Source organism: Talpa europaea, assembly GCF_964194135.1.
Source record: "Talpa europaea genome assembly, chromosome: 14".
In the NCBI taxonomy this organism is placed as follows: Eukaryota; Metazoa; Chordata; class Mammalia; order Eulipotyphla; family Talpidae; genus Talpa; species Talpa europaea.
The window spans coordinates 74,138,807-74,210,895 of record NC_140082.1 but is presented as its reverse complement, the minus strand read 5'-3'; the positions used below and the strand labels follow the sequence as shown (position 1 = coordinate 74,210,895).

Here is a 72,089-nt window from a genome sequence, read left to right as displayed (position 1 = left end):
AAGAGCGACCTTTTTGAAAGGCAGAGGAGGAAAAGGAATCCCATAATGTGACACAACCAAAACAACCAAAGGGAAATTGTTCCTCCAACTCAAAGTGTGTTCCCTAAGCATTTATGGAGAATCAGTTTATCAGACACTACAAACACATGGATGTGGGCTTACTTCAGGGAAACATACAACTATATCAGCAACAGCAAAATACAGTAAAGGAGCGAGTGCCTATGCTTGGCGTGAAAGCAGGTGATGGACAATGTTTTGTACAGCTTTGTCCAACACCCAGGGGTTTTCTTAAAGAAATTCGAATGATGCCACTTTTTTCCTCCTCTGTTGCTGTGTTGTTCCAATAAAATGATTCTCATCCTCTCAAAGGTTTAGGTTGAGTTAACCCATGTGACTATCAAATCATCCAAATAATAACTATAAACACGGAGATGATGAGTAAAATCATCAAGATAAGGATTTTAAAAGATCCTGAATGGAAAGAAATTTAATATATTTCTATTTTTTCTCTCTCCAAGACAACGACAATAACAACAACAATAAAAACAACTATAATTCAGGTGTTAAACAAATGCACAATTCATCCATAAAATCATAAGCCAACTAAATCTTGAGCCAAGAATCAATTGTAGGCCATGAGAAGCTGTAAAGATTTATTTTTTGTCGTTTATTGAAGAAACAGATATTTGCATGAATGCAAGACGTTCTTAGTAAGTACGCACAATTTTTAAAGAGATGTTACCAGTAGCGGTGACAGTCATTATCTCTGTTTCTCTCTCATAGGATGGAGAGAGGTGGAGAGGGAGAGAGACTGCAAACTAGATTCCCGAATTTACTAATACGTCAAGGTTTCATTTTCTGTTTTTTTTCCCTTTTTACTGAATTATTTCTTCTTAAGACATATTTTATTCTCTGAGATGGGCAACTGATGAAATCATACAAACACATGAACAAACCTGGGCTCTCACCCTCATTTTCTATCTTCTCCCCATATTAATTGTCTCTCTAACGCAGTCTTTCAAAATGTTATTCAAATAGCAGGCTATCAGATAATGTTCCCTGTAAAAGTGCACCTGCATCTTTCATCTCCTCTGATGATTCTGTGTGAGCGAGCGCCTAAGCTAGGAGCCCGAGAGTCAAAGAGGAGGCAAAATATTACGAATTTTTCTGATTGTTGAACAACAAATACCATCCATTTCCTACATTATTTGTGCTGTTAAAGTGAAGGTCATATCACTTCTGGAACATAAAATAACTTTAAAAGCAGGGCCTCCCCTGGTGGCACAGCGGTTAAGTGCTGGGCTGCAAAGCTGCCCGCAGCCTCTGCAGCACCGGTTCCATCCCCGGTATGAAACAGGCCAAAAAGAAAGGGGATAAAAAGGGCATTGGAGGGAAAGCAATTTGGATAATAGGTTTCTCTAACCCCTTCTGAAACACTTTGCTACTTTAGTTCACTCTGCCTAGCCACAGAATCAAAGAATTTGACATATTTAACATCAGATAGGGTTTGAGAGATTTCTATTCTACCCTCATTTGTCAAAGTGAAAAATGAAGGCCTTCAGTGTTCACATAAGGTCACATAAATGGAAGCATTAATTTCAAAATCCTGATCTCACACATAGTTTATTCTCCAACAGTATGAAATTAACTTGAAAAATAACCCACAAATTTGAATTAAAGACTCTTGTGCAATGATTTCTCAACAACACAAGTGATCTCTCATTGCCTCACTGGGTTTCTGCAAAAACAGAAACCAACTACTAGCTAGAACCCTTTGCGATTATATCCATGACCTGTGTTTTTATACTAACTCACTTTAAAAAGCATCTATTTCCATTTTAGTGCAATTATTTATTCTCATCTTATACAGAAAGATAAGTATCAAGGTTTATTTTCCATAGCATATCATAAATAATGTTTATCTTGCTAGAAAAATAAGACAGTTTTTCACAAACACCATCCTTCTTGAAAGAGGTATTAAAAGTGTTTAACCACAGCAGTGAGCATCTGACAACTTACTACTGAGTATGGAAGAAAAGTTTGGAACAGATTAGATCCACATACCTTTGCGGGAGGGGAATGACAAACAAGAAATCACTTAAAATACTGTTGCGTGGTGGAAGAACCTCAATCAAATCAACACTGTACTTCGAGTTCATCTTCAAAAAACCTCTTGCAGAGCCTTCCTAGGCAGTGATCTACCCAATACATTGAGAAAAAATGCCCTGCCATTTATTGGATTGAATCACATGAAATGATTTTCATCTTGACTTCAGATTTGGCAATATGATATGACTTAACCGAACTGAGAGTCACATCTCAAGAAACAAAGAAAGGTCACAAGGCTATGGAGTTCTTATTGAGATAATGCCAGTATAAATCTATTTAACCAACAAAACAAATGGTGATCATTCTATCGATCCTTTCTTTCTCCCTCCCACCCTACTCCCCTCCCCCACACCCTATACGTTCCCTTAACCCAGTGTTCCAGGACTGCAATCCTTGTTGAACACAAATCCTTCACTCCGGTGCAGAGGACATTAAAGGAAAAAAAAATATGAAAATAGATTACCATACTTAAAAAAATATATAAATCTTCAGAACATATTAGAGAATAAGATTTCAAATCCTTAAGTCTCTAAAAATCCTTAACTAGGAAGCGATTAAGAAAATGACATGACATATAAGCGTATCAGGAGCGAAAACAGGAAATATGGTAGGATAAATTCACCCCGGGAACTGCTCCACAGACCTGGACGAAATCAGGACGCTCTTCCTACACCGCGAGCTCCATGTCTCCGCCACAAACTCAAGTCTAACTATTGTCAGTATCACTCCCCTCGCACCTAGAAAGAAAAAACAACACTCTGTTATCTTCTGTGCTGCGGCAGAATGGAACCATCATTTGTCAAGGTGGCTCACAGCTTCAGCAAAAGTATCTCAGAGCACAGGGAGTGACTCAAGCAGCTGGAAGACCAAAGAGATCTTTCAGGGCTGACTCATGACACACGACAGCAGCAGCCGGAGCGGGCGCTGCAGCGCGGCCAGGACGGCGACCTGCGGCGTCACGAGACTTCCCTGCGCGTCACGTCGTTAGAGAAAGTCCAACCTGAATCCCGAAGTGATAAAGTCCCGACTCCAGCTCGCCGGGGCATGAGCAGCCTAAGCCGGGGGCCGCCGCCTCGCCCAGGCGAGCCTCAGGACCAGCGCGGCCCCGGCGCCCAGGCCTCGCGCGGCGGGCGGCAGCCGCGGGGCGCTCTCGCCACGACGGGGGCGCAAGACCCGCCACTCGGGCCGGCGCGGGTCGGGGTGGCTGCGGGCGCGGGGCGGGCGGGCAGGGCGGGCAGCGAGACCGCGGGAGCCGGGGCCGCTGGGCCGCGAGGCGGAGGGGCCCGCGGGGCACAAGCGGGGACCCCGCGCGGCCACTCGGGGCGCGCCGTTGACGGTTCCCGGCCGGCCCGGGAGACGCTGGCATGGCGGCCCCGTCCGCCGCCCCCGTCACGACCGCGGGACCGCCTCACCTGGACTTGCCGACGCCGCTCTCGCCGATGATGAGGATCTTCAGGGCGGGCAGCACGTCCTCGTCCATCCTGACGCTGCTCCGCTCCAGCCCAGCTGGCCGCCCGGTCCAGCTCGCACCCCTTCACCCCGAGAACTGCCTGCGCATGCGCACCGCTCCGCGTGCCACCACCTTTTCACACCGGGTGTGTCAGTCCCTGGAGCCAGCGACAACCCAGTTTCGCCTGGAGGTTGCTCTGCATCTGCGCCAGCCCAGAGTTCCAGGCGCCAGCCCAGAGTTCCAGGCGGCTTCCCCGAGAGGTTAGTCCTCTCGCGCGCAAGCGCAGACCTAGAGGGCGGAAGTGTGTGACCTCACTCGCCTGCGCACTTCCTCCTTCCGGCCCTGGCATCCATAGGCCTCTGTTGTGCAGTAGACGAAGGGGCGGAGTCAGGGGAGTGTAACGCTTTTTCGGTTTAGTTGCTGCTCATAACAGCCATACGGCGTGGGGAAGCACTGTGCGGAAAGGCAAATTACGGTAAAAGTAGGTCCCAACTCCACCACATGGCCAAATAATTTATCTCGCCTTCTGAACCTGTTAGCTCTGCTCAGAAATGGAGGCCATCGTATGTCTTAGAATAATACCAGCTTCTTGGATTGCTATGAAGAGTAAGTGAGATCGTTTATGAACACAGTTTGTAAACTCAAGTAAACCATTTAAGTGTGACCAGGTATGAATTTCCTGATTTACCCTCCTTTAATGAAGAATTCCCTTCCTACACCTGTACCTCTTGAAAGGGAATTGTAGACTCTATAGATCCGGTGCATAAAAACTTATGGTGGTGCAATTTCAAACCAGCTATTTCTGTTCATAAAAACTACACAACTACAGGAATCGTGTACATGTGCTTTCTTTCCTTCACTAAGTTGTAAATCTTATTGAAAGTCTCAAATCTCATATGGAAATGAAAGCTAATGAAATGTTTGGTACTTAGCAGACACTGAACAGTTCTTTCATCTTCTTACACTTGCAGCTAATGTCAGATACAATAGATTTGATTACAGAAGGAATAGGGGGAAAATTAAAGAATTTTTTTTTAATCTGGGAAAGCACTTTTGCCACATATCCAATTGGTTCCCTCACTTCCTTCAGGTCTTTACTCAAATAATGCCTTCCCAAGGAGGCCTGCCTTTGTCCCGTGCACAGCCTTCCCGTCTTCCCTATACCTCTTCGCATTGTTTTTCTGCATAGAATTTGCCATCCTTACATATACATGATAAATAAATTCTACTTTATATTTATACATATTTTACTATTTTATTTGTTCACTGTCTCATCTTCCCCAAAGAGAACGGAAAGAGTCCTGGTGTCTATTTCCTGGCATATAATGTAAAATTATAGTAAATATTTGATGAATGAACTGAGTGAATATTCTAGACTCCGTTCCCAACTTTGAAAAGTGATATCAACCAGACAACCTCTCATAAAATCATCTTTGAAATCTCAATTGGTCTATTCCAGTCTGATCCTGGCTGTGGCATCAAGAATGTATTTCTGAGATTCTCAGTATAGTCAAGCTCTCCTGCCATGTGGCAGGGATTCTAAAAGTGTAGTCCCCCAATCCTAGGAGATCATTTCTGGGGATCTGCACGATCCAACTCTTAATAAATATTTAAGATGTTATTTAGTTTTTTTTTTCACTCTTATTGTTTTGTGATACCACAAAACCAAACGGGAGTTTTCCAAGGGCTGCATAAACCGTGATAGCAAAACACAATGCTGGCAGAACCAGGTAGGGTAATTCAGCTTTTTTTCTATTAAGCCAGACATTAAAGAGATTTGAAAAAATCATACTTTTAAAAAATAATGTTACTCTGATCACTAATTTTTGTATTTAAATAATTATTTCCATAAAATTAACTAGTAACACACTTGCTATTTAAACTGAATTCATGCATGTCTAAACTTTCTCTATTTTTTATTTCTAGTAGAATAAATGTTGATAGCTATAGCCATGTAATCAGCTTTGAGTTTTCAATGATTCGAAAAAGTAGACAATATATTATAGAACCAAAAAGTGTGAGAACTGACGCACTGTACTATTCACATAAAAATATAAATTTAAAAAAATGGAAGCTTGTCAATAATAGTCCTGGATATTGATATTCCACGAGGTGTTTGTTGACCTACTTCAGCAATATCATTTCCTCCTAGCTCTTAAACACTTTTGGGATTTTTGCTCAACTGCCAAGCCCTTTCCACAGGTGTGTGCCCAGATGGAGCACATCACTGACTGTGACCTCATTATGTTCTCCTCTGTACATGCTATTTCTCCTTATTTCCTTCAAGAGAATGACAGTGCCACCCATTGAACTTTCTTTCATTCCCCATGTTGAGTACTCAAAATTCTATGTCCCTTCAGCAGCCGGGAATTTTTTTTAAGATTTCTTTATGTATTCATACAAGAAATGGGATATTTCTTGTATTTCTTGTATGAATGGGATATTTCTTGTATGAATAGGTGCCAGAGGTGAGAGCATTCACCAGAGAAAGAGTGGGGAGCAGAAGAGGCAGATGGACTGAAAAACATTGCTGAGAGGAGCAGCAGGTGAGACAGGAGAGGTCTGCTGTGCATGTGGGTCACCTCTCTGTCTTGGGATCGATTTCATGCTGCAATGGCTGTGGATGGCTTCATAGCTTGCATCTTAACCCCTTGAACAACCAGGGATGCCCAGTATCCCTGAAATTTATCCATGTTTTTTGGTCTCTATTAATCACTACTGTGATTAGATCATCATCTTTTGGCTGAATGAGCTACTGTACAGATTGCCCAGTATGGCGATCCTGCCTCTATTATCCTCACCCCTCAGACTGTTCTCTATGCTTCAGCCAAAGTGCTGTTCCTAAAATGCAAACCCACCTGAGTCATCCCACCTTCAATGGGCTGCTGGCTGTCCTTAGAAGTGTTTGTTTAGTAGCATAAGCCCTAATTATTCCTCCTACCTAATCCCTTGCTAGCCAGTGCTTTCTACTTGGTGTTTGGCTAATTAATTTCTTTTTATATTTTCTAGAACCATTTTGTCCTTGTCAGCAGGACATTACACAGGCCATGCCTTCTGCCTGGAGCCCTTTTCAGTCTCCCATCCCCCATCAACCTCAGCACGTACTCATACACACTTTTCTTTGGGCAACTTCTACTCATCCTCTGTGTTCCAGCTTTTGGGTCCCTTTCTCCTTAGTCAGCATTAAATGTTCCTATTACATGTTCTTATAACGTTCAATGCATCTGTTATGGTAGACACTCTATCGTAGTAGTATTCTGTGTTCCCCAGAAAGAGACATTGGAAAGAAAAACGTCAAATTCAGGCCAATGACTTTCCTGTTTTTGTTTTTGTTACTTTCTCCAGGTATTGGTGGTGAAGAGAAGAATATGAATGCTGCTTTCACTCACATGCTGTGACAGGCACAAACAGGATCATTGTGACTCATGGCTTGTGCAGGACTGCTTATGGCCAAGTGTAACAGGCCTGTGTACTGGATTTCAGGTCCTACTAGTGAGAAGATTCATATGACATGCATCTCTCACCCCACCCCCAGCTGTGTTGGCCTGCACTAAGCAGGAGTTCCAAAATAACACTCCACCTTCCAGCTATCTCTTTGCCTTCGTCAATGAGCACAGGCCCTTCAGTTTACATTCAAGGAGACGTGCTTTTCACTGTTTAGCTGTTTTGATGAAGCATTGGGAACTTGGCAGAGAGAGGTCTTAGAGGAAGACGCTTGTGTGCCCTTTGGCACTGTGGGTGGGATTTCAGTCCTAGAATGAGAAGGGTCACAAGGTGGAGCAGCCAGTTTCAACTTCGTAGCTTAACACAAGCAATATTATCCTCAGGGCCCATGGGACAGTGTAGCCCAGACTTGGAACAGGACCTGTTATTGTTATTCTCGTTTTGATCCCAGACCTATTTTAACTCACACACCGTCACTTCCTACCAAGCAATTCATTTTACAGCAACAGAAATGTGGCAGTGGGCTCACGTTTGCCCTTGGACCTCGCTGGTTTCATCACCTTACTTATTGGGCAAGGCAGTCAAAAGACTATACCTCCAAACTGACCCTGAAGCTGGAACTAGGCTCCATAAGGCTACTTAGCCACCTCCCCTGGCGTGTGAGTTCCCAGAAGCTGCTCCATGGGTTCTGCCTTGAGAGTGTTAGCATGGAACCAAGGGGAACCTAGGGACCCCAAACTATCAAGTTCTGCCTTCTCTGAAAGGCATTAGACCATCTACACACACACAGATAAAAGAAAATAAACATACTCTTGGTGTGAAAGATCTTTAATAGAATTAGTGTGCATAGAGAAGAGAGGAATGGGTATTCCCAATAATAGTTTCCCAATAAAATGAAAACTCTTAGTTTTCCCGATGTAAGAATGCATTTCTTTCACCTTCAATTCTGAGGGATATTTCTACCAGCTACAGAGTTTTGAATTGATAGCTCTTTATTTTTAGCACTTGAACATTTTCTTACTATTTCTGGCCTCCATGCTTTCTGATAAGAATATCATAGTTATGAGAATCATTGTTTCTCTATGAACAATGAACATTTTCCTCTGGTTGCTTTAAAGATTGTTCTTTCTCGTTAGTTTTTTATGTGTATAAATATATATATTCGTCATACCGTGGGAATGAATATTCTTGGGATTATCCCGGTCAGGATTTGCTCATTATCTTAAATTTGTAGATGTATATCTTGTGCCAAATTTCTTAATATTTAACCATTTTTTAAGAATAATTTTTCAGCATCATTCTCCTCTCCTTTTAGGATTTTTATGAAATGAATGTTAGGCTTTTTTCTATTATCCCAAAATTCCTGGGATTTATGTTCTTTTTCTCTCCCTGTCTTTTCTCTCTGTTGTTTGAACTGGATAATTTCTATTGATCTGTCATCACATTTTCTGGATCTTTCCTCAGATATCCCTGTTTTTGCGATTAAGTTCATCCACTGAGTTTATTAGTGAGGTTATTTTTGATTTTAGTTATATGGTTTTTCAGATTTTTAAAATTTTTATCTGCTTTTAATATTACTTTCTCTAAGATATTTTTTTTTTCATTTGTTTCATGAGCCTTTGTAATTGCTTCCTGGAGCATTTTAAAATAGCTGTTTTAAGTCTTTGCAAATAATTTCAAATTCTGTGTCACTGCGGCATTGAAATTTACATGTTATCTTTCAAGGTTTAAACTTTCCTGATTCCTTGGAAGTTGAGTAATTTGGATTATATGCTGGAAATCTTCAATGATGTCATTAAGTCTTGCTTAAAAATGGCAATAAATGTTGACACATAGTTTTAGCATGAAGCATACCTGACTAGATTCAGAAAAAGAGTTCCAATCCACCTTCAGCCAGCAGTGGCCCCAATATTTTGTTTTCAGAGCCTTAGCAGGGCTATTGGAACTTTTTCCAGTGTCTACGATGCCCAGTGCCTCGTCTCATATGCTGAATTGATCAGATTGAATCACATGAGCTTGGGAGCCAGGCCAGGAGCACATAAACAACTGTGAGAGTCATTTTCCCAAGAACTTCCCTCGTGGTGATCTGCCCAATATTCTCTTAGATGCCGTAGATCCTCTTCCAATTCCTCAGCCAGAGAACAAAGACCGTAGTTAACTCTGGTTGAAGGAAAGTTTCACAAATAAGCCCAAGTCCATGGTAAAATGGCGGGAGAACTGAGAGAAAGAAAAGCAGTGCTTTGGCCTCTACATCTTGAAACCAGAATTCCACTAAACAGAGAAGAAAGTTCTCCAAAAGCAGTTTACATCCTCTGTACCAACTGCTTTTGCTGACACTGAATTCTTGGAGGCTGAGGCACAGTAGAAGAAAGAAAAAAGGGAAATGGTGACAGATTTCGACACTCCCTGAGTATAGAAGTTGCCCTTCCATCCCCAAGCTACCACCACAGGAATTCCCAGGAGCTCACTTTTATACTTGAAAAAGATTTGTTGGCCAGTTGTTTTGATTTTTGTAATGCATGACCCACTAGTTTCTCACTAGATCTACTGAATAATAAAGAATAATCTACTCTGTCATAAGCTCAAATTTAAGAAGAATGTCTTTTTTAGTGCATTTAAAACATTCCATGCTCTGTCTCTGGTGAATCCTCTCACACCACCGCGCGTCTGGTCTGTACTCCGGTTCTTGTATAAATAAATAAATAACTCTTTAAAAAATAATCATTTATTGCATGCAATGCCACAGTCCTTGATACATATGGAGGATATTGCCAGGGCTTTTTTCACATCTTCTAAACCTAATTACATTGTCAGAGGTTCATCCATTTTAGGAATAGGCTCCCTGCCCTCTTCTACCCTTGCTCACCTAAGGGTGCTTACGCTAAGTATGTCTATGGTTCCAGTACACCTGAAAGTATTGACAGATCCACAACATGGTAAGTCCAGGCTCTACCTGACTCTTCTACCTACAACATTTGAGGACTCATGAGTTAATACCCTTAGTGTTATGGCGTCAGTGCCTTTTGGATAGCAAGCCAGCTGGCTGGAAACTGCTTCCTTCTTCATTCCTGCCAGTCCCATTTCCTGGGGGCTGGGTCTCATTCTTTTGCTCTCCAGTTCTAAGATCATTCTTAGCAAGACCTGGCTCTGTATCCAACACTCCCGCTGTACTGTTCCAAAGCAAGCCTATGCCCTCATGCTTTAGATCACATTTTCCCTGCTGATATATTGGACAGAATCATTCACTTTTGTTAGCTTCAGCTTTTCATTGATAGAAAGATTTTCCCACCTTTTATTTATGGTACAATTTTGCATCTGTTTTCTCCCTTAATATACTGACAAACATTTTGTTTTTAAAAATTAAGTAAAAATGATAATAAGGATCTTCCAGCAAAGACATCCTTTAGATGTATGAAGTTTGGAGCAAATCACTCAGTATACATGCATTCTACTAACAGGAAAATATTAGGTTGAAAGAAACTTGAGCAACTTGAGCAGGGGAAAAGTTATTACAAAAGCCTCAAGAGAAGAGGTGGAATTTCCAATTACATTTTTTGAAACTTATGGACAAGGCTGTTAGAGGAGTCAGAGACATATCTGTGGATGAGGCCAGGGCAAACAAACTTGTCACCTCTGGGATGCTTTCTCATGTCATCGGCCATTGTGTAAATACTGAATCATCCAGGTGAAGGCAGGGTGAAATTCCAAAGAAGAGCTTTGAGACATAACTTCCTACTGGAGAGTCAGAGAAAGGAGGCATGTGGCAACATGAAAGGAAAAAAGGGCTGAATTTCTTTCTGCAAGGAAAGACCTCCATAGTGCTGCCAAACGTCTTCCTGGACTCATTCTGAACTGAGCTTGAACTTCCTCTGCTGTCTCTCTTGAGTAGAGAGTCTTCTCAACTCACTTCCCCCCTTCTATCACCAGCGGCTTAAAGCTGTCAGAATGTAGCTGTTAAGTGCTTATTGTTAACCACAAAATTAAAACAGTAATTTTCAACCAGCAGTGATTTTGCCTCTCAAGGGTAATTTTGCCCCCAACAAACATAGGCGTCATTTGGCAATGTGTGGAGACATTCTGGTTTGTCACAAGTGGGAGAGTGTTAATGGCATCTAGTGAGTGCAGGCCAAGGATGTTGTAAAATATGTTCCAATGCCCAGGAATGCCCCATAACAAAGAATTATCCAGCTCAAATTGTCAGGAACGGCCTTGTTGAGAAACCCTGTGTTGGTGGTAAGACGGCAGTCTTGTTAGTTATGGTTTCAGCTTTTTGATGCCTATGCACATATTAATATTCCTTAACCTTAAACTATTATTTCTTTAGTCTGTGAACCCTCATAAAGAATGACAAAATTTCCTTCTAAAGTGCCCTTTTGATTATGTGTTCAGACCTATAAATCATGCACCTATAATATCAATACCAAGTTTCTGCTCTGCCTCATATAAGTCAGTAGACATTCCTTTCCACGCCCACTAAAATATGTACTTTATACATAATAAAATATGTATTTTGTAACATGCTGTCATTTTGAAAACCCATCTCAAGCAAAACTAGTAAACCAAGCCCCATCATACCCAACCCATAACTTAATAAAGTGGATGGAACTCTTTGTAGTACAGAAACAGTGACTTTCAGAGTAAGATCCTTCTTTGTACCAATCCTATGTCTTACTTTTAGAGATGAGAATGAGAAAACTCAGAACTAGAATAAATAATTGTTCAGAAACATTTCCGTTATTGCACAGTAATTATCAGAAATATTCTTCCAGGCTATGAATCTTAGTGGGGGGTGTAGCTGGTAACCTGGGGCAACTGACCTCTTGGTACCTCTCTCTTGAGCTTCTTCATCTCACACAGTGCAGGGCACTGCCTCTGACAACCTATCAACAAGGGCAGTGTTGGTTTAGAGGCAAAAATACTGGGAAAGTGGGGTGCAGAAGCAGCACAGAATTACTTTAGAGTTAGTAATAATGAATCTATAATACACTTTGCATTTCCACAACACATTTGATCCCTGTTATAACCCAATGATGTCAACAACATAACTCACAGATGGAAAAAACGGAATTATGATGAACAGAACAGCTGGTTCTAAACCATGTAGCTATTGAGTGTCTGAGATCCGGAGCTTCCAGTTCTTAATCTAGAGTTCTGTGGACGATTGTACACATATACACAAACATAAAGTTTGCCTGATGGTCCCTTCTTCCCAGTTCTTGTGATTTGAGTCTCCCGTCTCAGCTGCAGGTGTATAAAAGAGAACTGGAGACTCCAAGCTGCAGCAGCTTTGCTGATGGCAAGAAAGGAGTGGAAATCTTTCACCAGAGCAAAGCAGCCATAAATGGCTGGTGTTCTCCCACCCCTAAAAGACCATCTCTATAGAAATCTTCAACAAAATCATTCATTTACCAAAATTCATTTTCACACCATCATCAATTATCCCAGAAGGATTGTTCAAAATTGGTCTTCAAATAAAATAATAATACCAGACCTACTTAGTTTTACCGCATTACTCTAATTTAAGCCATATTACTATGATTTAGTCTGCTTTTCTTTGGGATAATTTTTTGAACATTTGAAGACAGCTTGTTCCAAATTAATAGTGTCATGACCTGAATGCATTTATTTATTCATTCCCTTCATTAATACTCTTAGCTATTCATTCTTCCTTGAAAGGATCTTTCAGTTCCTGTAACTTCCTGTTACTTGAACACTCAGTGTTGTTGCTTCCACACAGAAAATACGGGATCTTTTTTTTTCTTTCTAAGAATGTGGAACCACACTTGTTCCAGTTATAGGAAGCCGTTTTGATGTGGACTTGTGTGTGAATGTAGGGAGGTCATTTTAGTTCTATTTTTTTTCATTTTCTGAGGAGTTAAAAGTTTCAACACTAGCTCTCAGTGCCATTTAATGGTAGGTTTTTTTTTAAAGACTACAAAATTATAGTCAGTCTTATAACTGTGGAGGAGAAAACTATGAAGATAGTACTGTGACAGTGTGTAGGTCCTGAATTAGCAATATATACATTATGCATATGTAAGCTGTAGTATATTCAATGTATTCTACCTTCTACAAATGCAATTCATAGTTGTATTGTTATTCCCTTCCCGATTGTATTTTAAAAATTTAAAACTTCAAAGACAGCAAAACTCTGAGTGAGTAGAGATGACACATTCACTTCTGCCATAATAGCTTCAGCTTGCAAAAAATAGAATTATTCTGTTCTGGCATCATCTACTTCTAGGAGAAAATGGGGAGATGTATTTCAGATGTCACTGTGAGTTTACCAAAACACAGCATAGCTCAAGAGGGGTAAAAATGTCACTGAATGAAAGGAAAAATAAATTTTCTTGATGTCAATTTGGACATCAATTCATTGTTCAACGTAAAAATTACCTAAATATATGAATCAATATTAGAATTCAAGTAATCTCCTTTTGTAGATAAGTTTTAAAGGGTAATATATAGTCATATAGTCTCACATCAGCTAATGAGAAGATTCTTCTTGGTTTTGTGAGTCATCACTTTCCAATACTTTCATGATCTGGGAGAAAACAAGAGCAAGCTTCTTGAAAGCCAAAGTATTCCCTTAAAATCCTTTCAAAGGGGAACTCAAGTTCTAATCTACCTTAAAAGGGTGAGTTTTTCACCATAAAATTGCACCTGCTTTATTTTGTCTCCAATCCCTCCTCTCCTTCCCCCACCCTAGTGTGTCTCTGGATTATAATTGCTTGTTGATTTTGATTTTTTTCTTTATTATAATTAGTCTGTATTGGGTATGTAACCAAAATGAAAATGCATACATTGTTAAAAAATGAAAAAATGTTGTAATAGTTATATAAAATAAAATATATTAAACATAAAAAAGGGGAATTTGTAATATACCTCTAGTTATATTCCCCCCTCTTTAGATAGCACTTTAATATCCCAGTCCTGAAGTCATAAAAGCAATTTTACTTTTATATAACAATTCCCTGCCTATTTTTTCTAAACTTGCATTTCCCTGGCACACAGGACAAAGACGTTTTGCTAAGCATCAGAACCAAAAGCTTAGATGGAGCCAATGTTCATTTCATCTTGAATCACCCAGCCACTCGGGCCTGACTCAGGTTGGCAGTCCAAAGGGAAAACACTGCCCGGGCACATTACATCTGGCAGTTCTGGCCACCCTGCTCAGGCACACAGACCCAGATTCATCTTGAGAGTCGAGGTGGCAAATGTGACTGAAGGGGAATTCGGGGAGGCAGAATGGTTTAGGGTATTCCAAACCATTTGCCAAGGAGTAAATAAAAGAGACTTTTGAGTGGAACAATTTGAGAAAGAACAAGGTTGTTCACGATTCCAAACTATTGCCAGAATTTGTTGAAGCTTTTTAGCTAGAAATGTTTTGCAGACCAGACTTTTCCTTCTGGAGAAGCTTAAGACCTGAAAGTCAACCGTCTTTTGCTATTAAGTAACATCACAATATCTAAAAATGTTAAAATCAAGACTTGTGTTCAAGAATTTGTTTTTAAACAAGGAAACTAGAATTCATTTGTTCTTTGCATCTGGAGATCCCTTTCAACTCTCCGTTTTTATATACTAAGCGCAGCGACTTTTTTTTCAGATTGACTTTCAGTTTTATTAGACAATTATTGTTCTTTCCTTTCACTCATTGACCACATTTCCCCAGGTGAATAAACAGTGTTAGCCATTTCTTTATGAGTCTTTCTGGCTTTGTGTCGCTTTATCTCCCTTAAGCTTCTAGGCTATTTCTCATTAAGGGCAAGTGTCAATTTACTCTCTACCTAAGGACCTAGCAATATGGTGGGTCTCCAGAAGAGTTGGTGAGGAGGTGTTGTATACTTTATCAGGGGCTAGTCATGTACCCAGGAATCTTGTAGACCATGGGTTTTAGAGGTTTTGAAGGTTTTATAAATATGACTTTTCAGAGAACCATGAAAGTATTTCCAGTTGCTGTGTGTAGGGGCTAGGTAGTTGGGACAAATTCCTTAATCGCTAAGGCCCATTTCCTCATCTGTAAAATGGGGCTAATCATGCCTACATCACAGTGCTATTTTAAGAGTTAAATAATATATAAAGAACACATAATCAATGCTAAACATATGTTAGCCATAGTTATCACATATGTGTGTGTGTGTGTGTGACTCATGTAACTGCACTCAACCAATTTTCATTTGTGCCAGTAGGATTTCATTGTCACTTTTAATCAGATACACCCTTCTTTTAAACTTCTTTTGTGATTGTGAGATCACACACAAACCAAGGAGCAGTGAGCTGCCAGCTGAAGCAGAGGCGCAACAGTGATCCCCTGGAACTTTTGCTCCCAGTGCCCTTTTAGCTCTCATCACCATTGAAAGCTACTTTTTTGGGCCAGGAAAAGGTACTCTTGGGAGCCTTGGGAGCAGTCATTGTGATTTTTAAAAGCTCCTCAACAATTACTCCAGGTTATACTTTGGGAATAGGTGTCATATATCCACAAAGAGAAATCAGTAGAAAGAAATACTGTGGACCTAAAAGCCATCATAAGAGACTCACTAATCTGAGCTACTTGATACTGCTACTGTTTATGAAGAGAACCTTGAAATCACCCACAAATGGAGACCTAAATGGACACAATATGAACATGCTGCAGTTTCATTTGAAATAAATTAGCAATAAATGGAATCCAAAAAAGCAGTTTCCCCAAAGAATGGTTTTATTGCTTTTGCATCAGTTTTCCTGAGTACGTTTTCAGAGGACAGCCTGGTACACCTGTGATAGTAAATATAACTACTGGCTATTAGGAAATGAGTTTCATTGAAAAATTCTGCTTTTTGGAAATTTTTGTTTCTTTTCCTCTATTGCTAGAAATATGGAAGGATTCTTCATTTCACTCCCAGTTGAAATATTTGTAATCTTGCCCTCTGGATTTGGATGCCTGTGCAAACATCCTGAGCTGCAGGGGTGGGGTTCTCCTAAAAATATGTACATTCACAAATTGGCTGCTGACATGATAGGGAATTATTTTTATTGTTCCATTGGCCAAATAGGGAAAAATTCAGAACTTCGTTTACATTTTCTTAGATGTAGTTCCAGATACAAATGTCTCATAACGTCATAGGTGTCCTAATTTTACACCCAAAGGCATAAAACAGAAAGGATTTTGTGCAGCCATTGTTGTGAATTTCTCTCTCTAAATTCCTGCCGTTCTTATATTAGACAGATGTTTTAACTCTACCATAATATAGACACCTCAGTGAAATGACAACAGTAAGCCAGGAAAATTGTAAATCCTGAAATTATGACAAAGATTATTTTCATATTGAACATATATGTCAAAAATAGAAGCCTTAGGGGGCCTCCCCGGTGGTGCAGCAGTTGTGTGCTGGGCTGGGAAGCTGCCCACAGACTCTGCAGCACTGGTTTGATCCCCGGCCACCAGAGAGGGTCCCACATGGCACGCAGACCTCTCCTGCCATGCCCGCTGCTCCCCTCAGCAGTGTACTTTGTCAGTGACTGTTCTGGCCCCCGCTCTGGTTGTGGTGAATTCTCTCACCCTTACTCATTTCTGACAGTATCCAGTGCTTGTATAAATAAATAAATCTTTAAAAAATAAAAAAAATATATAAATATTGTCATAGTCATTTTGTCACTTAGCGAGCCTTTACTCAGTTCTTAGAAAGTGCCAGCAATTTCTTAAGTTCCTTTCAGGCAGATATTCTAATATCCCCATTTAACTTGCCCAAGGTTACAAACCTCAGACACTGCCAAGCTGGGACATGAATACAGGGGCCAGACCACAGAGCCCTAACCAGTGCACAATGTTACCTCCAAATGATCCATGAAAGGACTAGAGATCCAGGTACAAATGATACAATGTGGCTTCCTGTTTTGCTCTGGATGATGCTTGATTATCAGCAATGTAAGTAAGCAATTTTTCTGGTCCCATATTTCTTTTTGTCTTGTGTTAAAGTTTACAAATCCGGGCCTCCATGGTGGCGCAGTAGCTTGAGCACAGCATTGTGTGTCTGTCAGCAGCCTCTGTAGCGCAGGTTCGATTCCCAGCCGGCCAGGGAGATTCACACACGGCACAGCAGACCTCTCCTGTTGCGCACTCTGCTCCCCTCAACAGTGTTTTAGGTCGTCTGCTGTTCTGCTCCCCACTCTGCCTCTGGTGAATTCTCTTTCCCTCCCGTGCCTCTGGCCTGTACCCCAGTTCTTGTATAAAGAAATAAATCTTAAAAAAAATAAATTTTACACATCCTCCCTTATCACAATTCATATCAAACGTGAAATTCCACACAGTGAACATGTAAAGAAAAAACAAATCTTAAATCATATAGCTGTGTCATTTGTATTATTGGCAGCATAAATATCACTGGATTTGCTCTGTTCGCCCCTCACCAAACCATGAAATCAAGACTGAACTCCAGGGGAGCCAGAGAATCCTTAAAACAAGCACAACCTTGACAAGCAAACACAAACATTTTGCCTGGGAAAAGATCACATGCTTTTTAAAAAATCAGATATTTATATCCTCAAATATGTAGAATCACAGCAATAAAGAAATTAAAAATGTGAAATCTGATGCATAACTTTACTACGTATAAAGAATATTAATCGATAAAAGAAAACCGGACCTGCTTGTTCTACTTCTCATGATAAAGTAATAATTTGTAAAATGATTTATGCAAAAGCAATGTTAGAAAAAAAATCTAAAATGTTCCACTAAGGTTTGCAATGTGCACTTAACACAGCTATGTGAAAGGATAAAAGCAACACAAAAAACACAAAATAGTATAATAGAAATTAATCCCAAAATATGTGATATAGAAGTTCAAATGGGTTGAACACACCTATTATGAGACAAATTTTCAGATTAGATTTTTTTAAATCTTGTATGTTCACTAATAAGAGACATACCTAAAACAAATGAACAACAAAGTTTAGAAATAGGCATAACAAAATTACAACAAAAATAATAAATCAAGATGAGGTAGTGATATTTTTAAGTATCAAATATTTAATGATGCAAAGAGATATCTGATATATAAAAAAGGAGCAAGCTTGTAAACAAAGTAAACTTATAAGCAGGATTGTAACCAAAATAGCTTATATATATAAAGAAAACAAACAGAATTACAAGGTTAAGTTGGCAAATTCAGACTTAGGGTAGGAGGTACATCTTTCCTGCTCAGAATCTGATAAGACAATCAGATAAAATTATTAAGATACACAAATGTGCAATGTACTTAGGAATAAAGAATCTTACACTCAACACAATAACTATTATTTTTCATATACAAAAAAATTCACACAAATAGCCATATATCAGCCTCCCCAGTGGCCCTGGGGGATGAGTGCAGAGCTATGAAACTGTCCACAGCCTCTGCAGTGAGGGTTCAATTCCGGGTCCGCCAGGGAGATAGTCACTTGGCTCGGCAGACCACTCCTGTCTCATCCCCTACTCCCCTCAGCAGTGTATTTCGGTAGATCTGCCTGTTCTGCACCCCGCTTTGTCTCTGGTGAATTGTCTCAGCCTCCCGTGCCTCTGGACAGTACCCCAGCTCTTGTGTAACTAAATAAATCTTTTAAAAAAACCCATATATCCAGAAAATACACCTCATCAAATTGAAAAGAATCGATATTATACAGAACATTCTCTGGCAATATAACGATAACATACATAATATATGAACCATGTAAACCAAATAGATTTGGAAACAATCCCACTTTTAATAATTCATGATTTAAAAAAGTAAGGAATTTATTAGATTTTTGAAAATTTATAATTAGAGCACTACCCATCAAAACCTGGAGAGTACCTAGCCCAGCACTTAAGTAAAAGTTAATAGTTTTAAGTACACATATTGGAAAATAAGAAACTGTCAACCCAACAAGTCAGAAAAAGAAGAAAGCTGGAAGAAGGAAGTAAAGGCATAGGTAGAAATGAAAGAAACATAGTGATCAAAGATTTTTAAAACAGAGTTAAACATATGATCAAAACCTGGTTGTTTTAAAGGGGTTGTAGATAGAGAGAGCTTTGAAAATCTGTTTAAAGAAAAAAAGAGAATAGGCACAATTAATGTTATGAATGGAAAAAAGGATCAAAAGTATAAATAAATAACAGATTTTTTAAAAATCTTTCCAAACACATGAAAATGTTAATAATTTTAAAAGAAATGGCATAAACACATATTTAGAAAAATGCAAATTATCATGTTTCCTGGAGAACAATTAAAAACCTGATTCACCCTCTAATATTGAAGAACTTAAACTGAATGCTAAAAATGACCTTCTCTTAAAGTCACTAAACCCAGCTATTTCACAGAAGAAATTTAACTTTCTTTTCTGAAATAGGTTATTCCTCCCTTATATAATATCTTCTATAATAGAAATTGTGGCCCTTTGATGCCTGGAAGGACCAAAGCATCTGCAATGTTTCTTCCCCCGAAAGGTGGCCACTAATCAACCTTTGGACTTTTCATACCCTAAGCAACTTCACTTCAATGAAATGTCATGTCATTTTCAATGCTGGAAATCCATGGCAACTACCACCCAGTCAATCCCATATAATTCATTCCCCTACTCCTTTCCAGAAGGTTCCCTTAGTTTTACAAATCTTATCTTGACCCCTACATCTTGGAAAAATCTATAAGCCAGCCATGATTTTTAGGACTGAGCTCTCTCCTTCCATTGCTTTAACTTGATTTGGGGATCAGATATGTTGTTGGTTTTTGTTTTTTTTTTAAACAAAGACCTATGTGTTTGTTTTTTTTTAATAATAAATTTTATTTTTATATTCCCCCATACAATTGCAAACACCCCATTCTGACCCCAATCCTTCCTCTCCCGCCCCCCACCCCCCAAAAAGTGTCTCTGGTTCATAGTTTTCTGTTGATTTTGATTTTCACTTTCTTATATTCATTTTCCTGGTCCCTTATTTAAGTTCTCTAGATTCCTGCTATGAGTGAGACCATCCGGTATTTTTCTTTTTCTTTTTGGCTTATTTCGCTGAGCATGATCCCTTCCAGCACCATCCATGTTGCTGCAAATTGCATGCGTTTATCTTTTTTGAATGCTGAGTAATATTCCATGGTATACATGTACCACATCTTCTTGATCCAGTCATCTATTTTTGGGCATTTGGGTTGTTTCCAAAGCTTAGCTATTGTAAACAGTACTGCTATAAACATAGGGGTGCCGGTGCTCTTTGGAATTGATGTTTCTGTGTCCTTTGGGTAAATACCTAGGAGTGGAATTGCTGGATCATATGTTTTGAGGCCAGAAATATTAAGTTCTGAATTATCAAACTATTCATTGTTTAATTAAGTCTTGTCAATCTTCAACTTACTAACTTAGATAAACTTATCCAAATTCCTTCTCAGGATCCTTGCCTCATGTACTTCAGGCATAGGTTGATCAGTTTTTCCTTCTTGGTTCCTTCTGTGTGCTTCTTATTGGAGAAGATTTAAATCTAGAAATTCTTGGTCCACTAGAGCTCAGGTAAAACATGATTCTTTATGTAACTTTATCCCTCAAAATGTACTTACTAATACATGAAATAGTCTAAACTAATGGTCCACAATCTTGGCTTAAACATCTATGGAATACTATACAGATGTTAAAAAAGGTGAAATAGTGGCTTTGGGGACAAAATGGATGGTCCTCAAGGTAATTATGTTAAGTGAAACATCAGAAAGTGAAAGATAGCTATGGGATGGTTTCACTCATCTGAGAAGCATGAATAACCAAAAAACACTCAGACAAAATACAGCAGGAATAGATCTTAAACTCAGTGAAACAATTTAATGGTTACAGAGGAAACGGGGTGGGGGGAGTGAGAAGGAGGCCAGTATAGAGAAGCCAAGGGGGTATTGACATGAGTGATTTGGTGGAGAGTGAGTGGAACATATATACATATGGAAAAATAAAATTAAAATAGAAATAGAAAAATCCACTGATTTTTTTTTGTAACCACTGACTAGCTCTTCTATGCTTCCAGAGAACTACTCCAACTATTCATTTACCTTCTGAACTTGGTTCCCCTTTGGGAGCATTACTACTATTTTCTCTGATATTTTTTTTCAGATTATAGTCACTCTCTGACCTAGTTAAACATTAAATTATTTCCCCCTTTCAAAGTCCTACCTCAACAATATTTCAGATCTCATATCTTGTTTTACTTTTTGTGTGCTGAGTACAACCTTCAATATCTCCTTTCTCCTTTTCTAATATTTCCATTAATGAAATCTCTATTTTTCTTTCCCTTAAGCAATCTCCAGTTTGTTTTCTGCTATTTCTTCTGGGTATCAATCTATTACAGACAATGGGAAACTCACCTTGTTATATAAAAAGGAATTTAAGGTCAAGGTTAAAGTAAATACTTTAAAAATTTTACTATGGGTGCTGTGAAGCTGATCCTAATTCAGCAGGATCCTGTTTTCTCTTGTTTCAGAGCCAACAAGTTCCAAATGCACAAAAACTTGTCAGTCCTCTGATGTGTCAGTCTTACTAATGTCTCCTTTGACCAAGTTAGCCAAACCCAGAGTCATTAAGGAAAGGGACCACGGAATATCACAATTACTGACAGTCAAGATTCAATGGAGGCAATTAATGTTAAGAGTTGACCACACTACCATGATATTGATACACAGCTTATCAATGTTTCCCCACATATTATATTCATGATCAGTTCTTGCTGTTGGCACTATTAATCCTGACTTCAGTTTCTTTCTGAATTATTGGTGTTTCAGCTTTAGAGCCCCATCTCCATGTCTGGTGAAACTCCTACAATTTTAACCCAGAAAAAGAAAACTATGAGGAGTTCATAATGCCTAGGGGCAGCTTATTACACAAATTGGAACAACTCTACTGCTTTAATTCCTAACAAGGAAGAAAGAAGAAAGGAAACAGGGCTCATAAGAAGATACAACAAGACACCTCCTATCTCACTGAGCATAAAGGCATCTAAAAAAAATCCTAGAGGATCTACTTACTACAGAATCCATTTCAGTTAATGTGTCTACCGCATATTAATTAAATAAAACTGCAGTACATAAAGGCAGGAGGGCCATCTGAGTAGTGAGAATAAGCAGCTACATATTAGTCATTTGGAAGGTCCTTTCTTTGCTTGCACTGCTGTATTCTCACCCACTTTTGAATAACATTGGGTCTCCAATGGTAACAAATGCAGGAATGAATAAGCCACAGTTCTTGTCTCTGAAGAGCTTATGGTCAAATGTAGGAAACAAATAATCACATTACTTACTAACACACAAATTTAGAAAGCCATGTTATAAATAGCAGTGGGCAATATCCGTTTTTTCCCCCCACCAAACTAGCTCTAGCTAACCTGAGAGAGTGGGACTAAAAAGAAGGAGATGGGGACAGAGAATATGCAGTGCACATGTACAGTGTCCCCAGTTGAGGACAACTGGGAAACAGAAGGAGAATGAAACTACCTATTGATAAAGTTAAGGATAGCAGGTGACTGAGCACTCGGTTATGCTTTGTCTGCTTGACTTGATCTAGACTGCTTATGCCTAAAAGCAGACTAGATAAAATGTTAAGTTCTAAACTATGTTCTTTAACATCCCAATTCCTTTTCTGTTCTCATACAGACGGAATTTTCTAAATTATGGAGGATCCTTCCATGGAAAAGTGTATTCCCATACTCAGATGAAAGGTCAGGGCGTTGTGTCAGTTGAAAGGAAGAAACCTAAGAAACAAACCAACTCCGATGCCATGTCATTTGCATACCATCATGTCTCAGTTAATACTTCGTGTGATCTCCAGCTCTGCAGCCAATACAAAAGAGTTTCACAAATCAAACATAGGAGGTAAACCCATAGAACAATTGGCCTGATCTTATTTCTTAGGAATTGTAAGAAAGCCAAATTCCTCTGCAGGTCAATGGATTATCAGGCTTTTCTGCCCTCCCACTATTGGGATAGCCCTGCCTGATGGGGCCCTGCAGTTGTTACATTGTTGCAAGCTGTCTCCTTTACTTCTGTGGGCCATGGGAGGAGTATTGGGATAGCCACCAAGAGAAGCAGCAGCAGAAGAGGCAGGAGAGAAAGACCTGGAGAAAGAAGCCAGAGAAGCCCAGTGTGAAGACTTGCTGGGGGCTTGGAGGCTTGGGGGACTCATGGTCCCCAGCATGCCGCCTGCTGTGTACCTGTTTGCCATACTACATGTAAAGCTCAATAAAAGCCTGAGAAAGCCACGTAGGGCTCCAAGCCTCTCCTTTACCCATCTGCTGGATCATAGACATCCTGCTCAGTGGCTCTACCTGCCACTATACTTCTTATAGTATAAAACAAAATTGGCAGGAGAAAAATTAAATAAATGCAGTCTTTTTTGACTGACATTCTAGACTCAAACAAATATTAGTAATCTAAATAAGTAGATTAATAAAATAATCTAGAAGGTGAAGACAGGATAATATAGGATCCAGAAGCATATACTTGCTTTTCTATAAAAGTTAGTACTTAACAGTGACTGATTTGTGAACTCTTGCTGACATTCAGTAGTTGTTTTCTGAGGGGAAAAATATGCTGATGTGATGCTAAAGACATATCACAGAGATGGGCAGTGAGAGGCCCTGTGCCTGGATTTGCTTCATGGTAGAACACTTTTAAGCACCCTAGGACATTTCCTCTTCAAATTTTAGGAAACCAAGCCATTCCCTCCATAATATGCATGTGGTATAACGCATGGCATTCCCAAATCAGTAATTCCATTTACTGGCTAAATGTGATACAGATGCCAGTAGGTTTAAAGCATGTGAATAATAAATTCAAGAGGTGGCTGTAATTAGGGCTTGAAACACAGAAGAAAAAGAAAAGGAGCCCTCCTGCTAGTTTACTGTAACTTTTTTTTTTTTTAAATTTACAGTAACTTTTAAAGTAGAAAACAGGTGCCCTCTTGTGGTCTCCTTTCAACCATGACCTTATGGAAAACCAATATTCAAAATCTGTTTCTCCTTTAAGAGATTGTAAAAGATATTCCCATAAACTCTTAGACAGAGTAGTCTTATAATCTGGAGATTTTATGAAAAATGCTTTTTCTACTTATATTAAAAACATAATTGCTATTAATGCAAAGAGATTGCAACCATGGGAAAGTGCCAGGCAATTTTCCTTATAATAGGAACAGTACATCACCCGCCTTTCCAAAGCCCAGTTAAAAGCATGCTCAGGAGGCTTTTCTTTGACTGAGTCATTCTCTTCCTAGAGAGAGGTCTGTCCATTTGGTCTTGGTACCGTTTCTATTCCAAGGAATTTGTCTGTTTCATCCACTGTGCACAATTTGTTGGCATGTCATTTTTCAGAGTAATTTCTTATAATTGTTTTAAATTTCAGAATGATCCATGATAATCTTTCATTTTTGATTTTAGTCATTTGGATTGCACTGATTTTCCCTATTTATCAAGTCTCTAATTTATGAACGTCCATTGTAATTTTCATTATTTTCTTCTGCTCTGGAATTTTAAAAACATGTTTTGAGACTACAATCTCCTCACATTTTAGGATTGTCCCATAAATCAAACTCTTTGTCACTATGTGGTCACCTGTTTATCTGCAATATTTTTTATTCTTCTGAATATCGACTTTTCGTGATTGTAATATAACTACCTCAACTTCCATGAGTAACATTTTATTAGTATTCGATTTCTCTTCACTTTTAAAATGAAAAGTGGGGCCTCCCCAGTGGCGCAGCGGGTTGAGCGCTGCACTGTGGAGCTGTCCCCGGCCCAGGCCACCGGTGAGGGTCCCACATAGCACGGCAGACGTCTCCTGTCTCGCCCGCTGCTCCCATCAGCAGTGTATTTCAGCCAGTCTGCCTGTTCCACTCCCCGCGCTGTCTCTAGTGAATCCTCTCACCCTCCAGCACATCTGGCCTGTACCCCAGTTCTTGAATAAAAATAAACAAATTTAAAAAAATCAATAAATAAAATGAAAAGCCCCCGCAGGTCTTCACTCTGGGCTTCTCTAGCCTCCTTCTCCCTTTCTGTCCTGTCCTCTGCTTCTCTCCGCCGATATACCAACACCCCCGCCAGGCCACAGGAGTGAGCACCAGGACTGATAACAGTGTAGCAAATGCAGGGCGCTCAGGTGGGGGATCCTAAGGGCAGGAGCTCATACCTCCCTGGAAACCACTTCCCCCAACTAGGCCAGTTGGAAAGACCGGCTCTCCAGCAAAGTACCCCCCTGGCAGCCCCCCGCCGCATCCCGGCATGCACAGCGCAGGTCAAAGGTCGAGGGGCTGTGACCGTTGGCACAGCCTCCCTGTGGACTGGGTGCAACATCCAGTCACTGCTTTCTTGTTCTACTGTTGAACAACTGGTCGGTCCTTCTGGAAATGGGTGTCCATTCCTCCAAGGCTGCACCCCAAGGGGGGTTCAAGCAAGGGGAGGCTTCAGGGGCTCAAAGGCCAGAGCAGGAGGACTGGCCCGAGCCAGGGTCTGAGAGCAGAGCAGATCCTGAGGCGGCAACTGGGCCCCAGCAGCTCCCCGCCTACGTGGGGCAGCCAGAGCAGGTCCTGGAGTCCAGTGAGGGGCAGGATCCCGACGAGAGCCTGCCTTCAGGGCCTTCCTCAGACCCACCCCGACAGCCGTCTGAGAGAGGCGATTCACCGGTCCCAGAAGCCCAGGGGCAGCAGCCACCCCCTGGAAGGCCCCGCTGCCACACCAACTGCCTGGAGCAGCCCCTCGACCGGGGATTCCAGAGGATGGGGCTGGCTGTGGGCTCGCACCCCTGGCTCTTCCTGCTGGCGCCCCTGGTGCTGACGGCTGTCCTGCGCACCGGTTTGATGTACCTGCCCAGGAAGACGGAAGAGAACCTGGAGGAGAACTACACCCCTTTGGGCAGCCCAGCCAAGGCCGAGCGGCGCTTCGTGCAGGCACATTTCTCCACCAACGAGTCGCACCTCTTCTCCCCGTTGCGGTCCAGCACGGAGGTCAACTTTGCCTCCATCCTGGTGGTCTCCAACACTACCAATCTGCTGGATCAAGTCATCTTCTCAGAAATTAGTCAACTGGACAAGGCGGTGCAGATGCTGACCGCGCCCCTGGGAGATGGAACCCAGGTCCTCTACCCTCAGGTGTGTTCCAGGTACCAGAGCACCTGCATGCCCTCCAACCCACTCCTGTTCATCTGGCAGAAGAATAACAAGATGGACCTGAAAAGCATCACCTTCCCTATTTACAACACCTCCGCTGTGCCCCTCTACTTGGCCGGCCTCTTGGGAGGAACTGTCCTAGGTCCTGGCTCGGGGAATAGCCGGTTACACCTGCAAGCCAAGGCCATGCGGCTGCAGACCTGAAGACCTGAAGACCGTGGACCCCAAGGACAGCGCATGCAGCCAGAAGTGGCTGCTGGAGTTCCTGGACCAAATTCATGCCATTGAAAAGCGCCTGACCTTGAAGAACATCCAGGTGCCTTGGGCTGGGTTTAGAGGGAGGAGAAGGTGGGAGGGATAAGACCTGTCAGGGATGTGTCCACGCCTGGCTACTTGGTGGAGGCCTTGACGTGGAACCGGGTCTGCTCCACTCTCTTTGAAGCTAAGCCAGCTTTCTTCAAGGGACACCAAGGGAAGCCACCAGCCTAGATAGAATGTGGGTCACATTCTAGTGGGAAACACTCATTTTACACCCTAGGGGTGGGCGTGTTCAGAGCAGACATTGATCTTCAGGGTTCCTTTTGGTTTTCTAGCCAGAATGCTCTCACTTCATGTCTGCACTGTTTCTGGAGCCCCCAAAAACTTGCTTGGTGTCACTAGAATAAAAAACAAACCTTTAAGCTGAAGTTCCCTGGTGTTTTTGAAAAACACGACTAACTCAGATTTCTCAAGTATTTTCTAGCATCCTGCCAGGCACCTTAGATGATGAGCAAACCTGCTAACACTTTTGGCAAGGCCTGTTGAGAGACACCCAATGGGAAAAGGCTTTGGATACCAGGCCTTGCTGAAATTATACTTTTTTATTAAATAGCAAAAGACAGCAACCTACTCGTCATTTACAAAATGCCAAAATTTTGACAGTTATCAGTGATTACACAGTATTAGAGAAAATTGAGAATTTGTATACTCAGGAATATTAAACATTGGATTTTTGAAGGAAATCTTAGAAAGCATGCTATGCATTGGTGGGGAACATTTTTTATTACCTTTATTCTAAAATCATAATTCACACTATTTTAATCTTTTACCAAACTGTAACATGTTTTAATCAATAAGCTACAATATTTTGATAGATCTTGTCACTCATACACAAATATTGAAATTAAATGTTATTTTACCTGAATGTATTTTTACGACGGGTGGTCTACTTCACATCACTCTCTAGGAAACTGGAATTTGAGGCGACTGCTAGGTCAGTGGTCCCTTTGTTTTATACAGCATACCTTCTGATCATATTATTTGCAATCGTATCATGCTACAGGTAAAAAAACTTTTATTAGATTTTAAACTTAAAAATATTTGTTGTAAGATTTTTAACGTAACACGTGTCATTCTAACCATTTTAAGTGTACAGTTCACTGGCATCAATCACATCCCCACGGCTGCGTACTGTCGTGACTGTTTCCAAATATCTTTTATAACCCAAAGGAGGAACTCTGTGACCAGTGAGCAGTGGCTCCTGCTGCCCTTCTCCTCCAGTCCTGATTAACCTTGACTCTATTCTTTCTATGAATTTGCCTTTCTTAGATTTTCATGTCAATGGAATCATAAATTTTTTTGTGACTGACTTACTTCACTAATCATAATGCTTCCAGGGTTTTTCCTTGTGCACATGTGACATCTTCATTCCACTCGATGGCTCTGTGCTCCATTGTATGTGTGCTCCACAATTTGGTTACCCACGGTCTTTTGTGGGCACTTGGAATATTCCCTTCTCATCGTAACACTGCAAGGAACATGGTGTGCTCATGTTAAGAGAATCATTTACAGGTGGAATCGGTGGGTTGCATGAGAATTCCATAGTCAGCTATTTGAAGAACCATCACACTGTTTTCCAGAGTCTACACCATTTTCGATCCCACCAGCAGTAGATAGGGGCTCCAGTTTTTACACAGTCTCCCTATAAACCAACACTCATTATTTTCCCTTTATCAATTTTACCTGACTTAGTTGGTGTCAAGTGGTATCTCATTGTGGTGATGATTCGCATTTCTGTAAATATCTGATCATGTTGATTGTCTTTTCAATTGTTTATTGGCCTCTTGTATATCCTCTTTGGAGAAATGTCTATCCAAGTCCTTTGCCCTTCTTATAATTGGGTTGTTTGACCTTTTGTTGTTGATTCAAGTTTTTCCTTAGCACTTTGCATATTTCAGTTATTAAGCCACTTCTCAGCTATATGACTTGCTGATATTTTCTTCCTCTTTATAGACTGTCTCTTCACTTTCTTGACAATGGCCTGTAACAATTAATTATTTTTTTATTTTTTTATGAAATCCAACATATCTAATTTTTTTTGGTACTTGTATTTTTGGTATTATATCTAAGTGCACATTGACAAGTCCAAGGTCATGCAAACTGAATCTGTGTTTCCCTCTACAAGTTTTTATGGTTTTAACTGTTTTATTTAGATCAATGATCAATGTCTAATTCAGTTCTGTTTATGGTATTTAGTTAAGGTCCCAGCATCATCCTTGTGTATGTGAAGATCTAGTTTTCCAAGAACCATTTATTGAAGAGACTCTTCCAGTTTGTTAGACTTACTACACTTGTCAATCAACTGGCTATATTTATGGATTATTTCTGGACTCCCAATTCTATACTGTTAGTCTGTATGTTTATTTGCATGCTAGTACCACATTGGGTTTGTTGTTGTTTGTTTTTTTTTTTAAGATTTATTTATTTTATTTATACCATCACTGGGTACAGTCAGAAGCATGGGAGGGTGAGAGAATTCACCAGAGCCAGATAGGGGAATGGAACAGGAAGACTGACAAAATACACTGCTGAGGGGAGCAGCAGGTGGCACGAGAGTTCTGTGCGCCATTTGCGGCGACCCTCGCCCAGCAGCCAGGGGTCAAACTGGCGCTACATAAGCTGCGGGCAGCTTCGCAAGCCAGTGATCATCTGCTGTGCCACTGGGAAGTTCCCCACATTGTTTTAATTACAGTGACTTGTTGTAAGTTTTGAAATCTGGAAATCTCAGTCCTGCAACTTTTTCTTCTTTTTCAAGATTGTTTTGGAAATCCTGGGCTCCTTGCAATTTCAAGTGAATTTGAGGGTTGGCTCTTCCATTTCTGAAAAAGAAAAAAGGAAATTGCAATTTCAATAGAAATTGAGTGGAATCAGTAGATTGCTGGGTGATTGACATTTTAACAGTATTAATCCTTCACATCAACTAAAGATGTCCTTCTATTAAATTAGGTTTTCTTTAGTTTCTTTCACCAGTGTTTTATAATTTTCAGTATACACATCTATTACCTTCTTGGTCAAATGTATTCTTAAGTATTTTCTTCTTTTAGATACTATTTAAATAGAATTGCTTTCTTAATTTCCTTTGCAATTGCTCTTTGCACGTAAATAGAAACGGAGCTTATGTTTATAAGTTGTTCTTGTATCTTGTAGCTTTGTTGAATTTTTTGTAACTAGTAGTTTTCTTGTGGATGCTTTGGAATTTTCATGTCTGTGATTATGTAATCTCTGAAACAGGATACTTATATTTCTTACTTTCCAGCTTGAATTCTTTTTATTCTATTCCTTGACAAATGGCTCTGGCGAGCAACTCCAGCACAATGCTAAATCTGGTCAGCATCTCTAAGTTTCACTTGTTTGTGTTGTATATGTTTGTTGGTTGGTTTTTTAGCTTTTCAGCTCCAGAATTTCTGTTTGGTTCCTTTCAAATTTTTCGATGTATATTATTATTTCATTCACATATTGCTTTCCTTGTCAGTGTTCTCCTTTAGCATTCTGAGCATATTTAAGATGGTTTTTCTCATAGTATTTGTCTAGTATGCCTTCCTCCTTTCCATATTGAAAAACTACTTCCTGGGTTGGAGCACACACAAAGAGGAAAAGGACCAGGAAATTTTTGTCGGCACAGGTGCTGAGTATAGTCCTAATACTTGTCTTCCTTGGACTTGAATATATGTAACTGATTTTCCTGCTAGTGCTTTTGTAGATTCTTTTGACATCTCGCCATCCCTCCTCTGTTATCAATACGACTATCTTATGATTGTTTAGCTCAGGGATTCAACACATTTGAGCATTCCATATTTTTTGGCTTGGGATGAAATCATTTGGACAACAGTAAGACCTTCCCAAGAGAGTATTGCCAAATTGAACACCATTCTATGGCAAGTAGTGGTATATTGAGTTTGTAGTCTATTTCAAATTTGGCATTTTAGAAATGACAAAACTTATTATGCCAACTATTAGATCAATTTCTGATAAAATCTGGAAAATCTTTCTCCTTTCAAATATACTTTAATTGTTCTTGTGTTTAATAGACATCGTTATCTTTTAGAAAGATGTGGCCTCCTCCCCGAACATACAGTTTTCTAAGTGTAATCATTTCCAATTCAGTCCGATGCTGTCAAGTTATTCGAATGTTCAAAAAATTGGCCATTTTGCTGCCAGGGACGCCTCAATTTGACTGACCATTGGAATCGTGTGAGGAAAATTTTAGACACAATGATTCTGCAGCGTCATTGTAAACCTACTGAGTGTAGATCTGTTGATCCCGGGTCATAGGAAATCTAAAGTTCGATCATTCTCCGATCATTTTGATAAACTGCTTCTATCAAGTTACTTGTAGAGTTCTAGAATATCTACAAGTGCATTCATCAGTCTCCTACAGTGTCCATTTTCATATCTTTCTTTCACTTACAATTATTAACAGTTGCTTAGAGAACATCAGCACAACTAGTCAAAGTAAAGTCACTGTAGCCAACAATTTACCTTCCTATATCAGTGTCTAAAAATTTTACATAAAAATGCAGAAACTTGTAAAAGGGATTGAGACAAAACATGTCCTGTGTAGCTCTGACTAATCTTTTTGCATTTGAAGTTTATATTTGTTATGTTCTTATCTTAAATATTTATAAATATTGTTTTCAAGAAGTATTGCAAAAGGAAAATATTCATTACATTCAAATTTATTGTAACCAAGCGATTTACTTTTTCTCTGAAATTCGTGTTTGTGTGTGTGTGTTTGTGTGCGTGTATTTGGGACACTAAATTTAACTCAAGGCACCAGCAGTTTGAGAAAAAGTGAAACACATCAATGGTGCAGAAACCTTTTAATAAAAAGAAAGTTTTGCTATGTGAATATGGTCTGAAAAAGTCTTTTTGTCACATTCTGTTTTGGAATCAGTAGCTCCATTTCCTTAGTTGTCTCTCTTAGTCTTCAAACTTAGTTTCCTTTTCCTATAGAAGTCCAGAGAGACTTTTATCAATCATTTGTTTTAAAACTGTTCACATAAAATTAAAATATAAAACCACAGGTGGTTGTCAATATTTTTAAATGTAATGTAGTTATTGTGGAGGCAAAGTACTGCATACAGGCTTTCAAATTCTCTCTCTATATTCCCATTTCTGGTTGCCCAACAGAGAAACAGAAAAGTCTTGTGTTGATCCCAAAACAGTACATTTCAAAACATTTTTTTTTTGCAATTAATAGCAACTTTTCTAGAACCCACTTCATCAATAAAGGAGAATCTTGAAACAGTTTTAGCAGGATGCATTCATGCATTTTATTAACTACATACTATCTCTGTTGTACAGGAACCCTTTAGGTTGGTGTTAATAGCTAGTTGGAATCAGGAAATGAGTACAAAGATAATTGGATGTGTGTACTTTCTCAACCACAGCTGCCTGCCCTTTAGTGTTGTGTTCTATTCACACACAACTCCTTGAACACTAGAGTGGAATTAACCATCTGCTGTGCTCCAGTACATGTATGTGGTTCTGAAACACCATCAGGAATTAGTGCTTGGTCTGCTGCTGCTGCATAAGATGATAGTTAAGTTAAATCACAAAATGCCAACTTTTATTTTCCCTCTTTGAATTGGTGTAGTGGGTCTGGGATAGTGCATGGGAATTAAAGGTCTCCAGGAGACAGGTGTAGAATGGTCGCAGAAGAGATTTCAGAACAGGTCCAAATCAAGAATGTCATGAATTGATGGAATTTGAGTATGGAAGCTGCTGCCAAAAATTCATCATTTTTCCCTCCCTATTTACAGGTTTAGCTGTATACGAAACAAAATGTTTATTGCAGTCGTTGGAGTGATTTCTGTTGCCTTGGCAGTGGTGAGTGGCTTTGGCCTCATGTTGTACGTGGAGGTGCCATTTGTGACAATAGTTGCAAATGCACCATTTCTAATACTAGGTGAGTAAACCAAATGTGAGGCTACACTATGTGTGTGTTTGGGAGAAAGTAGGTAACAGAACGAGTTTATGATAGATTAAGTAAAAGAACTGTGCTTAGATGACTACAGATCCGAAATAAGGTGTCAGAAATTAAGATAAACATTAAATTGTGTCTTCAGAACTGGAAAAATTAAGGACCCCAAATGGAAAAGTAAAGAGAATGACATGAGCAGGCAGATGTCTCTCTCTCTCTCTCTCTCTCTCTCTCTCTCTCTCTCTCTCTCTCTCTCTCTCTCTCACACACACACACACACACACACACACAACCCTGAAAAGGGAAAACACAATATACTGAAAATGTAAGGGGGGATAATATATGACCTCTCAATCAAGGGATGCAAATTAAACCAAAACTTAGATGCCTTGTTTTCTTATTAGAATAATAAATATTACAAGACTGAAGCTTTTGGGGTGGTTGTATGTAATGAACACTGTCATCTGCTGCTAGGAGAAGATTATAAATTGGCTCATACTTAGTCCAATTTTTGTATCAAATCAAAAGGCTTACAAGGGGATTCAAGGTGCAGGTCTTTCACCTCTCCATTCTACTTCTATGAATTAGTCCTAATAATTGAAATAATGCTCCAAAAAGTAGAGTAAGTATGTTCATTTCAATATGATTGAGAATTAAAAAAATAATTAAAAGCAATCTACCATATCCACATGAGATTGGTGAATTCAAACCTAGGAAACCTTTATATTCCCACCAAGAAAGTACTAGGGTTCTTTTTTCTCCTTATCCTAACCAACCTCTGTGGTTTCTGTTAGATACACATGTAGACCATTCTCACTGGAGTGAGGTGGTTCATCCCTCTGCTTTTGATTTGCCTTTCCATGATGATACATGATGTTGAACATTTTCTTCATGTGCCTGCTGGCCATCTGTGTGTCGTCTTTGGAGAAGTGTCTATTTAGCTCTCCTGTGCATTTTTGATTGGCTTGTTTTCATTTGATTGAGTTGTCTGAGTCCCTTGTAGATCTTAGATATTAGCTACTTGGCAGGTGTGTGATGTGCAAATGTATTCTACTATTCAGTAGGGTGTCATTTCATTTTGATGAGACTTCCTTTCGCTGGGCAGAAGCCTTTTAGCTTGTGTAGTATCATTTGTTTATTTTTGCTTTTGTCTTCTTGAAGTTGGAGTCAAATCCCCAAAGACAACCATGAAGCCAATATTATGGCGTATTTTGCCTGGTTCCTTTTATATATTATATGACTGCAGATCTTACATCCAAACCTTTAATCCACTTTGAGTTATTTTTTGTGTATGGTAGGAGAGAGTGGTCTAGTTCTTTTTTCTACTTGTGGCTACCCAGTTTTGCAGTACCGTTTGTTGAAGAGAACTTCGTTTTTCCATTGTGTACTCTTGACTCCTGTTTTGTACATTAACTGTCCATAAAATTATGGGTTTATTTCTGGGCTGTCATTTCTATACCATTGGTCTGTGTGTCTGTTTTAATTCCAATACGTTTTTTGGTCAATATCGCTTTGACTATTTGGGGTCTTTTCTGGCTCTATATAAATTTCAATTAAATTTGCTCTATTTCTTTGAAAAATTCCATTAGGACTTTGATAGGAATTCCATTTCATCTCTATCTGTCTTACTTTGGAGAAGGTGTACATGTTAACAATATTAATTCTTCCAATCCATGAGCGGGGAATATCTTTCTATTTTCTTGCATCTTCTTCTATTACTTTTAGCAATACCTTATCATTTTCATTGAATCGATCATTCACCTCTTAATTTTTTTTATTTCTTATTTTTTAATTTTTTACATCATTGCTCATTTTTGAACAATATTTTCTTCCCCCCAGCCCCTCATGTGCAGTCCCCATAGAGTTTCCTTCCCCAATGCACTCATGCACCATCACCTCAGTCCCCAGTGCTCCTCCCTCCCTGTGATCCCTCTCCTTCCTCCTCCCCTGCAGGATATCTCTGATTTATAGTATTGTCTTTATTGTGTTGTGTTTTGTGCTGTTATTATTTTTTTATGCTGATGTCTTATTGGGTTCCCCTATATTCCTGCTTTAAGTGAAACCATCCTATATTTTTCTTTTTCCTTCTGGCTCATTTCACTGAGCAAATTCCTTCTAGATCCATCCATGTCGCTGCAAATGGCATGACTTTATCTTTTTTGATTGCTGAGTAATATTCCGTTGTGTATATGTGCCACCTCTTCTTAGATCATTCACCTCTTTTGTTAGGTGTATTTCTAGGTATTTAATACTTTCTGATGTTATTGTAAATGAGATTGTTTTCCTGAGGGCTTTCTCTTCTAGTTCATTATTTGCATATAGGAATTCAACAGAATTTTTCATGTTGATTTTGCAGTCTCTCCCTTTCCTGATTGTTCGAATATTTTGTAAAATGTAGTGTTTAGGTTTTTCTATATGTATTATCATGTCATCTATAAGTAGTGATAGTTTGACTTCTATGTTTCCAGTTTGGGTTCCTTTTATATCCCTCTCTTGCCTAATAGCTCTAGTACCTCCAATACTACGTTGAACATAGGTGGTGATAGTGCACATCATTGTTGTGTATCTGAAGTCTTTTCCTATTCTCTCCCTGAGTATGTTACCTGTGGGTGTGGTATAGATGCCTTTTATCTGTGGAGATATGTTCCTTCTACCCCCTTATACTAAGAGTTTTTTTTCTTACTGAGTCTAGCTAGAAGTTTTCTATCTTATTTTTTCCCTAAGTTCCAGCTACTCATTTCATTGATTTTTTAAATTAAAAGACATTTTTTAACATTTATTTATTTATGCATACAAGGTGGGGAGTACAGGCCAGAGGTATGGGGAGATGAGAGGATTCACCAGAGACAGAGTGGGGAACAGAACAGGCAAACTGACTGAAATACACTGCTGAGGGGAACAGCGGGCAAGTCAGGAGATATCTGCTGCAAAATGTGCGCAGCTCCCTGGACAAGGATCGTACCCGTGGCCCAGAGGCTGCAGATAACTTCATAGGTTGTGTCTTACCCTTGCACCACCAGGGAGGCTCTCATTGACTTTTTTAAACTGTCATTTTAAATCCTATATCATTTATTTCCACTGTGATTTTTATTATTTCGTTTCTTCAACTAGCTTTTTGCTAATTCTTTCAGGTAATGTTAGCATATTTATTTGAGTTCTTTTTTATTTATTTGAGTTCTTTATTATTTCTTGATGTGTGCCTGCATTGCCGTTTACTTCCCTTTTGGATCTGTTCTTGCTCCTGGCCAGAGGTTCTGATAAGTTGTGTCTTCATTTTCCATTGTCTTCAGGTGTTTTTTAAATTTCTTCTTTGATTTCCTCATTAACCCAATAGTCATGAGTGTGGTGCTTTATAGTCACCACCTACTCAGGGTTTTTCCCACCTTCCTTTTGTGCTTGATTTCTATTTGATACCACTGTGATCAGAAAAGGTGCCTGAAAATGATTTCAAACTTCATGAATTTATTCACACTTGTTTTATGATCCAACATGTGATCCACTTTGGAAAATGTTCCATGTGACCTTCAGAAGAATGTGTGCTCAGCTTTTGGGGAGTGTCGTTCTCCATAAATGTCTGGTGGGCTCAAGGGGTCTATTGCTCACCTAAAGCTATTGTTTCCTTGTCGATTTTCCCTCTGGTTGATCCGTCTTTGATGTAAGTGGGGTGTCAAAGTCTTCTACCATCATTGTGTTGTGGTCAATGTCTGTTTTTAGGTTTGTCAAATAGTTGTCTTATATATTTGGGTGCACCTTTGTTTGCTGCATGTATACTGATGGTATATCGATCCTTTCCTGATGTGTTGCTCCATTAATCACTATGCAATGACCATTCTGCCTCTTGTTCCCGTTTTTAACTGCAAGGGTTTTTCTTTGTCTGATGAAATATGTCTGTCTCTGCCTTTTTGAGGTCCCATTCACTTGTAGGATTTTTTTCCAAGCCATTTGCTTTGAATCTGTTTATCTTCTGAACTCACATAGGTCTCCTGGAGACAACAAAAAGTTGGATTTGTTTTCAGATCCAACCATCCTTTCTGTGCCTTTTGCTTGGCAAGTTCATTCCATTCACACTTAAAGTGATTATTGATATAAAGGTATTAGCTACTGTATTTTTGTCTTTAGTTTTCTCTTCTATAGTTTAGTTTCTTGTGACTTTTCTCATGTGAAATTCAGATAGGAGTTCTCTTTTCAATATTTCTTGAGGAGGAAGTCTAGTGATAGCAAACTCCTGCTTTCATTTGTCTGGGAAGTCCTTATTTTCTCCCTCACATCTGAACGAGAGTCTCACAGGATATATATTCTTGGCTGGCAGTTTTGATCTTTGAGTGTTTCGAATACATTATTCCATTCTCTCCTCACTTGTTGAATTTCCTCAGAGAATTCAGACGTAAGCCTGAAGAGGGTACTTTTATAGGTTATCTGCTTTTTTCTGCCTGACTGCCTTCTTCATTCTGTCTTTGCCTTGAACTCTTTCTAGTTTCCTTACTGTGCATATTGACATAGGTCAACTTCAGCAGGGGACCTACCTTGGTGGATTTGCTTCCAGGCCCTGAGGTCTGCCAAGGGCTACTTCCAGGACTGCCTCCCGCACCCCCCCACTAGAGATCACTGATGTCTGCACCAATGCCTGCTGTGGCTGGTCTGCTTCCAGTCCTGCCTTGGCTCACTGAGAACTGCCAAGGCCTACTGTCAATGGGGCTGCTTCCATGAGCCACTGCTGAGCTCACAGATCTGCACCACTGTCTGGGGGCCTGGGTGGTGGGTCTGCTTCAGGACCCAGTCTGGAGGCTTGCTGAGGTCTGCCAAATGTTTCTGTGTAAGCACATTGCCAGTTCTGCCTGGCCACTGGGGCTCACCTCACTGCCTAGGCAGGCTACCTGCTTGGCCTGTTCCACTGCTTGCTGGGGTCTCCCTCCTCTGGATGGGCACTTTACTTGTGCTGTAATTATCTGTTTTTCCTTCTGGAGTCATTGGCCTTGTTCTGTTGCAATCTAGTTTGAACACATGGAGAGGGTGAGCCCAGCATCTTTACTCTGCTGCCATTTTGCCCCTTTGACTTTGTTTTTTAAGTGAACTTTCTATGCCTTTATTTTTGTTACTTCTAGGACCCATATGAGATGGATGTGATTTCTCTCTGTTTTCCCGAAAGGAAAACATGATATCCTTTTTCAAATTCCTTTTTTTCCTGCATTGTTCTATGGTGTGTTCGCCAACATGGTGTTTCTCGAGCTCATCGATTCTTTCCATTGCTTCTGTTTGTCTGCTACTGAGGCCCTCAATGAATGTTTTTCATTCAGTTATAGTGTTTCAGACTTCTGTGATTTCTAACTGTAGCCACCTCATATTGATTTGTTTGTATTCTCTCGTGCTGGCTCATGTTCTCTGTTATTGGAGTTCCATGGCTTTGTTAGAACTGTTGCCCTAAATCTATGTCAGTCATGTGCTGCAGTTTTGCTGGAATGGGGCTCCCATCTTTCGTTTTTCCCTCCAACATTTGTGATCTGTTCATCTGTCCCCTCGTTTTTAATTTTGATGGGTTGTAGTAGGGATAGACTTTCAAATTGTTGTCTTTTCCCTTGTTGAAGTAACGAGAGAACTGTCCTTATGAGGGGCCGAAGGTACAGTGAGTGCCAGGGCAGAGGGGCACCAAAGAATCACCCCAATGAATGCCAGGAATTCAAGCTTCCTACTGTGCTGTGGATACCAGAGGTGGTGCTGGGAAGTGCTCCCCACTTCTTTGCCCACTTCTCAGCCTTAATGTCCTTTATGGCTTCATGCTCACGCTAAGCTGTTCTTGAATGTTTCAGCTTGAGCTTGAGCACTGGGCACAGATTGCAGCTGACATGGGCTCACAGGCAGGGAGTTCTCTTCTCTTTTGACACTCAAAGCCTTATCCTGGGGTGTGAGTGCCTGTCATTAGCAGGCACTGAGCTCTAGTTTACCAGGATTCCTTTGTTGTTTTGGCTTTAGCCACAGGTTGGGGTGGCGATTTCTCTGAATATCCCAGTCTCGAGTAGCAGCCTTTCCTATGGGGAGACGCAGGTGACCTGACTCAGCTCTCCCTGTTGAGAGGTCAGGATCCAGCTGTTCTATACTGTGAGCCTCCACTCAAGCCAGTAATGCTCATGCTGAACTACCACCCCAAAGCTTTCCAGTTCTTGGCTGTCAACTTGCTGACTCCCTTATTCAGTGCATTGCCAGGTGTCAGGAGTCCCTGGTATTGCTGTGTGTCAAACCCACAACTGTAGGGGTTTCCTTTTTTTAAGATTTATTTATTTATGCATACAAGAGCTGGGGTACAGGCCAGAAGAGAGGGGGCGTAAGAGGATTCTCACTGTCTGAAATACACAGGCAGACTGACTGAAATACACTGCTGAGGGGAGCAGCGGGCGAGTCAGGAGAAGTCTGCTCGCCATGTGGGTTGCTCCCTGGCCAGCCAGGGCATCGAACTCGTGCTGCAGAGTCTGCGGATTGCTTCACAGGCTTCGTCTCATCCCCTTGCGCCACCAGGGAGGCCCAACTGTAGGGGTTGTTGCATAGCATGTGCCCACCCGCCACGAGTTGTGCTGCCCCAATCTCACTACACAGAGTTTGCTTCATGTTTTCCCTCCCTTGGGACTGCTGCTCCTCAGATATGCTGTGGAGGTCTGTTTTTCCTTCAGGGGTTTTGTGCCTTGCTCTATTGCAATCTAGTTGTGGGGTATCTGGAGAAGGTGAGGCCATCTTGCTAGATTCAGCTTGGGAAGTTCAAATGACATTATCTGGATATCAAAAACAGACTAGCAGGAAAACTAGCGTGAGTGTGCCTGTAAATGACGCCGTGCCTCTCAAGTCATACCGCAAAGATAGACTGATGCTGTTGGTGGTCAGATAGGTTCAGTAACAGAATGTTGGCTGAAAGTGTTTATGCATTTCTGTGAAATGGCTTATGAGAGAAAATGGTCTCTCAAGTAATCTAGTGGAATCAGAAACAGATTGCTAATCCTGCTTGAACTAACACGCATCCACCAGGTTTCCTGATCTCAACACCGAGGCACCTTAATTGGAGAGGTGGAGTATACTGTGCTGTGTGTAAATAATAGCAATCCGTGCAAAGCACAAGGTTATTACAGAGAGAGTAGTGTGCTCTGTCGTGGACTCAGAGACAACCAAGGAGAGTGTTACCTAAGCACAGATTCTGCGAGATTAATAAAACCTGAAGGACCAAAGAATAAGACCTTAAGGGACAAAGGATCATTTCACTTAGATGTGGAATATAGGGAAACTAGACAAAGGGTCAGACAAAGACAAACTTTCAAAGCAACACTGGAAAGCTAACCTAGAGCTGAGACAGACAGGAAGCAGGGGGGAGGATGGCAAGAGGGACAGGGAGGAGAGCACAAGGACTCTGGTGGAGGACCATGGGTGCGCTGGTGCTGGGAGAGCGAAGGTGGCCACACCTGAGGGGAGAAATCCTAGACTGTCAAAAACTCAACAAGGATGTAAAACAATGTTTCTACATTCAAAGTAGAAAAAGGAGGAAACCTTTTGAATTATGGTATTTACACTTTTATGGATATGAATGTGCATTAAGATTTTTTTTAACAGGTGTTGGCGTTGATGACATGTTTATCATGATTTCTGCCTGGCAGAAGACCAACATCATGGACAGCGTACAACAGCGAATGTCTGACGTCTACTCCCACGTGGCGGTGTCCATCACCATCACCACTCTCACAAATGTCCTGGCCTTCTTTACAGGGGTAATGACCTCCTTTAAGTCCGTGCAATACTTTTGCATTTACACGGGGACAACCTTGCTCTTCTGTTATTTTTATAACATCACCTGTTTTGGCGCCTCTATGGCCCTAGATGGTAGGAGAGAAGCGGCCTGTCAGCGTAGGCTGCAAAGGTCAGAGGGAAACCAGGACCAAAATTCTTCCTCGCTGATAAGGTGCTGCTGCCTCCCATTTAGTTCTCTTCGAACTGATGAAGAATCGAGCATCCATCCAATGAACTTGTTCTTTAGAGATTATTTTGGCCCCTTTCTCACAAACACTAAGTCCAAGTTTGTGGTAGTGGTTTTATACCTTCTGTACATTGCATTCAGTATATATGGCTGTTTCCAAGTGCAGGAAGGTTTAGACCTTCGACATCTGGCAAGTGACGATTCCTATATCACACCCTATTTTAACATCCATGAAGAGTATTTTTCAGATTATGGTCCCATCGTGATGGTTATCATGACTGAAGCAGTTGACTACTGGGATAAAGACACTAGGCAAACATTGGGGAAATGTCTCACCGCTTTTGAAAACAGTGATTATGTTGTTCAAAATCTAACACAGTTTTGGTTACAAGCATATATACAGTATATGGAAGCCAACAACTTAGCTGGAAATGACAAAGATAGTTTTATAAACAACATTCCTGGTTTTTTAGTGCATATTCCAATTTTTACATATGATATTAATATTTCATCATCACATGAGATTACTTCTTCCCGGGCCTTCATTCAGACCACGGGTGTTTCTTCTTCGCGCAGTAAGAAGAACATGTTATTCCAATTACGAAGTATTGCAAAACGGTGTGAGATTCCCCTAATGGTGTATAACCCAGCTTTTATCTATTTTGATCAATATTCTGCAATCTTAGAAAACACTATTCGAAGTGTCATTGTTGCAACAATAGCTATGTTCTTTGTTTCTTTATTGTTAATTCCCCACCCATTGTGTTCCTTGTGGGTCACTTTTTCTATTGGCTCTGTGATTGTAGGAATAACAGGTTTCATGGGATTCTGGCATGTCAACCTTGATTCTGTATCCATGATGAATCTTGTGATTTGTATAGGGTTTTCTTTTGATTTTTGCGCACATATTTCATATGCATTTGTTTCCAGTTCTAAACCCTCAGCAAACCAAAAAGCAATTGAGGCATTGTTTTTGCTAGGTTACGCAGTGTTACAAAGTGCACTGTCAACAATAATAGGAGTGTCTGTTTTATCTGCAGCTAACACATACATCTTCCGGACATGTTTTAAGATTATGTTTCTTGTCATGGTATTGGGGGCTATTCATGGCCTAGTTTTTATTCCAGTATTCTTAACCATTTTTTGAAGATTTGTTGGAATATCCACTAACAAATGGGAGGCCAATGATAGAATTCTTGACTGCCCCTACCCAGTCTGGTAAAAATGCTCTGTTAAGCATAGTTGATAAACTGAAAACAAATGCATGTTTCCTTGATTTGGAAATCTCATCCCAAGCTGTTCTTTATAGTATCCCTAAAAAATTAATTAGTCCTACATTAAAATATGTTTACTAAATTAGGAACTGTTGTCATCTTTATTTTAAACTATAAAAATTGGATGTAACAAAGCATATGAAAAAAATGTTCAATGTCACTTGCAATCAGGGAAATGCAAATCAAAATTACAATAAGATACCATCTCACACCAGTGAGATGGCACATATTAAAAAACTAGCAACAACAAAAGTTGGTGAGGATGTGGAAATAAATGAACTCCCCTGCACTGCTTTTGGGAGTGTAAACTAGTCCAATCACTATGGAAAGCTGTGAGGAAATTCCTCATCCTACTAAAGATAGAGCTTCCATATGATCCAGCAATCCCACTCCTAGGTATTTACCCAAAGGACACAGAAACATCAATTCCAAAGAACACCTGCACCCCTATGTTTATAGCAGCACTGTTTACAATAGCTAAGCTTTGGAAACAACCCAAATGCCCAAAAATAGATGACTGGATTAAGAAGATGTGGTACATATACACCATGGAATATTACTCAGCATTCAAAAAAGATAAACACAAGCAATTTGCAGCAACATGGATGGAGATGGAAGGGATCATGCTCAGTGAAATAAGCCGGAAAGAAAAAGGAAAATACCGGATGGCCTCACTCATAGCAGGAATCTAGAAAACTTAAATAAGGACCAGGAAAATGAATAACTATAAGAAAGTGAAAATCAAAATCAACAATAAACTATGAATGAGAGACACTCTATGGACGGTGGGGGCAGGGAGGGTAGGGATTGGGGTCAAAATAAGGGGGTTGCAATTGTATGGGGAATATAATAATACAATTTATTTAAAAAATAAAAAAGACACATTTCCCTGTAGATTACTATGGCGATTCCAGGTTTAGCTCTGCTGGGAAGTCATTGTATGCACATTCTGAACAAAGTTTTGAAGTACCTAAATTATCTGTTCAAAAGAATAGAGACAATAACTCTACATGTGTCTTTTAAAAAGAGCAGAAGTAGTCGATCTCCCTTATATCATCCTCAAAGCTTACTCTCTCCCCATCACCTATTTTCTTGGCCATCTCCAGCCTCGGGCCTGCACAGACTATTGCCACTTCTTACAGAGACAGTGTCTATGAGTAAGAGATTAAATTATTTTATCTACTGCCACCATAATCTGTTTTATTCCCTAAACACCTCTGACCATCTGGCCTAAAGACAAAACGGCAAAATCCAAAGGGAAGGACCATCCTATGCTTATTCACAATCGGGAGGCATGGACCTCGACAGACTTTGTGGTATGATATTTAATCTGCAGTGCAAGAATCTCCTAAGTTGAGAGCTACTTTAAGCTAGACATGGGACATCTCAGTGGGTTTTAAGTGTCATTGGATATAGCTTTTTGAACACACATTATTACACTGAAGGTAACTGAAGATGAAGAAATGAGGAGCTATATGAAGATCAAAGCTTCTATGGCAGGAGCCTGACCTCCTTTTAGGTTTGGAAACCCATGGGGCCTGTTTGTGAAACACTGCATTGAAGATTAAAAAATGCCCTTTAGAGAACCATTCAGCACAAAGTTCGTTGTGAAAACACAAGAAAATAAATGCTGATGCTGATAGCAGGAAAGGGGCGGGCTAGCGTCAGGACCCTTCTTTCCATGAGGTCACACATTCCTTCCCAATGGGTCTGTTTGTACACTCCCCTCCTTCCTTGCTCTAGCAGAGGACTCCTCCTCAGCTTTCTTAAGGCAATAGTTATGAGCTCATCTTCCCACCAGGAGGAAAAGTCACCCCCTACTCACCATTCATCTCATCCGTGCATTGCCAGCACAATGTCAAAGAATGCATCAGAGAGAGATCAACATGGCAGAGGGGAAATGCTGCGAGTAAGTCCTCCCATTAAAAAAAAAAAAAGTTAATAGGGAGGAAAAATGTCTGGTCCCTGTGAGAACTGGGAAGCGGAAGATAAAGGGGTGACTGGCAAACTGCATGAAGAAGAAAGTTGTCATAAGAGGACAAGAAGGGAGGAGAGCTCAGAACCTGGCTACCCTCCCCCACCCACAAAGTCAGCACTCTCCGACCAACAGAAAGGAGGAAAACAAACAAACAAGCAAAAACAACCAACAAAAACAAACTACACATCAAGTAGGACTGTGAGTGGAAAGGAACTATTTCAGGCACTGCACCCTGTGAAACGGAACTATGGAAAATTGGGCAGGAATCACTGTGGAGGTGAGTGAATGGCTCTTGCGCCATTAGAAGAAGATAAGAACTCTGTGGAGACCTATAAATAGCCCAAGACCAGCCCATAAGCTTGTGCGGAAAAGCAGTGCACTTGAAAAGAATATGCAGATTGCGGATCCCAGCTGCCCAGGTCCCCGTGCCTGTGGGGAGATGTGCAGGAGCCCTCATTGAGGTGAATGTCCCTCACCCAGTAGTCAGAAACCAAGCGCCTGGACATGGGAGCAGGGTGCAAAAGGCACCATATCTGTGGATACTAAACCGGGCCAGAGCCCGCATCCTGGATCTGAGGGCTTCGGAACTGAGGGCACAAAATTTGGGGTGCAGAATCTCCACGACAGTGGGGCACAGGGCAGACCCTGCACCCCATGCCTTTGAGGCTCTCCACACCACTCCCACTCTGTTCCCCTGGGCCCATGGGGGAGAAAGACGGTTCTGGAAGGACACTAGAAAAGATCTCTGGCGCCACCTAGTAACCAGAAAAAAAATCACCAACATTCTGAGAGTTGGAAACAGGGATCCCAAAAACACCCTCAGGCTTCAAGAGAGGGTGGGCAGCGCAAACCGGGGTGAGAAGGGAAATAAGGGGTAGAGCAAGATCCCATCCTAAAACTGAGAGCCATCCACAGGTTCCCGGGCATGGGATGTGCCATAACAGCAGGCACTGCACAGGGTGACAGCCAGCATTTTGGATCTGATAGCCCTGCAACTGAGACCTTGAGTGCAGAAGTCAGGGCATGGAATCCATACACCTGTGGGCACAGCACCGGGTGAACACAGAGCAGACACAGCACCCAGCTTGAATAAGAGCCCCTATGCTGAGGTGCTCACCCTGGTAACCCCCCTCCCCCCATTTCTCAGAGAACTACTGGGAAAAAGCACAGGTCAGCAAGTATGGATCTCTGGCGCCACCTCGTGACCAGAACAAAATCACCAACTAGTTTATTCCTTGTTGGAACAGTAAAGACAGACAGAGGGAACTGTAAGGGACAGCGCCCAGCAACACAGCATCAATACCCTGGTGGAGTTTTGGCCTACCAGTGCTGGTCTCAGTCTGGTAAACAGTTTCTAGCACCCCTAAAGGAGCATTCCAGAGCGACGCCTGCCAACACCAGTGGCACAAGGTCCCAATGCATAGAACTAATTAGAAAGCAAACAACAGGGAGAAGAAAACTTATAAATAACCAAGTAAGCCCGCAGGAGAACACACCACAAAAAGAAATATGGTCACTAGAGCTCAACAATGACATGGAAGAACTCAGCCTATCAGATAGAGAATTAATGATCATCATGATTAAAAAGCAGAAAGAAAACAAAAAGAAAAAAAATGATTAGAGACAAATAATCACTGAACTTAAGAATGAAACTGAGATATTAAGAAAGGAAAGAAAAGAAATGCAGGAGATTAAAAGATTACTAGAGGAGCTAAAGAACTCTGGGGAAAGCAATGAAAACGGAATCAATGAAATGGAAGAACAGATCAGTGGCATTGAAGATACAGAAATAAAAAGAGCTCAAAGAGAAAAGAAGAGAGAAGTGCAAATGAAGCAGTATGAGGAGTCTCTTAGACAATTATCAGGCTCCATGAAGAGAGGAAATGTAAGAGTCATAAGCATTCCAGAAGGTGAAGAGAAAGACAAAGGCACTGAGAAATTATTCAAGAAGATAATTGAAGAAAACTTCCCAAGCATGAAAAAGGAGATGAGTATAAACATACAAGAAGTGAGAAGAACTCTCAATTACCACAATGAAAAGAAAACTACAGCAAGACACCTAATAGTAAAGCTTGCAAGAGTCCAAGACAAGCCAAAAATAATGAAACTGGCAAGGGGGAAAAAACAGATAACTTATAAGGGAAAACCAATCAGGTTAACTTTAGACTTCTCTGAAAAAAATTATGGGCAAGAAGAGGATGGAATAACATATTCAGCAAACTTCAAGACAGCAAATGCCAACCAAAAATACTTTACCCTGCAAAGCTCTCCTTCCTCTATAAAGAAAAAAAATATGGACCTTCTCAGACAAACAGAAACTCCAGAAAGTCACTACAACTAAACCCCCCACTCCAAAAAATTCTACAAGAAGTTCTAAAGCCAAAACCAACAGAGGGATGAACAAGAAGAACAGAATAAAACAAGGAATAAAATCACAAAAAAGACAAACAAAATGAAAACCACAGATGCCAACATACCAATATTAACTCTAAATGTAAATGGATTAAACTCATCAATAAAAAGACACAAAGTAGCAGGCTGGATTAAAAAACAAAATCCAACCATCTGCTGTCTCCAGGAAACACATTTAGCCACAAAAGGTAAACATAGATTGAAAGTAAACGGTTGGAAAACAATCCTACAAGCAAATGGACCAAAAAAGAAGGCAGGAACAGCCATACTTCTATCAGATGAAATAGACTTCAAATTAAAAAAGGTAAAAAGACACATAGACAGACACTACATTATGATCAAGGGGGCAATACATCAGGGAGATACAACACTTGTCAACATATACTCACCAAATGAAGGGGCACCAAAATTTATTAGACAATTATTAACTGCTCTGCAAACAGAATTAAAGAATATACAGATATACAGGGAGACTTCAACAGCCCACTCTCACCAATGGACAGATCAATGAATAAACAGACAAAAAAATAAACAAAATCACTAGAGCCCTAAATAAAGACATGGAACTCATGGACTTAACAGACATCTATAGGGCACTGCACCCAAAAAAATACAGGTACACATTTTTCTCAAGTGCGCATGGATCATTCTCCAGAATCGATCACATACTGGGCCACAAGACAAACATCTACAGATACATGAGGATCAAAATCATTCCAACTATTCTGCAATCATAAAGGCATCAAGCTAGAAATAAATCATGAAAAGAAAACAAGGAACCCTCCCACTTCATGGACATTGGAATCTACACTACTGGAAGAACACTGGACTAAAGAGGGGATCAAGGAAGAGATTAAAAAATACTTTGAACGACAAGGAGGAGACCACTTTCCAGAATTTATGGGATGGAGCAAAAGCAGTAATAAGAAGAAAATATATAGCAATACAGGCTCACATCAACAAACAAGAAAGAACTCAAAGAAACAACCAAATCTCACATCTCAAAGAGCTAGAAAAAGAACAACAAAAAACCCTACATCCAGTAGGTGAATGGAAATAATAAAAATTAAAGCAGAAATAAATGAATTGGGGACTAAAAAAATAATCCAAAAGATCAATGAAACCAAAAGTTGGTTCTTTGAAAAAATAAAACAAAAGAGACAAACCTCTAGCCAGGCTCACAAAGAAAAAATGGGAGAAAACACATATAAATAGGATTACAAATGAAAGAGGAGAAATCACCACAGACTCAGTAGAAATCAAAAGAATAATCAGAGATTACTATGAACACCTATATGCAAAAAATTCAACAACCTAGAAGAGATGGGTAAATTCCTAGAATGATATAATCATCCAAAGCTGGACAAAGAAGAAATAGAACAACTAAACAGACCAATTACAAGCATAGAAATTGAGGCAGTAATCAAAGCACTCCCGAAAAACAAAAGGCCAGGCCCAGACGGCTTCACAAAAGACTCCTACCAAACGTTCAGCAGTGAATTAGTGCCTATCCTACACAAATTCTTTCAAAATATTGAAAAAGAAGGAATACTACCAAATACATTCTACAAAGCCAATATTACACTAATAGTAAAACCAAACAAGGACAGCACAATAAAAGAAAATGACAGGCCAATCTCCCTAATGAACAGTGATGCAAAAATCCTCAACAAAATCCTTGCCAACAGAATCCAACAATGCATCAAAGGGACAGCACACCACCATCAATTGGGATTCATCCCAGGGGCACAAGGATGGTTCAACATACGAAAATCAGTAAGTGTAATCCAACACAACAACAAAAAGAAAAATAAAAACCATATGATCATATCAATAGATGCTGAGAAAGCATTGGACAAAGTCCAGCATCCATTTATGATGAAGGCCCTTGAAGTTCTTGGGATAGAAGGAACATACCTTAACATGATAAAAGCCATATGTGATAAACCCACTGCCACTATTGTTCTCAATGGCAAAAAGCTGAAGGCCTTTCCTCTAAGATCAGGGATAAGACAAGGATGTCCTCTCTCACCACGGCTCTTCAATATAATACTGGAGGTCCTAGCCAATAAGACAAGAGAAAGACATACAAGGAATCCAAATAGGCAAGGAAGAAGTCAAACTATCACTATTTGCAGAAAATATGATAATATACATAGAGAACCCTAAAAACTCCTCAGAAAAACTTCTCAAAATAATCAACCAGTTCAGTAAAGCAGCAGGATACAAAATCAACACGCAAAAATCAGTAGCCTTCCTATACACAAACATTCAATCAGAAGAAGAAGAAATCAAGAAAACCATCCCTTTTATAACTGAAACCGAAAAAAAATCAAATATTTGGGAATACACCTGACAAAAGAGGTGAAAGACCTATACAAAGAAAATTATAAAATATGGTTAAAAGAAATTGAAGACAACACAAAGAAATGGAAAGACATCCCCTGATCATGGATTGGAAGAATCAACATTATTAAAATGGCCATCTTCCCAAAAGCAATATACATATTCAGTGCTTTTCCAATAAAAATCTCAATGACATTCTTCAAAGAAATAGAACAAATACTGATGAAATTCATATGGAACCACAAAAAAAACGTGAATAGACAAAGCCCTACTGATGAAAACAAAGGAGAAAGGAAGTATCACACTTCCAAACTTCAAGCTATACTACAAAGCCATAATAATTAAAACAGTTTGGTATTGAAACAAAAACAGACACACAGACCAATGGAACTGAATAGAGAGACCAAAAGTAAAACCACACTGATATGGACAACTAATCTGTGACAAAAGAGCAAAGACTATGCAGTGGAACATGGAAAGTTTGTAGCGCTATACTTCCACATGCAAAAAAATGAAACTAGACCACTACCTCTCACCGTGCACAAAAATCAACTCAAAATGGGTAAAAGAACTGGACATAAGACCTGAAACCATAAAATATATAGATGAAAATAAAGGTATAACACTACAAGACATACATCTCAGAAACTTCTTTATTTGTTTATGATTTTTTTTAGTATTTTATTTTTATATTCCCCATACAATTGCAACCCCTTATTTTGACCCCAATCCCTCCCCTCCCCGCCCCCACCCCCAGAGTGTCTCTGGTTTATAGTTGTTTGTTGATTTTGATTTTTACTCTCTTATAGTTATTATTTTTCCTGGTCCCTTATTTAAGTTTTCTAGATTTCTGCTATGAGTGAGACCATCCGGTATTTTTCTTTTTTTTTTCTGGCTTATTTCGCTGAGCACGATCCCTTCCAGCTCCATCCATGTTGCTGCAAATTGCATGTGTTTTTTTTTTAATGCTGAGTAATATTCCATGGTGTATATGTACCACATCTTCTTGATCCAGTCATCTATTTTTGGGCATTTGGGTTGTTTCCAAAGCTTAGCTATTGTAAACAGTGCTGCTAAAAACATCCAAAGCAGTGGTAGTGAAGGCAAAGATGAACACCTGGGATTGCATCAAACTGAAAAGCTTCTACACAGCAAAAGAGACATTAACCAAAACAGAGAGACACCCCAATGACTGGGAAAATATCTTTGCACTCCATCCAACTGAAAAGGGACTGATCACAATAATATACAAGGATCTCACATGGCTCAACAAAAACAAAATAAACAATCCAGTCAAGAAATGGGCAGAAGAACTCAAAAGACATAAACGGCCAACAGGCATATGGAAAAAATGTCCAACATCCCTGATAATCAGGGAAATGCAAATCAAAACCACACTGAGGTACCACCTTACACCAGTAAGAATGGCACATATCAAAAAAACAAGCAACAACAAATGTTGGCAAGAATGTGGTGAAAAAGGAACTCTTCTACATTGCTGGGGGGAGTGCAAACTGGTCCAATCATTGTGGAAAGCTGTCTGGAGGTTCCTCGGTGTACTAAAAATGGAGCTACCATACGAGCCAGCAATTCCACTCCTAGGGATCTACCCAAAGGACACAAAAACAGTGATTCAAAAGAGCACCTGTACACCTATGTTTATTGCAGCACTATTTAAAATAGGTAAAACCTGGAAACAACCCAAATGCCCAGAAATTGATGACTGGATCAGGGAGAGGTGGTATATATACATGATGGAATATTACTCAGCAATCAAAAAATATAAACTCATGCCATTCACAGCAATGTGGATGGAGCTAGAAGGAATTATGCTCAGTGAAATAAGCCAGAAGGAAAAAGAAAATAAATATCGGATGGCTACACTTATAACAGGAATATAGAGGAACCAAATAAGACATCAGTGTAAAAAAATAATAATAACAGTACAAAAGACAACAAGGCAAAAACAGACAATTATAAACCAGAGACATACTGCAGGGGAGGAGGAGGGAGACGGGTGAGAGGGAAGGAGGAAGGAGCACTGGGGACTATGATGATGGTGCATGGGAAGGAAATTTCCTTAGGGAAGGAAATTCTATGGGGACTCAATCTTAGGGGTTGGGGGGAAGCAAATATTGTTCAAAAATGTAAAAAAAAGATAAATGTTAAAATAAAAAATATCTGAAAATAAATAAAGAGCATGATTCAGTAAATCTTCAACCTTCTCTTTTTTAGACTGTTGGAAGCATCAATTACCTTATGTAACCAGGTTTCTCTCACCCGATGTTCTCAGTTGAAATTATCAGCTGAAACATTAATATAACGGGGAAGCCCTGGGCACTCAGAGGGCTAGAGCAAGAGGGCCTGTGAGAACCAGCGAGGCTGAGAACGAATGGAAACAAAGACCATGTGACCAGGAATACTGGACCATGGTGGCAAAGGACACATGCACTTGTGAAGTCAGCAGTAAAGCTGTGGGCGTGGCCCTGAGAGCCATTCCCCACAGGGTGTGAAGGACATGTGTGTGGGGAGCCTGGACCTGAGAGGCCGGTGCCAATAATTTGACAAGTTTTCAACCGAAACTTCAAATCACATTAGGATAATGTCTTCTCTAATTTACATATTCCTGTACTTTAAAGAGTGTTTCCTTTTTTAATATTCATAGTTGTCTTTGTAAGTCATTCCTATTTTTTAATTATTTGAAATGGATGCTCAGATTGCCAACATAAATGCTAACTTTTCAGATATTACTCCTCCTTGTCACACCAAAAATGGAGAACTCTCTCTCTCACTTCATTAAGCCCCATAGGAAGATCAACAAGGTAGAAATTATGCTTAAAAGTCAGGCTTCTTACCTGATAGCTTGTTAGAGCTGAGTGAGAGCCCATGTTTCCATAGCTCTACCAGAATATGCATGCAGCTGGCTGTCCCAGAATAGGGTAGAAAATATCAGTTGGAGTTTATAATAAACCAGACTGGATTCTTTCAAAGTTAAAGCTGATCCAGTTTACATAGTGGGGAAAAAAGCTGCTCATGGAGCCTGTTTTTCCCAAGAAAAGTACAGTCATTATGGCATGACAATTGGTTTGAGCTTTCAGAAAGAACCTTAGGAAATCTATATGTATGTAAGTGAACTCAGCAAGATGCTGTTGCGCTCAGCACCTGGCACGAAGCACTTCCTCACGCAGGACACGCCTGTCTCCACAGTGCGAGCCACCTCCTGGGAGCTCCCACAGCACACACACAGCCCCTGGTGAGATGAAAGCTAATGAGAGTCAAGAATAAAGTCAACACCACATAGAAAGTTTTCTTCATCAGCACAACCATGTGACCACCCATCAGGATGAATGAGCAGCCCCACTTTGAGTACAAAGAGTTTTGTACTAAGATTTCTGTCAAATGCCCTAATTTCAGGCTTCAGCACCACAAGTGCATTACAGTGAATTAAGGGAGATCCAGTCAAATCTCTTGGTAAAGAGAGAGAGGGAAAGAAGAAGGCAGAAAGAATAGAGAGGCGGGGCCGGGTGTTGGGGGAGAGAGAGAAACATACAGAGATTGACTTTCCATCTGGAAGTTAACCCACCCACCCTAGAGTTCGCCCATGGAAATGAATGGCTCCAAGAAGCAGAATGCTGGAGAAACAATGGGTCAAGCATGCAGTTACCTCCACGAGCCTCTCCTCCTAAGTTGAAGATCTCGATACTTATGTCTAGTCTTTGCCGATAGTTATTAGACTCTGCATTTTCACTGCATTTATTTAGTACAATATATCATTGCGTCAGGAACATTGGCTTTGTGCCATGTCATAGCCCTGATATTTCCCTGGGAAGATGTATGGACATGATTTATCACCTACGGACCTTTCAGGAATACCCACTTTTTTTCTGTTGCAGTTTAGTTGTAATTATTGGAGGGTGCAGGGCCTCCCCGGTGGCGCAGCGGTTGGGCGCTGGGTTGCGAAGCTGCCCGCAGCCTCTGCGGCGCCAGTTTGATCCCCGGCTGCTCCCCAGCCACCGAAGGAGGGTCCCGCATGGCGCGCAGACCTCTCCTGCCGCCCGCTGCTCCCCTCAGCAGTGTACTTTGGTCCTTCTGCCTGCTCTGCTCCCCGCTCTGGCTCTGGTGAGTTCTCTCGCCCTCCCGCGCTTCTGACTGTGCCCAGTGCTTGTATAAATAAATAAAAATAAATCTTTAAAAAAAATTATTGGAGGGTGCAAGCCTGGCTTCTTCTTTCTGCCGCCACCTTGCTGGACTTCTACTCACAAATCCCTGTTTACTGCAGTGATCGTGGTTTTATACTCTGAGTCCATACTTAAGGGAAGATGCTAACCAAACCTTCCTAATCCTTGTAATCTTGAAAAAGTTAAAAACAGAAATGTGCTAAACTTTGAAAAATAGGAAACTGATGTCATCTTCTGGTTATGAAGTAAACATTTTTATCATTTTTTATTAAAGAATCATTGTCAAAATCAGAACTACCTTAAACAATTTCCCCGTGTTCCTGAACACTCAAAAGTCACTTTCTCTTTCAGAATATTGCTAATGTGTAGATACTTTTTTCCTTGACAATCAGACTCGTTATTTCAATCAGGTAGTGTCAGTTTCCCGAAAAAAAAAAAAATCATGTTTATGATTATACTTGATTTTTTTTTTTTAACCAGGGGGATCGTAATTCTAAATGCTAGGGTAATGTATTCATGGAAAAAGATTCTAAAACATTTTCCAGGCATTAACATGACAATCAATAAATGTCTTTGAGAGATGGTCCAAAGCACTGGAAACAGCAGTGAATTGATTTTTGAGTCTTTGAAAGTGTAGATTGACTTCCAGAAAGCATAGGGTTATAGGAAGGTTGCACTTCTTCCAAGGAACTTATTGATCACAGAAATAAGATTGATCAATTCTTATTGATCAAGAAATAGCATGATCCATGATGTCATACCAATTCCCACATTTTATAGACCAGACTGGAGGAATATGCCAACAACTGCCTGATGAGTATTCTTATGAATGCAAAATGGTAACATGGATTGGTGCCGTCCTTCCTCTGCATTGTACACTCTGGGCAGGTCAATTCCTGATATTAAAGGGATTTCCCCACAAGTAATCATGTTTCAGTGGCATGCACTTAAACTAGCAGATAGGGCCTCTTAGTCTAACTTGATGTGGTATTTTTAGTTAAGCTTAGAAATGTACTTAATATTTACTAGGAATTATATACATAAATATGCATAGATAAATGAATTTGTACTACTTATTAACAGGAAGGATGAAAATACTAGAGAACTTGAAGGATATGTGGAGTTTGCCACAGCAAGGTGAAAAGGAAAAAGAGAAAAAAAATGAGTTGAGGAGGGGAGAGATAAAGACCAAGAAGGTATTAGATAGGTGCAGGCTTTGAGTGCCACAGGTGATGGCAGAAGGTTCAAGAGCTCTACCTGACCTAATACCTCACCACATGAGGGCACAGGAGGCACCACCAGTGGTGCAGCAGTTGAACTCTGGGTTGCCAAGCAGCCCGCAGCTTCTGCAGCGCCGGCTTGATCCCTGGCCACCTGGCAAGTGTCCCACATGGCGCGCAGACCTCTCCTGCCACCCACTGCTCCCCTCAGCAGTGCACGTCTTCAGTCGGCCTGCTCTGCTCTCCCCTCTGGCTCTGGTGAATTCTCTCACCCTCCCGAACTTTTGACTGTACCCAGTGCGTGTATAAATAAATAACAACAACAACAACAACAACAACAACAACAAAAACACATGTGCTGAGTGGGGTGAAAAAATAATCACAAAAGCCAGTATTTGCTGCATACTCACCACACTCTGGGTAGAATGCTATGATCTGATTGTACAGTATTTCATTTAATGCTCTTTGAAAAGAGAAAAAAAATAGGGGAACTTCCAATACTTTACAATTGGATCTCTAGATAGGGATTTTTCATAGATTCCCCCCCCTTCAACTATAAATATCTAGATACACTTTTGAATCTGTGTGGCATTCTTCTCAGCAATACCTTTCATGATGCCCATTCATTGACTGAACAAGTATGCCAGGCATTTATTTATTTTTTTGAGAGGCTGAAACATTAAGAAACAAAATGCTATGTAGACACAGATTCTTGATGTCACTCTTAAAAGTGAGTTGTCAACTAAAAAAATAACGGAAATCAGGATTATATCTTCTGTGCTGAAGCTAGAAACAGGACAAATCTTATACTCCAAACCTTGCAGCAAATTAAATGCAGGAATGGAAAAGTGACTTAACTTTCTAGAGATGAGCATGCAAAAATAACAGCAGTGGTGGGGGGAACCTCGAAGACCCTACTTAACTATAGGCAGTTCAAGGGCCAGAAAATACCTTCTTTTGTGCTAAAGATTGTGAAATTATGTGTTTTTTCATAGGTCATGGATTAAAAATGATGCTAGTTAAGTGTCAATGAACTAGTTTTACTCGTTGAATATGTAATGTACAAATCTCCAGGGTGATGGTGGCAGTGGTGCCTCCTGCGCCCACATGTGGTGAGATATTAGGTCAGGTAGAACTCTTGAACCTTCTGCCATCACCTGTTTAACCTCTTAGTGCATTTCATAACCTCCCAGTGCAGGTAACTCAACTTATGTGACCTGACATAATTAATAATCAATAAAATATGAACTAGACACACACATAGAAATACTATACACATTTTCATGACACAAAAATATTTTAATATTCCTTTTGATTTAATTTTAATATTCCTTTAATGAAATGTAAGAAACAATTACAGTGTTATGTAAACAGCCCAGGGGAAATTTTTTCATTATTTAGCATTCAGATCATATAATTTTTCTTCAAAATCTGTACATATTCTTGCGATGTTTTCCAAAGCAGATCTTGATTTGATTCATCAGTAGATCCTAGAGGAGAAGCTTGATAGGATCCAGACTCAAATTCAGCAGCAGCTAGAAAAAAAAAAGCCCAAAAATTATATATTTTTTAATATTTTATTTTATATAATTCTTACATCATTTTTCATCTTGGTACAATGTATGCATTTTCGTTTGGGTTATATTCCCCACACAATTGCACCCCCCCTTATTTTGATCCTAGTCCTTCCTCTCCAACCCCCAAAGTGTGTCTCTGGTTTATAGTTGCTTGTTGATTTTGATATTTACTTTGTATTAATTAGTCTTTTTCCTGGTCCCTTATTTAGGTTTTCTAAATTCCTGTTATGAGTGAGACCATCCGGTGTTTTTCTTTTTCTTTCTGACTTATTTCGCTGAGCATGATCCCTTCTAGTTCCATGCATGTTGCTGCAAACTGCAAGTGTTTATCTTTTTTGATTGCTGACTAATATTCCATTGTGTATATGTACCACATCGTCTTGATCCAGTCACCATTTTTGGGCATTTGGATTGTTTCCATAGCTTAGCTATTGTAAATAGTGCTGCTGTAAACATAGGGATGCAGGTGCCCTTTGGAATTAATGTGTCTGTGTCCTTTGGGTAAATACTTAGGAGTGGAATAGCTGGATCATATGGAAGCTCCATCTTTAGTCGGTCAAGAAATCTCCACACAGCTCTCCATAGTGGTTAGCCCAGTTTGCACACCCGGCAATGCAGTTCCTTTTTCTCCACAACCTCGCCAACATATGTTGTTGCTAGTTTTTTTAATATGTGCCATTCTTCCTGGTGTAAGATGGTATCCCATGGTAGTTTTGATTTGCATTTCCCTGATTACAAGGGATGTTGAACATTTTTTCATATTCCTGTTGGCCATTTGCATTTCCTCTTTGGAAATGTTTCTTTTTAGCTCTTCTGCCCATTTTTTGACTGGACTATTTTCTTTGTTTTTTTTGAGTCTCATCAGCTCTTTGTAGATATTTGTGATCACTCCTTTGTCATTAGTGTTGTGTGCCAAAATTTTCTCCCAGTCGTTGGGGTTTCTCTGGTTTTGGTTATTGTCTATTTGCTGTGCAGAAGCTCTTTGATTTGATGTAGTACCAGCTGTTTATCTTAGCCTTCACTATCACTGCTTTGGGTGATGTGTCTGTAAAGATGTCTTTGAGGTGCATGTCATTTAGTGTTTTGCCTACATTTCCTTCTATGTATTTTATAGTTTCAGGTCGTATGTCTAGTTCTTTAATCCATTTTGATTTGGTTTTTGTGCATGGTGTGAGATAGTAGTCAAGCTTCATTCTTTTGCATGTAGTGACCCAGTTTTCCCAGCACCATTTATTGAACAAACTTTCCTTGCTCCAGTGCATATTTTTTGCTCCTTTGTCAAAGATTAGTTGACCATAGATGTGTGGGTTTATTTCTGGATTTTCTATTTGGTTCCATTGATCCATGTGTCTGTTCCTGTTCTGACACCATGCAGTTTTGATGCTTATGGCTTTGTAGTATAATTTGAAGTCTGGGAGAGTGATACCTCCATTCCCTTCTTTTTTTTTTTTTCAGGAGAGCTTTGACTATTCAGGGTTTTTGGTGATTCCATATGAACTTCATCAATAATTGTCATATTTCTTTGAAGAATGTCATTGAAATTTTTATTGGAATAGCATTGAATCTGTAAATTGCTTTGAGTAGGATGGCCATTTTAATAATATTAATTCTTCCAATCCATGAGCAGGGGATGTCTTTCCATTTCTTTGTGTCTTTTATTTCTTTTAACAGTGTTTTATAGTTTTCTTTGTATAGGTCCTTTACCTCTTTTGTTAGGTTTATTCCCAAGTATTTGATTTTTTTTTGTTTCAATAATAAAAGCGATGTTTTTTTTTGTTTGTTTGTTTTACTTCTTCTTCAGACTTATTGTTTGTCTATAGGAAGGCTACTGATTTTTGCGTGTTGATTTTGTATCCTGCCACTTTACTCATCTGATTAGTTTAATTAGTTTTTCTGTGGAGTTTTTGGGGTTCTTTATGTATATTATCATATCATCTGCAAATAGTGATAGTTTAACTTCTTTTCCTATTTGGATTCCTTGTATGTCTTTCTCTTGTCTTATTGTTCTGGTTAGGACTTCCAGTATTATACCAAAAAGCAGTGGTGAGAGTGGACATTCTTGTCTTGTTCCAGATCTTAATTGAAATGCTTTCAGCTTTTCGCCATTGAGAATGATACTGGCTATGGGTTTGTCATATATGGCCTTAATGATGTTGAGGTATGTTCCTTGTATCCCAAGAATTTCAAGGCCTTTATTCATTAATAGGTGTTGTACTTTGTTGAACGCTTTCTCAGCATCTATTGATATTATCATATGGTTTTTATATTTCTTTTTGTTGATGTTTTGGATAACGTAGATTGATTTTCAAATGTTGAAACATCCTTGTGTCCCTGGAATAAATCCTACTTGGTGAATTATCTTATGGATACATTGTTGTATTCTGATAGCTAAAATTTTATTGAGGATTTTTGCATCCATCTTCATTAGAGAGATAGGCCTATAGTTTTCTTTTTTGTGTTGTCGTTTGTTCGGTTTTGGTATTAGAGTAATGTTGGCTTCATAGAACATGTTTGGTATTATCCCTTACTTCTCAATTTTTTGAAAGAGTTTGTGAAGGATAGGCACTAATTCATTTCTGAATGTTTGGTTGAATTCATTTGTAAATCCATCAGGTCCTGGGCTTTTGTTTTGGGGAAGGTTTATAATTACCATTTCAATTTCACTGCTTGTAATTGGTCTGTTTAGGTGTTCTATTTCTTCTTTATCTAGCTTTGGGTGATTGTAGAGTTGTAGGAATTTGTCCATCTCTTCTAGATTGTTGAACTTGTTTTCATGTAACTGTTCATAGTAGTTTCTGATTATTCTTTTGATTTCTGCTGTGTCTGTAGTGATTTCTCCTCTTTCATTTCTGATCCTATTTATTTGTGCTTTCTCTCGTTTTTCCTTTGTGAGCCTGGCTAGGAGTTTGCCTATTTAATTTAATTTTTTTTTTTGAAGAACCAGCTTTTGGTTTCATTGATCTTTTGTACTTTTTTTTTTTTTTAGTTTTGATTTCATTTATTTCTGCTTTGATTTTGATTATTTCTTTTCTTCTACTGGTTTTGGTGTTTTTTTGTTGTCCTTTTTCTAGTTCTTTGAGCTTTGAGATTAGGTTGTTTTTTGAGTTCTTTCTTGTTTCTGATGTGAGCCTCTATTGCTATATATTTTCCTCTTAAAACTGCTTTTGCTTCGTCCCATATGTTTAGGAAATTGGTGTCCTCCTTGTCATTCAACACAAAGTATTTTCTAATTTCTTCTTTGATCTCATTAGTCCAGTGGTCTTCCAGTAGTGTGGGTTTCAATCTCCATGAGGTAGGAGAGTCCCTTGCCTTTTTTTAATGGTTTATTTCTAGTTTGATGCCTTCATGGTCAGAGAAGATGGTTCATATGATTTCAATCTTGGTTTATCTTTTGATGTTTGTCTTGTGTCCCAGTATGTGATCAATCCTAGAGAATGATCCATGTGTGCTTGAGAAAAATATGTACTGAGATTTTTTGGGTTTAGTGTTCTATAAATGTCTGTTATGCCCATGAGCTCTAGATCCTTATTTAGCGCTACAGTGTGCTTACTTTTTTTTTTTTATCATTGATCTATCCATTGTTGATAGTGCTGCGTTGAAGTCTCCTACTACATATGTGTTTTCTCTTATGTATGTTTTCAGAGATGATAATAGTTGTCTGATATATTTTGGTGCTCCTTCATTTGGTGAGTATATGTTAATGAGTGTTATTTCTTCTTGATATATTGTCCCCTTGATCATAATGTAGTGACCGTTGGGGTATCCTTTTACCTTTTTGAGTTTGAAATCTGTTTTATCTGATATAAGCAGAGCTGTTCCTGCCTTCTTTTTTGGCCCATTTGAATATAGGATTGCTTTCCATCCTTTAACTTTGAGTCTATTTTTATCTTTTGTAGTTAAATGTGTTTCCTGGAGACAGCAAAAGTTTGGTTTTGGTTCTTAATCCAGCCTGCGACTCTGTGTCTTCTAATTGAAGAGTTTAGTCCATTTACATTTAGAGTTAATATTGATATGTTAGCATCTGTATTTGCCATTGTGTTTGTCTTTCCTCTGATTTTATTTATTACTTTAATAACTTTTTTTGGCCTTGTTTTGTTGTTATTTTGTTGTTATTTATCCCTCTGTTGGTTGTGGCTTTAGGGTTCCTTGTAGTATTTTTTGGAGTGGGGGTTTAGTCATATTGAAATTCCAGAGTTTCTGTTTGGGAAGGTCCTTAGTCTTTCCTCATAGAGTAAGGAAAGCTTTGCAGGATAGAGTATTCTTGGTTGGTATTTGTTGTCTTGGAGTCTGTTGACTATGTCCCTCCACGCTCTCCTTGCCTGTAGTGTTTCTTCAGAGAAGTCTGATGTCAGTCTGATTGGTTTTCCTTTGTATGTTATCTATTTCTTCCCTCTTGTCAGCTTCATTATTGTTTCCTTGTCTTGGATTCTTGGGAGCTTTACTATTATGTGTCTTGCTGTATTTTTCCTTTCATCATGGAAGTTTGGTGTTCTTCTTGCTTCTTGTATGTTTATTTTCAGCTCCTTCTTCATGTTTGGGAAGTTCTCTTCAATTATTACTTGAATATTTTCTCTGTTCCTACATCTCTTTCCTCTCCTTCTGAGATTCCTGTAACTCTTATATTTTCTTTCCTCATGGAGTCAGATATTTCCTGAAGTCTTTCTTCAGTCTTTTTCATTCATAATTCTCTTTCCTTTTCTGTTTTGGTTCTTTTTATTTCTGTGTTTTCGAGAGTGCTTAATTGTACTTCCATTTCATCTATTATGTTATCTGTTATCACTGCTTTTCCCAACATTCTTTAGCAGAGGAGCCTGGAGCCCGCACCCAGGGAGAGGCGAGGTCAGCGTCAGCAGAGCCAGGGACAGGGTCTCACGCTCAGGGACGGAGCCCGGCATGTGCCGAGAAAAGCCTCCTGGTTGCCTGCCCGGAGCCAACGGCCGCCAAGCATCAGCGGCCCCAGGGAGAGGCGCCCTCTGGCGCCGTTCTGGGCTCTCCAGCCCGGGCCTCTGCCACGGGCACCAGGGTCACAGCGCAGGCGGTTCCGCAGGGACTCAGGGGCAGGAGCTGGCCCCAGTGCCGCGGGGGGCAGGGGGCTGCCCCCATGGGCTCACTTGGCCATGGCCAGGCCCACAACCGCACCCCCCTATCCCCCCCTCACACACACACACGTGCACACACACTCACACACACCCTGCCTCGCACACTCAGGGGAGCCCCAGAGCCCAAGTTTGCTCCAAAAAGGACCAGGCAGTCTCTGGCTCCTGGAGACACAGTGAGCGCGCTGTGCATGGGGGGTGCCTGGTCTCTGCTCGGTCCCACAGGCCACTCGGAGGGGGCTGACTCCAGCACGTTATGTTCGGAGGAAGATGCCATCCAGCTCTGTGAACAGACAATGCTGGGGTGGGGGGCCCTGTCCCACGCACTTGTCTTATCTCTTCCCTCCATCTGTCTGCCCAGAATGCCCAGTCTCACGCACAACAGAGCGGGCACCTCAGCCCTGACCTCGCCCCGTCTCAGGAGTCCCCTTCCAGAGGGCCACCCTGAGCCCACCGCTGTTTGCTGTGGCTTTTGTAGGGTGGCCCGTGTCCTGAGGAGGAACCATTTTCTTTATAAATACATGATAGAGGGGCCTCCCGGGTGGCACAGGGGTTAAAGAGAGCGTTATCAAGCTATCGCCAGCCACTGTAGCATGGGACCAGTTTGGTTGCGCTGCCTGCCTGGGAGTGACCCACATGGTGCAGCGGACCTCTCCTGGCTCACCAGGTGCTCCCCTCAATTTCAGTAGATCCACCTGTTCTGCTCCCCACTCTGTCTCTGGTGAATCCTCTCACGCCCCCAGCAACTCTGGCCTACACCTCAGCTCTTGTATGCAAAAATAAACTGATCTTAAAAGATAAATAAATGAACAGATGCTAAATAGAGATAGAACTCTGTCTCTATCTCTAAATCTCCCTCCATCCAAGAGGGCAGGTTTACTCCAAAGAGGGAGTTGAAAGTATAGGACATTGGCCCAGACACCAGCATGCCAAGAGAACTGTCCCTGGAAGGTGGATTGTGGAGAGCGAGGGCTGCCTAGTCACAAGTGGGTGGCCTTGGGAGGAAGGAGCACCGCCTCAGCAGCTTGGCACAAGGTGGGCTGAGAGAAGCATGGGCTCAGTTGGGCAGGAAGGTGGCTGGGAAGTTACTTTTTTTCTTGCTTTCTGACTCTAAATCTGTTCTTGGCTTTGGGGGCTGGGAGGTGGTCACACGAGTTTCCTGGGAACAAGGGAAGGGCAAACTCTGATTGGACATCCGTTGGGCCACCCCAGAGCCTTTTACTGGTAGATTTAAGCCATGGATGTGACCATGGAGATAGCAGTGCCCACGGGTCTCTGCTTTACTTTTTTTGTCCCAGGAAAGTATGTTGTGGATTTTTGTCACCTCTTGGATTGCTTTGTTTTGGCTTCCCTGACGTGTTCACTTGCACTGAGACACATTTGAAGATGATCCTGAGGCATGTGTGCTGGGCTGTCCTCATCACCGGTGGGGTGTCTGGATCCCGCACTTGTTCTGATGGACCCCACGCTGACCCTCCTCGTCCGCGCTGTGTCATCTCCGTGTCTGCTGCCTCTGTCCAAGGGATGACAGTTGCCTCCCTCAGAGGCACCTCCCTCCTGACGAAACCAGAGCCCAGCTGTTGCTTCCAAAGGCTGGACATGGTGCCTTGCTGCCCCCGTGTAGAAAGAGTCTCCCCACACTGGCCAAGACAGCACACAAATGGGGCATCAACGCTGCACCAGAGCCCCTTTCTGCTCTCCCAACTGCTTCGCTGGGATGCGACATGACCTAAAGAACAAAACCAAACAAACTGGAGACCTCGGCCTCGAGGAACTGCATTTTTGGAGGACATTTGAATGGATGGAAATCTTCTGTTCCATGGGAAGAATACTGATGCTTGTGAAAATGACAAGCCCAGCTGCTGTTCAGAAGACTCAGTGGATATGGGTGGGGATTGAATCCACATTCAAGGAATTGGACTGAAATCTCTGGGACACCGCATTACCTCTAGTGCTTGCTTGTCATCTACACAGCAGCTGCTCTAAATGAGATGTCATCAGAGCCCTGGGTGTCCCCGCCCATGTGCAGACCACTGAGGACATGGAAGGCAGCCAGGACTGTGGCCGCCCTGCCAAGAGACAGGTTGCAGAGTGGGGTCCCACAGGACTGCCTGGACATGGACGAATTGTAGAGGCTGTGGGCAGTATGCACAATGCCCACTTTCTCTAATTCTGATATCATGCCCATAATTTCCTTGTGGCCTCCAGGCAGCCGAGATTGCTTGGTATTAGTCACTCACCTTGGGACTGGCAGTTGTATGGGCGGATGTTTAGCATATCCTCACACCACTGCCTTTATCACATGCACTCTAAGGAGAAACTCTCCACTGTGATCTCAAACCATAAGCCTCGTAGTACATCCACTCCCAGGATGTACTTGGGATGGGCGATCCATATACTTTATACTCCTTCAGGGGTAATCACCCAATCCCCAGGGATAGTTGTCACCTTGACACTCAGGCCTCCATAGCCATCAAATGTTTATAAGCAGACCCATGGAATTTTTCTGGATTTCCATAGAGCAGAGTTCATTCTCCTTCTGTGTCTACCAGAGCTAAAACCATTTGCACATTAGTCGGGGACCAGAGGATGGCAAGCTCCACATGTGGCCTCAGGTCCCTGCCCATCCCCTGTGGACAGGTTCCTTGGCCCTCAACCTATTCGAAAGTGATCAGGCCATCGCCCTAGGATGGGGTCGGCAGCAGGTGGTCTTCTAGGTGGAGGGCTCGTGCCTGAGGCCTGCAGTCCTTCTCAACAGTGTGAGCCTCTGGTCTTCTTGAAGCTGTTTCCGTAATTCTAACAAGTATGCACTGAGCTTCGCATGTATTTTAGTGTGATCTACACCTGCTCTCACTAAATGCCCACATTTGGTTCCGGGTAACTTTTACAGGTTGTGTGATGCGAAGAAGCTTCCTTGCCCTCCTTGGCATTCCTCTTGATTGTTCAACAATTATGCATATCCCTTTCTGAGTTTGAGAGTGCTGGCTCTTGACTTCACCCAAGCTAGCTATCGTTGTGGTGACATTGTGTATTTGACTTTCCACATAGGGTGCAAGAACTGCCATGAGGGAATCCAAATGAGGACAACAGGGCACTTGTTAATACCAAGTCTCTCATCCCTGCTGTGAAATGCTCACCATTGGGACCACGAGTGTTCACATTGAACAGGGCCTGCCACATCCTCAATTCCTGAAGTACATGTACAGCTCGACATACATCTGCCATGTGCTCATTGTCTCTGGCACATCTCCTGCATCAGCCCATACTGTTCGTATGGCAGCCATTATCCTTTCCAGCAGGATATGATTGCCCTGGCCATACCACCGGCTGTTCTGCAGCCTCTGTCTCAAGAATGGGTGTAATTCCCTGAGGCCAGTCTCTCCATCTCTTGTGCCATACAAATAATCCATTCCACCCCCACATCCCTCAAATGTAGCAGCCAGGATGCCAACGGTTGCCCTGCTTTCTGGCAGAATTGTTGCCCAAGACCACCAGTTCCACCTGGGTGTATGGTCGGTATGCAGTAAATTCTGTCATTTGTGCTGTTCCAGAAGCCTCAACCCTGGGGCCATGGGCCGTATTCGCTTTACTTCTGAGACACCACCCAGAGAGCCGGAACAAGGAGCCAGCCTTCTCCTACTTTCCAGAGGAGTCTGGCAACTCTGAGGTGGCAGCTTGGTTTGCCACTACTGGATGACACTCGGACAAAGGGCCAGACTCCCTCTCCTCCTCTCCCGAGGAGTCTGGCGTCTTCATAACAGTGGGTTGGTTTCTCTGAACTTCTTACCCAAGAATCACCAAACACTGCTGCAGATCTTGCCTCTAATCCTGCAGTTGCTGGATTCTGGATCACTCTTTGTGCCTAGACTCTCACAGAGCTGTGAGAACCACCTGTATACAGCCCCTGCTGCCTCACTGGCACTATATTACCTAAGGTCTCTTCTATTTTGTATATGGCCTGCACCAACTGCAATAGGGATTCATCAACTTCTGGCCATTCCTGGGGAGGTGCCCGCTGGGATAGGAGGCTGGCCCTGAGTACCATGTACTTGTGGCCCACACCCCTTCATCCCTGCCCAGGTTTCCAAGGATTAATTTACCCATTTAAATTCAAGCATCCTGCTTTCTACCCAAATGAAAGGCAAACCCCAACATGGGTAGATTCATCACTATTTGAAGCAGTTGGGTGTTTTCCTAGCTGTTGTCATCACCTTCCTACATTCTGCCATAATCCACAACACTCTACCCACTCCTGATACTCCAAAAATAGTCGCCCAACCCCAAAGCTTGCCCAAGAAATACACAGCACAAACCACACAGTGGCCAGCGAAAGGTGCACCCAGGGCCCACTGCCATCCCCAGAACCAAAAAAATGAAACCCATGGCCCCCCAGTGGTACAGCCAGAACCAGCCTTCTCTCCTGGAGCCTGGAAGGCACCACCCGCCCGCCGGTGTTTGGGTGCCCGCCCACAGTGCCCACCTGGGTCCTGGATTGGCCCCAGCAGGGCCATGGGGGCTGGCGTCCGATGGTTGGGGGCAGGCCGTGCCCTGGGCCAGGGGTCCCCAGGCCAGCAAGGAGGGGGCCGCTTGTAGCTGCGGCGGCCAGTGTCCATTCGGGCCCTGAGGGGCCGCTGGCCGGGTTGGGGACGCGGGCCTGCCGGCACCTGGGCTGTCAGAGGCCGAGTACTGAGGTGGGCCACGCCAGCCTGTGGAGGCAGGGTGGGTGTGGAGCTGCCCGCCAGCTCCAAGGCCCAGGGTGATGGGCTGCGCCGGCCGCCCACCCCAAGCTGGCCCTGTGTGTGCGCATTGTGTGTGCATGTGTCTTTGTGTGTGCTCGCGGGCAAGCGCATTTATGCATGTGTGTTGGTGGCAGCAGGGTCCCGCACAGATGGCCAGGTGCACTCGGGTGGGTCCGCTGGTCACCTGGGCTGGCAGGCAGGGGGCCCAGGTAGGAGGGGCCCAGAGCCTTTGGGAGTGGGTGGAGAACCGGCGCAGGCCAGCGGCAGAGACCCTGGGGTCGGGCCGAAGGCCGCCAGCAAAGCGCAGAAGGCCCAGGGGCCGAGGGCCATCATGCCGGCGATGCCCCGGCTGGCCTGCAGAGATCAAAGGTGGGAGACAGAGGTGTGAGCACACACAGAGCGAGCCCATGACCCCGACGACGACCAGGGGCTGGACCCAGTGAATGCAGCCAGGATGGAGGTGGCCTTGCTCCCTGGGAAGCCAAAGGTCCACAGGCCACGAAGGCAACAGGCCAGCGCCCCCTCCCCCTTTCAACCATGACTTTATGGAAAACCAACTTTCAAAATCTATTTCTCCCTTAAGAGACTGTAAAAGATATTCACATAAACTCTTGGATAGAGTAGTCTTATAATCTGGAGACTGTATGAAAAAGCTTTTTCTATTTACATTAAAAAAATTACTATTAATGCAAAGTGATGGCAACCATGGGAAAATGCCAGGCAAATTTCCTTATAATAGGAACTGTACATCACCCGCCTTTCCAAAGCCCAGTTAAAAGCATGCTCAAAGAGGCTTTTCTTTGACTGAGTCATTCTCTTAGTAGAGAGAGGTCTGTCCATTTGGCCTTGGTACCATTGGTATTCCAAGGAATTTGTTTCATTCAGTGTGCACAATTGTTGGCATGTCATTTTTCAGAGTAATTTCTTATAATTGTTTTAAATTTCAGAATGATCCATGGTAATCTTTCATTTTTGATTTTAGTCTTTTGGATTGCACTGGTTTTCTCCATTTATCAAGTCTCTAATTTATGCACGTGCAAGGTAATATTCATTATTTTCTTCTGCTCTGGAATGTTAAGAACATATTTTGAGACTACAATCACCACACATTTAAGGATTGCCCCATTAATCAAACTATTTGTCACTACGTTGTCACCTCTTTCTCTACGATAATTTTTATTCTTCTGAATATCCACATTTCTTGATTGTAATCTAACTACTTCAACTTTCATGACTAGCATTTTATTAGTATTTTGATTTCTCTTCACTTTTAAAATGAAAAGTGGGGCCTCCCCAGTGGCACAGCAGGTTGAGAGCCACACTGTGGAGCTGTCCCTGTCCCTGGCCACCAGCGAGGGTCCCACATGGCGTGGCAGACTTCTCCTGTCTTGCCCGCTGCTCCCCTCAGCAGTGTATTTCAGTCAATCTGCCTTTTCCACTCCAGGCTCTGTCTCTGGTGAATCCTCTCACCCTCCCGCGCATCATGCCTGTACCCTATTTCTTGAATAAAAATAAACAAATCTAAAAATATAAATAAATGAAATGAAAAGCCCCGGCAGGTCTTCACTCTGGGATTCTCTGTTGTCCTTCTCCCTTTCTTTCCCAGCCTCTGCTTCTCTCCTCGGATATATCAACACCCCTGCCAGGCCACAGGAGGGAACCCCAGGACTGATAACAGTGTAGCAAATAAAGGCCCCTCAGGTGGGAGATCCTAAGGGAGGGAGTGAAGAGACGCCTGGAAACCACTTCCCCTCCACTAGGCCAGCAGGAAAGACCCGGCTCTCCAGCAAAGTACCCCCCTCGCAGCACCCCAATGCATCCAGCATGCACAGCAGAGGTCGAAGGTAGCAGGAGCTGTGACCATTGGCACAGCCTCCCTGGGGATTCCTGGAAGCCGCAGAGGGGAGGGGATTGGGTGCAACATCCAGTCACTTCTTTCTCTTTCTCCTGTTGAACAACTGGTCGGTCCTTCCCGAAATGGGTGTCCATTAATCCAAGGTAGCACCCCAAGGGGGGTTCGAGCAAGGGGAGGCTTCAGGGGCTCAGTGGCCAGAGCAGGAGGACTGGCCCGAGCCAAGTCTGAAAGCAGAGCAGATCCTGAGGGGGTGACTGGGCCCCAGCAGCTCCCCGCCTCCGTGGGGCAGCCAGAGCAGGTCCTGGTGTCCAGTGAGGGGCAGGAGCCCGACGTTAGCTGGGCTTCGGGGCCTTCCTCAGACCCACCCCACCAGCCGTCTGAGAGAGGGTATTCAACCGTCCTGGAAGCCCACGGGAAGCAGCCACCCCCTGGGAGGCCCCGCTGCCATTCCAATGACCTGGAACAGCCCCTCGCCCAGGGCTTCCGGAGGATGGGGCTGGCTGTGGGCTCATCTCCATGGCTCCTCCTGCTGGCTCCCCTGGTGCTGGCAGCTGTCCTGGGCACCAGGGGATTTCCCTGCCCCGGGAGTTGGAAGAGAACCTGGAGGAGCAGGACACCCCTTCAGGCAGCACAGGCAAAGCTGAGCGGCGCTTCGTGCAGGCACATTTCTCCACCAACAAGTCACACCTCTTCTCTCCATTTCAGTCCAGCACCGAGATCAACTTCACCTCCATACTGGTAGTCTGCAGCACTGCCAATCTGCTGGATCAAGTCATCTTCTCAGAAATTAGTCAACTGGACGACGTGGTGCAGCTGCAGACGCTGACCGCACCCTGGGAAGATGGAACCCAGGTCCTCTACCCTCAGGTGTGTGCCAGGTACCAGAGAACCTGCATGCCCTCCAACCCACTCCTATTCATCTGGCAGAAGAATAACAACATGGACCTGAGAAGCATCACCTTCCCTATTTACAACACCTCCGCTGCTCCCCTCTACTTAGCCGGCCTCTTGGGAGAAACCATCCTAGGTCCCGGCTCGGGGATTAGCCGGTTACTCCTGCAAGCCAAGGCCATGCGGCTGCAGTATTACCTGAAGACCGCGGACCCCGAGGACAGCACACGCAGCCAGAAGTGGCAGCTCGAGTTCCTGGACCAAATTCACTCCACTGAAAAGTGCCTGGCCTTGAAGAACATACAGGTGCCTGGGGCTGGGTTTAGAGGGAGGAGAAGGTGGGAGGGTAAGACATGCCCAGGGATGTGTCCGCGCCTGGCTACTTGGTGGAGGTCGTGACTTGGAACCGGCTCTGCTCCACTCTCTTTGATGCTTAAGCCAGCTTTCTTCAAGGGACACCAAGGGAAGCTGCCAGCCTATATACTGGGTTGCATTCTAGTGGGAAACATTCATTCTACACCCCAGGGCTGGGCGTGTTCAGGGAAGACATTGATCTTCAGGGTTCCTTTTGGTTTTCTAGTCAGAAAGTCTCACTTCACGTCTGTGCTGTTTCTAGAGCCCCCGAAAACTTGCTTGGTGGCACTGGAAGAAAAAACAAACCTTTAAGCTGATGTTCCCTAGTGTTTTTGAAAAAGACAACTAGCTCAGATTTCTCAAGTATTTTCTAGCATCCTGCCATGCACCTCAGATGATGAGCAAACCTGCTAATACTTTTGTCCAGGCCTGGTGAGAGACACCTGCTGGGAAAAGGCTTTGAATAGCAGACCTTGCTGAAATTATACTTTGTACTTAAATAGCAAAAGAGAGCAACCTACTTGTCATTTAGAAAAAGCCAAAATTTTGTCAGTTATTAATGATTACACAGTATTAGAGAAAATTGAGAATTTGTATACTCAGGAATGTTAAACATTGTTTTTTTTTAATATATTTATTTATACAAGCACTGGGCACAGTCAGATGCCGAGAGGGTCAGAGAAATCACCAGAGCCAGTGCGGGGAACAGAACAGGCAGACTGCACAAGGACGAACCCTGGAAGCATTATGATAAGTGAAATAAGTCAGTCACAAAAAAATGTATGATTCCATTGACATGGAAACCTAAGAAAGGCAAATTCATAGAAAGAATAGAGTCAAGGTTATTCAGGACTGGAGGAGAAAAGGGCAGCAGGAGCCACTGCTCACTGGTCACAGAGTTCCTCCTTTGGTTTACAAAAGATATTTGGAAACAGTCACGACAGTACGCAGCCGTGGGGATGTGGTCAATGCCACTGAATTATACACTTAAAATGGTTAGAATGGCACGTGATATGTTAAATATCTTACAACAAACATTTTTAAGTTTAAAAACTAAAAAAAGTTTTTTACCTGTAGCATGACACGATTGCAGATAATATGATCAGAAGGTATGCCGTGTAAAACAAAGGGACCACTGTCCTAGCAGTCGCCTCAAATTCAAGTTTCCTAGAGATTGATGTAAAGTAGACCACCTGTCGTAAAAATACACGCAGGTAGATAACTTTTAATTCCAATATGTGTATGAGTGACAAGATGTATCAAAATATTATAGCTTATTGATTGAAACATGTTACAGTTTGGTAAAAGATTAAAATAGTGTGAATTATGATTTTAGAATAAAGGTAATAAAAAATTTCCCCACCAATCCATGCCATGCTTTCTAAGATTTCTTTCAAAAATCCAATGTTTGGGCCTCCCGTGGTGGTGCAGTGGTTGAATGGTGGGCTGTGAAGCTGTCGGCAGGCTCTGCCGTGCTGGTTAGATCCCAGGCCACCAGTGAGGGTCCCACCTGACGCAACAGACCTCTCCTGCACACCCGCTGCTCCCCTCAGCAGTGTATTTTGTCAGTCTGCCTGTTCTGTTCCCTGCTCTGGCTCTGGTCAATTCCCTGACCCTCCCGGCATCTGACTGTGCCCAGTGCTTGTATAAATAAATAAATATATCTTAACAGTTTTTTAGATTTGAAGTTTCACTGTAAGGTTTTTAGCTTTTCCTAAGTAGAAAAGCCATAAAATGAACTGACATTCTAGGGGGATTTCATAAGAAACAGCCCACATCTCATTTCACTTTAACAAAGGTCATCACTCACTGGGGACTCCAGCCTCGCCCTCCAGATGTTCAGCACAAGCTGGCTGTGTTGAAGCAAAATCCCAAATGCAGGAACCATTCAATTTCTCTATGGAGAGTGACCTTTTTGAAAGGCAGAGGAGGAAAAGGAATTCCATAATGTGACACAACCAAAACAACCAAAGGGAAATTGTTCCTCCAACTCAAAGTCTGTCCCCTAAGCATTTATGGAGAATCAGTTTATCAGACACTACAAACACATGGAGGCAGCTTACTTCAGGGAAACACACAACTATATCAGCAACAACAAAATACAGTCAAGGAGCGAGTGCCTATGCTTGGTGTGAAAGCGGGTGATGGACAATGTTTTGTACAGCTGTGTCCAACACCCAGGGGTTTTCTTAAAGAAATCCGAATGATGCCACTTTTTTCCTCCTCTGTTGCTGTGTTGTTCCAATAAAATGATTCTCATCCTCTCAAAGGTTTAGTTTGAGTTAACCCATATGACTATCAAATCATCCGAATAATAACTATCACCACTGAGATGATGAGTAAAATCATCAAGATAAGGATTTTAAAAGACCCTGAATGGAAAGAAATTTAGTATATTTCTATTTTTTCTCTCTCCAAGACAAAAACAACAACAATAACAATAAAAACAACTATAATCCAGGTGTTAAACTAATGCACAATTCATCCATAAAATCATAAGCCAACTAAATCTTGAGCGAAGAATCAATTGTAGGCCATGAGAAGCTGTAAAGATTTATTTTTTGTCGTTTATTGAAGAAAGAGATATTTGCATGAATGCAAGACGTTCTTAGTAAGTACGCACAATCTTTAAAGAGATGTTACCAGTAGCGGTGACAGTCATTCTCTCTCTCTCTCTCTCATAGGATGAAGTGAAGTGGAGAGGGAGAGAGACTGCAAACTAGATTCCCAAATTTATTAATACGTCAAGGTTTTATTTTCTGTTTTTTTCCCCCTTTTTACTAAATTATTTCTTCTTAAGACATATTTTATTCTCTGAGATGTGCAACTGATGAAATCATACAAATGCATGAACAAACCTGGGCTCTCACCCTCATTTTCTATCTTCTCCCCATATTAATTGCCTCTCTAATGCAGTCTTTCAAAATGTTATTCAAATAGCAGGCTACCAGATAATGTTCCCTGTAAAAGCGCACCTGCATCTTTCATCTCCTCTGATGATTCTGTGTGAGCGAGCGCCTAAGCTAGGAGCCCGAGAGTCAAAGAGGAGGCAAAATATTACGAATTTTTCTGATTGTTGAACAACAAATACCATCCATTTCCTACATTATTTGTGCTGTTAAAGTGAAGGTCATATCACTTCTGGAACATAAAATAACTTTAAAAGCAGGGCCTCCCCTGGTGGCACAGCGGTTAAGTGCTGGGCTGCAAAGCTGCCTGCAGCCTCTGCAGCACCGGTTCCATCCCCGGTATGAAACAGGCCAAAAAGAAAGGGGATAAAAAGGGCATTGGAGGGAAAGCAATTTGGATAATAGATTTCTCTAACCCCTTCTGAAACACTTTGCTACTTTAGTTCACTATGCCTAGCGACAGAATCAAAGAATTTGACATATTTAACATCAGATAGGGTTTGAGAGATTTCTATTCTACCCTCATTTGTCAAAGTGAAAAATGAAGGCCTTCAGTGTTCACATAAGGTCACATAAATTGAAGCATTAATTTCAAAATCCTGATCTCACACATGGTTTATTGTCCAACAGTCTGAAATTAATTTGAAAAATAACCCACAAATTTGAATTATAGACTCTTGTGCAATGATTTCTCAACAACACAAGTGATCTCTCATTGCCACACTGGGTTTCTGCAAAAACAGAAACCAACTACTTTCAGATTATATCCATGACCTATGTTTTTATACTCACTCACTTTAAAAAGCATCTATTTCCATTTTAGTGGAATTATTTATTCTCCTCTTATACAGAAAAATAAGTATCAAGGTTTATTTTCCATAGCATATCATAAATAATGTTTATCTTGCTAGAAAAATAAGACAGTTTTTCACAAATGCCATCCTTCTTGAAAGAGGTATTAAAG

General features: G+C 41.4%; 1 protein-coding gene across 1 annotated transcript; it reads left to right on the top strand.

Moving 5' to 3' along the window:
• Positions 1-25,351: 25,351 nt before the first annotated feature.
• LOC311184219 (patched domain-containing protein 3-like) lies at positions 25,352-41,443 on the top strand (the record flags this gene model as incomplete). Its single annotated transcript, XM_084254061.1, has 4 exons — positions 25,352-26,283; positions 27,285-27,431; positions 32,191-32,336; positions 39,936-41,443. The coding sequence occupies 4 exons, from the start codon at positions 25,352-25,354 to the stop codon at positions 41,441-41,443; spliced, it is 2,733 nt and encodes a 910-aa protein (XP_084110187.1).
• Between the last annotated feature and the right edge of the window lie 30,646 nt (positions 41,444-72,089).